Source organism: Cajanus cajan, chromosome 3 (genome assembly GCF_000230855.2).
Source record: "Cajanus cajan strain Asha chromosome 3, NIPB_CcT2T_4, whole genome shotgun sequence".
NCBI classification, from domain to species: Eukaryota; Viridiplantae; Streptophyta; class Magnoliopsida; order Fabales; family Fabaceae; genus Cajanus; species Cajanus cajan.
In genome coordinates, this window is record NC_138519.1 from 44,369,073 (window position 1) to 44,441,161 (window position 72,089).

Sequence of the window (72,089 nt, forward strand, 5' to 3'; positions counted from 1 at the left end):
GACAAGAAGGTTCATGCTATATACTATGCCAGCAAGACTCTTGATGAAGCCCAAGCCAATTATGCAACAACAGAAAAAGAATTGTTAGCAGTCGTCTATGCTTTTGAAAAGTTCAGATCTTATCTTGTGGGGTCTAAGGTTATTGTTTACACAGATCACTCTGCCCTAAAGTATCTTTTTAATAAAAAGGATGCTAAACCTAGGCTCCTCAGATGGATTCTCCTTTTACAAGAATTTGATTTAGAGATTGTGGACAGAAAGGGAGTAGACAATGTAGTAGCAGATCATCTCTCTCGACTTCCACAAGACCAAGCAACAAAGGAGGAACTCCCTATTAATGACAGCTTCCCAGACGAAAAGCTTTTAGCAGTTGTTGTGAAAAATAGTCCCTGGTATGCAGATTATGCGAATTACTTAGCATGTGGAGTCCTTCCTGAAGACTTTAATTATCAACAAAAGAAGAAATTCTTTAGTGACCTTAACAGCTTTATTTGGGATGAACCTTACCTATATAAGAGGTGTAGAGATGGTATCTACAGAAGGTGTATCTCAGAAGAAACAGCTCCTCACATCATTCACTCATGTCATTCTTCCGCATATGGAGGGCATGCTAGTACGTCAAAAACTGCAGCTAAAATTCTACAATCTGGTTTTTACTGGCCAAACTTATTTAAGGATACTTGGAAGATGGTAAATTCTTGTGACCAATGCCAAAGATCAGGGAATATATCCAGGAAACATGAAATGCCATTAAATGGGATTTTAGAAGTAGAAATTTTTGATGTATGGGGAGTAGATTACATGGGACCATTCCCAAGTTCTAAAGGTTACAAGTTCATATTAGTTGCAGTTGATTATGTGTCCAAGTGGGTAGAAGCGATTCCCGCTCAAACGAGTGATTCAAATACTGTCATTAAACTCTTCAAAAGAATTATATTTCCAAGATTTGGGGTCCCAAGAGCTGTGATCAGTGATGGAGGCTCACATTTTGTTGAAAGAAAGTTTGAATCTCTCTTAAAAAAATATGGAGTCACTCACAAGGTTGGTACACCTTATCACCCTCAAACAAGTGGACAGGTAGAAATATCCAACAGAGAAATCAAAAAGTCTCTTGAGAAGACTGTATCTACAACAAGAAAGGACTGGTCTTTAAGATTAGATGAAGCTCTTTGGGCCTACAGGACTGCTTACAAAACACCTATTGGCATGTCTCCATTTAGGCTGATTTATGGCAAATCTTGCCATCTTCCTGTAGAGCTAGAACACAAGGCTTTGTGGGCAATAAAATACTTCAACTATGACCTAAAGGATGCTGGAGAAAAAAGGAAATTGGAACTCAATGAGCTTGATGAAATCAGATTAGACTCATATGAAAATGCTAAGATTTACAAAGAAAGAACAAAGAGGTGGCATGACAAGCATATACATAGAAGAGAATTCAAGCAAGGGGACTCGGTGCTACTATTTAATTCCAGACTCAGATTGTTTCCTGGAAAATTGAAGTCAAGATGGTCAGGGCCTTTTACAGTTCAAAAAGTATATCCCTATGGAGCTGTAGAAATCAGAAACGATAAAGGCGACATATTCAAGGTCAATGCACAGAGATTGAAGTTATATTTCCATGGGGAACACTTAGAAAAATTATACTCTATGGTTCTTCAGGAACCTACTCAAGCATCATGAAAATAAAAAAATAAAAAAAATAAAAAAAATAAAAAAAAAAAATTTCAGAGTTTCAGAGAGAATCACGACCGTGATTCTAAATCACGGGAGTGATCTTCTCTGGAAAATTTTTGGAAAAATTTTTTGGGAAAACCCCAGAAAGAATCACGACCGTGATTCTAAATCACGGGCGTGATCTTCTCTGGAAAATTTTTGGAAAAATTTTTGGGAAAACCCAGAGAGAATCACGACCGTGATTCTAAATCACGGGCGTGATCTTCTCTGGAAAATTTTTGGAAAACCCCAGAGAGAATCACGACCGTGATTCTAAATCACGGGCGTGATCTTCTCTGGAAAATTTTTGGAAAACCCCAGAGAGAATCACGACCGTGATTCTAAATCACGGGCGTGATCTCCTACAGATACAGCCCGTGATTTTTGAAATTCCACTTTCCCTTATATATTCTTCCCCCTCCTTTTACATTCTCACTTCTCTCAAACCTACGACCCATTCTCTCTTTTCTTCTCTCCCAAACCCTAGCTTCTCACTTCTTCTTCCTCTTCTTCCTTCTTCCTCCCACATTCACTCCTTCCGTTCATCCATGGCTCCCAAGCGCACCCGTACCGTTGGTTCGTCCTCCACCGCTTCCGATACCCACAGTTACGAGGAAGAAGCAAGTGAAATTCCGCAACTTCCTCCGAGGTTCTATCAGAACGATGAACAGCGTGAGCGGAACGAGGTATTACGCTTCCGCACTATCCATCCTACCAGGTATCTCGACTTCCCATTTATTCGTAAGTTGGGTTTACGTGCTGATATCAATCATGTTAACTAACATTGGGTGGACAACCTTTGCTACCATGCATAATGATGTTGTTTATCCTCGACTAGTTCTTGAGTTCTTGAGCTCTCTCCACACGGAAATATTATCTGGGCCAAATTGTTCTGAAGGTTTGATTTCTTTCCGTATGTTTAACCAAGAACACGAATTAACCCTAGCTCAGTTCAATAATATTTTTGGATTTCCCACTGGAGGGAGCACGAGAACCCCAAGTTCTTTCAACCCTGGTGATAAATCATAATTTGATATGTATCTTTTCCTTCAATTTAGCTATTTTACATTCCATCTATGGTTAATTATAGGATTTAGATAGATATGTGTGTTGTTGGGCCAAATTGGATAGTTGGGAATTATTATTCTAAATTTTCGCTGTTTTTGGGCTGATGAACATGTCTCGGTCTTCAGGGCTTAACTTGGGCTGTAGTGATCCAAATGGTGAAAACTCGGTGGCCCTGGAAAGAGGAGACAAAGACCTAGAACTTTGCAGAAGGAACCGTGTTCAAATTCGTTCATCTAGAAGGACAATTTCGGTGGTCAAAAATCGGTGCGGAAATGGCATCCAACTCATCCCACCAACAACACCAACTCATCCCATTTCGTTTTGTCTTAGCTTTTTCCCATTATTTTATATTTCTTTTGTGTTAGATGAAGGCTATAAATAGGCCTTCACTTCTCCATTGTAAGACATCCCAAAAACACCTTCAAATAAGTTACTCTTGGGTGTTCTTCTACCTCCCTTCTCTTTGTTTTCTTTAAGTTTATTTTCTCTCTTGTAGTTGCAATTTATGTTTTATTGTCTTCTCCTTTTGTATGCATTTTAGTTCTGTTCTTTGCCTCCTCCATGGAAGGCTAGGTTGTAATACTCTTTAACTTGATTTAATGCATTTTCATTTTCCTTGCATTTTCATTTCATTTCTATTTTAATGGAAGGCTAAAACCTTTGGGTTGGTTTCTTGTTATGGATTGTAATCTCTGTTTGAGGTTGTGTATGTTTGTATGTCTCTGTTCTACTTTGTTCTTCTTCATTTAACCTCTATATCAGTATGTCCATGCTTAATGGGCTATGCTTAATGACACAGTTGCTTAATCTGTGAAGAGGTTGATGTTGTATACGTTTGCTTAATTCGTGTAGGGAAATCTTGAGTTAATCTTCGCTTAGTTGGTTAACTCGGATGGAACAAGGATTAAGTGGTTAATAGAGCAATCTTATTGTGAACCAAGGATAAGAGAGTTACAATCCAAACAAGAAGCCAATCTATTTTACTTATTGTGTTATCTGCATTTTATTGTGTTATAAAATTAAAAATCTGAACAACCAAACCCCCCCCCCCTTCGTGTGTTTAAGCCTTTGACAGAGAAAAATGGTCCTTGAGAGACGACCTAGGACAACTTCCTAGTACTACATTTAATTGTTTTTATTTGACCGGATACGACTTCGATCACCTGGTTCTTTTTGGTATAGTTTGACAGGTACAAGTAATTGGGTCGCTGGAAAATGTAATTCCTCTGCTTTCCGCCATCCCGCCATCCGTATTATGCACCGCTTTATTGCCTCTACTGTTTTGGCCCGAGGTGATTCTGAAGGAAAGGTTCGTTTGAGCGACCTTTTACTTTTATGGGCTATGATGGAAAACAGAGAGGAGCCTATTGATTCTGGCAGTCATTTGGCACGACAGTTCCAGAGTATTTCCAATACCAGCCACGGTGCGATTGTGAATGGCGGCCTCATTACCACTATAGCCAAACACCTTGGCTATCACGCTTGGCTGGACCAGTTAGAACCACTCCCTGGAAGCCGTACTATTAATTTTGCTACCTGCTCTTCTATGAACTGCATTGCGAAAGATGAAAATGATAAATACTACTTTGTAGTAACCCAGTCGGGAGTACACCACCAGTTACCAAATCCAACATACACCGTGAAGAACCGGGCTACCTGGCAGTTTCCACTGGAGCCATTAGAGGACCGACCTCCAGCAGCTGAGGAAGCGGCTCCTGCAGAGGAGGAAGCAGCTCCTGAACAACCCCCTCTACATCCTGGACCTGAGGTGGACAATGCTGCTATCCTAGCAGCTATCCAATCAATGGATAACCGGCTGCAACAAATGGATGAACGCCAGCAGCATTATAATTACATGGTTGATCAAATGTATAAATGGCACATTCAACGGTATCCAGATGATTTTCCACCACAGTGAGATCTTTCTTATTCCTTATTTTACTCTGATGCTTAGGGACAAGCATTCCTTTCTGTTGTGGGTTGGTTGCATATTCATGCATTTTATAATTTTGTCAAAATAATCTATCATGCATTCATTAGCTCTTTGCTTCGGGACAAGCAAATCTTTAAGTTTGGGGTTAGGAGGATGTACACATTTCATTCATTCATGCAAAAAATAAAAAAATAAAAAAATAAAAAAATAAAAAAAAATAATAATAAAAAATCATGCATATATACATATTCAGTTAATCCCAGCTTGAATTTGTGTTTGAAAAGTAAATATTTTTAACGAAATTGTTCGTCTTTGAAAACACTGAATGTGATGAATTGAATCTTGAAGTCTCAGAACAAAAGGTTGAAAAATTAGCTGGTTTTGTGGCTAGCACTTGGTTCTTAGTATTAAGGCTTGAAATGATCGAGAATCATAAAAATAGTCTCTTGAAGATAAATTCTTTTTAATTCGTGCTTAAAAGCTTTTGGGGGGTAAATATAAAAAAAAAATATAATAAAAAAATATATATATATATATATATCACCTAGCACCCCTTTGAGGTCATAGGTTAGAGGGAGAATATTCTTAACCTTAGAAAACTAAGGGAACTAATTAGCTACTGGGGAATTGTTTAGTAAAATAGCTAACCCCCTTTGAGGCTACATGTTCTTGAAATTATCATCCTCTCTACACTGATTGGCTACTGGGGAAATGTTTTAGGTGAGACAAAAACAAAAATAAAAATATTACCCCCATTTGTGTCACAAGCATCGAAAAATTATTTCTGTTAAATTATCTTCATTTGACTAATGAGCTTTACAAGATTTGACATCATGAAACCCTTAGAAACTAAGAGTTGGTGCTAGTAATGAAAGATTAAGATTCTAATTGGACCTTGTGAGACTAAGAGTGAAGATTTTAAATGCTCAGTTAATTCTTGATGAATTTTTTTTTCAAAGTGCTAATTATTGTTTGAGGACAAACAAAAGTTCAAGTTTGGGGTTATTTGATGTTGTGTATTTTACTCGTATTTTAGCACTTTAATTCACAAGAATTCATAGCATAATCATGCATATCTTTCATGTTTTTAATAAATTTTTATATCATTTTCCTATTTTATGCTTTTCTTGGTATGTGTTGTGTTTTCTCTAAGCAGGATCAAGATTTAAGAATTAAAGAGGAAATGCTGAGCTACAGGGAAAATCACGGCCGTGATTCTAAATCACGCCCGTGATTCACCAGAGAAAATCACGGTCGTGATTCCCAATCACACCCGTGAACGCCACTGACCCTTCATAGATGTGCTCCAGAGAAGATCACGGTCGTGATTCTCAGTCACGGCCGTGATTCACTTCGCGTCCCAGCTGTTTAAGTTTTATGTTTTTATTTTTATTTTATCTTTGTAATTTTTATCTTGGTAGTTTTACCTTTTTACCCTTTTAGGTTATAAATTAGATTAGGTTAGCCTAGAACGGGGTTGGTTCGAGAGACAGTTTTCTAGTTTTTGACACTTGGAGAAGGTTGGGCGCCTGTGCCATCGACTCTAAGGTTTACTTTTCTTTTATTCTTTTCTTCTTGGAGAACTACTATGAACTCCTGTGAGTAGTTTCCCTTTTTCTGGGATCAGGGCTTAGCCTCTGAGAACCTCTTTATTAATGCACTATTCAGTTTCTTAATTTTATTCCAATTCTTGATCTGTTCTTTTATATTTTATATATGAACTTTAATATTATTGTTTTCATAATAACATTAATTAAGGATGAACTGAGAGGAGAACTTGATTATAATTATGATAAACAATTAATCTTAATTTTCATAATCATAGATAATTAGGGATGAACTGAGAGGAGAACCTAATTATCGGAACCTAAAGGAATAGACTTGAGTGTTAAATCACGAGAGTAGATTTAAGCTTTCGAGGAGCAATAGATTAACAAAGATCTTAACGGGTTTAATTGAACGTAATTACCACGAGAGTAGGAATTAATTTTAATTAAACACGTCCTCGTAGCCTGAGAAGGTGCAAGGATTAAATTAGGTTAAGACTACCTTCAAGATGGAATAGAATTAATTAATGAAAATAATAATTCAATAATGTTGGAACTCTTTGTGCGAACCCTAGATTCCCGGAAATCTCATTATCTTATCTTAAAGTTTTATCTTATTCATTAATTGCATTACTATCTCTTTTACCATCAAATCTGATCTTATCATCTCAAAACAGAAATTCCATCTGTTTTAAAATTCAAATTAAAATACTAGTAATTCTAGGTCAAACACGTAGTCCCTGTGATTCGATATTTATTACTTGACGACAACCGTACACTTGCGGTTTTCCATACAACAGTTGGGCTATACTCTAAAGCCCATGTAATGTAGGTTTGGGCCCATTGGGCTTGTATTTTGTTTTGTTGGCCTTGTATTTTGGCCAAGTAGAATAGGAATTTCATTTCTATGTAATTTGGAAATTAGGTTAAAAGGGAGTTTCATGTGCATCTCAATTTAAATGTAATTAGCATTACATTTAGAGTGCATTTTGGTCACACCATGTGTGTGAAGCACTTGCACCGAAATTCACTCTCAAATACATGCCAAATTACATCCAAATTGAGTAGCACATGGGAGGTGACCGTTGGCTCCAAAATTTGAATTCAAACATTCAAATTTTGGCGCCTAAGGTTTAATTAACCATACCATGGTTTAATTAAACCTTAGGTTAAGCCTAGCTTCCCTAGCACACTTCCTAAGCCTATATAAACCCTTTGGCCGTGTAATTGTGACACTTTTGGTAATAGATGAGATTCATTTCCTTCAATTTGAATAACCACCGAAAGTCTCTCTAGGAGATCTCTTTCCTTCTCAATTCCTTGAGCCTTCCTCTTTGGAGCTTTGGGAGTTCTTTTCGGAAGTCCTAACACTCCTTGAATCAACATTGATTCTTCTAAGCTAGTTCTAGCCTTGAAGCTTCTCTGGGCTAGATCTTGAAGAATTTTGTGAATCCGGTCAAGAAGCTTGTCACATAGGAGCTTCATCAGTTGAGCTTGGAGTGTCTTGTGTAAAAGAATACTTATAGTGTTTGAGCCTAGAGAGACTTCGTTGAAAGAATACTTAGTGTTTGAGCTTGGAGAGGCTTGGTTGAAAGAATACTTGGTGTTTGAGCTTGGAGAAGCCTGGTGGAAAGAATACTTGGTGTTAAGCCTAGAGATACTTGTTGTTCAAAGAATACTTGGATAATTGCTTAAAGAGACAAGTCAAAGACTATTCAGGATTGAGCCAGAAGTGGCTTGGTAAAAGATTACTTATAACTTTGTGAAAGTTAACGGAATTAATCTGGTTGGATTGAGAATTAGACGTAGTCTCGATGGTTGAGACGAATAAGTATAAAAACCTCTAGTGTTTCATCTGACTCTTCTCTAGCGCAAGTTATTTTCTTTCCACTATATAAACATGAGTTTTTGATACACACTATTCAACCCCTTTCTAGTGTGTGACTTTTCTTCACATTATTAAAGGTCAAAAGAGTGAAATTCGTGATGGGGCAATCCTTGATGAAATTCGACCTTTATTACATTGAAATGGATTCTTAGGGGTAGTAGAAATCATGTATTTTCTAATTGTCCACTACCTAATTTCTACATTGGTTGAGTGTTGGAGATCAAAAATCCATACAATTCACATGACCTTTAGTGAGTGTACTATTACATTGGAGGATGTTGCCATTTTATTTGAGTTGAAGGTTGATGGGAAGTCCATCATTATATTTGCTACACGACATTGGATTCATTTGGTGGAATAACTATTAGGAGTTTCACCCCCATTTAATATGTTAAGTGGTAGCATGTTGAAGATGAATTGGATTGACCACCACTTTTCTAATATTTTTTAGCATTTTCATAGCCAAGAAGAATTAAACACTTTACTAGAGCATTTATTATACGGATCATTAACGGTTTCCTATTTGTTGATCATTCTAGTATATATGTACCTCTTTGAGATATTTGGCTATGTTTTCAAATTTGGATTATTGTGTTCGTATGAGTTGGGGATCAACTGTACTAACAAATATGTAGGAGAAGAGTCACACTCCCATGGAGATGATGTAGATGATGATGATCGGGGTGTCAAGAGGAATTTGGATCGTGGAGCTAGAGATAGACGAAGTGATATATTCTTACTCCCCAAGATGATCCATCATGGAGACAACATAGATGAAGTTTTTTGTTATTGTTTTTTTTATTGTATTTTGTTGAATGTTGTATAATAATATTTTAGTATTCACCCATTGTGTGGAAACAAATTTAATAACATTAACTATTTTTTTTTATTATTATTGGTTATCAATTAATTTAATGTTTATGAAACTTAGTAAATTATGTTATATGTTTTAGGAGAAATATTACTGAATATATAATAATATTTCTAATTTCAAGAATAATTTTTTAAAATATTTTTTTATGAGGACTTAGTAGAAAATTTAACAAATAGTTGCCATCACCTCTATATATAGGGGTTGTCGCCACCCGCCGAAACGGACCTTGGCAATCGCGACGATGGTTGGACTCTTTTTAAAGTTTTGAAAAGTGGTGGATTGATAGAACGACTTATTCTCAAACTGAGACCTTGTCGAGCTACCAATTTTATTAAATGATTCACCAATCCATATTAATCCCAAGCGGGACCCTCTATGGATTAGTGGTTTTCGCAAAAATTAGGGTTCTTGGAGTCGCCACCAATATTTTACTCAAAACATTGGAAAAAGATTTAAGGCAATTGATTTTATAAATCAACTTTGGCCATTACAACCAGAGTTGGGTAAGGGAGTCGGTTACGTGTGGGGAAGGTGTTAGCACCCCCACAGCGCCCCATTAGGGTTCCCTATGACGGATTATTTATTAAATAATAGTGAAAAATTACTAAATTACCCCTATTTATTATAAGCGATTGTAAATTAAATATCTACATGATGATAAATTTAAATATGCAACAATCAGAAAGCGGTAAAAGAAGGGATTTTTAGAAAAGAAACCTCTTGAAGCGTGCTTTTTATATATCAATGAAGTCTAGGAGGCTTTTTGGCACTCCCTCCCTCTACAAGCTCGCTCGCTCCTTCCTAAAAAATAATTTTTGACTATGGAAATCCAAAAGATTTCCCTTCGACTAAGTTCGAATCTCCAAGCTAAATGCTCGGAATTCCAGAACTTCGTCGGATCGACTCCCAGAGAGATTTCTAGGGCAGAACACTGCTCAAAAACCCCAGAATACTCAAGGAGGGAGTCAAAACTGTGTGGAAAAGTGTGGAATGACGTCCAAATGACGTCCTATTTATAGGGATGAGGCGCAGTACGGCCCCTGGGTTCAATACGGCCCGTATTGAGTTTTTGTACTTCAATACGGCCGTATTGAATTCAGTACGGCCGTATTGAAATACAGAAACTTCAATACGGCCGTATTGGCTTCAGTACGGCCGTATTGTAGTACAAAATGTGCAGTACGGCCGTACTGAACTCCAAGGAGGCCGTATTGAGCTCCAAACCTCCCACTTTCTTATTTTTGGCTACTCTAAGACCTCTAAACCTACAGATAGTCATCCTATGGTCTTCTGGGAGTCCTTCTGGCTGACTTTCCTTTGATCTTTGAGAGTCTTCGAGTCTTATTTCCGACCCGGACAATTTTAGGGGTCTACAGCTGCCCCCCCTTTACTTAGTCAAACGGCCTTTTGGTGTACCGTTTGATAAGTAAAGGAGTTGACCCAATTGTCCGGGGAATAAGCCATCCTTCCGACTTGTAGTGTCTTCAGGTGGGAAAATTGTTGAGTAGCCTCTCCAGGTTGAGTTTGCCCTCTCCAGGGTGAGTATTAGTCGTCGCCTCTCCAGGCTCGTGCATACCTCCGCGCTTCTAGTTACTTTGGTAGCGTGAGTCTTGCCCTCTCCGGGGTGAGTTTGCCCTCTCCAGGGTGAGTTTGCCCTCTCCAGGGTGAGTTTGCCCTCTCCAGGGTGAGTTTGCCCTCTCCAGGGTGAGTTTGCCCTCTCCAGGGTGAGTTTGCCCTCTCCAGGGTGTTGCCTCTCAACATGGGCAGCTGAGTTTGCCCTCTCCAGGGTGAGTTTGCCCTCTCCAGGGTGAGTTTGCCCTCTCCAGGGTGTTGCCTCTCAACATGGGCAGCTGAGTTTGCCCTCTCCAGGGTGAGTTTGCCCTCTCCAGGGTGAGTTTGCCCTCTCCAGGGTTTTGCCTCTCAACATGGGCAGCTGAGTTTGCCCTCTCCAGGGTTTTGAGATAAGTTTGTCTCCACAGTCCACAATGCTGCTTCGACGGTTTGTTTTTCTGATTTTGTGCCGCTGAGGGCTGGATAACGCAGGGATCCGTCTAGGGGATGTGCAGTCATTCATAGGTTTTTGTGCCCCAACTTGCATTGCTTAGTTGGTACCCATGGGGAATTTCTGACTCCTTGGGGTGTAGACACAGATGCTCTCTCTCTGAGTTGAGCGATGCCTTATGTTTGGCTGACGTCCTTTTGACGTAAGTGGAGTATCCTGGTTGTCCTTATTCGGGTGTCTCTTTTGATTTTCTGATTTTTGTAGCCTCTGTGTAGGCTGTTATCCGCTGGGGGATTCTGTCATTCAATTCTTGACTGGCCTCTTCTGTTAGGCAAATCATCTTGATGTTCGGTGTTTGGCTGGATGCTGAATTCCGCTTGGGGAATATTTATTGATATATTTTTTTTATTTTTCTCCTTTTGTAGGGGTGCCTCTTGAGTAGGCGACTGGGGATTTGGGGATCTTATGTATCCCAGAGTATTATTTAGGAAGCCTCTGCAGGCTTAGCCTCACTCAGCGCTTGAGTCAGAGAGCTATCTTCCACTGAGGAAGTTTCAAGTCTTTTGACTGAATATTTTGCTTGGATGATCGCGCTTCCATTGGGGATTTTGACGATCTTGCTTTGATAGCTCTCGCTGGGGATTTGTTCCATGAGCTTAAGCTGAGGTTTCTCTGGGGAGTATTATTTCTGCGAGCCTCTCCAGGCTCAGTTATTCTGAGAGAGTATTATTTCGGCGAGCCTCTCCAGGCTCAATTATTCTAAGAGGGAGTATTGTTTCGGCAAGCCTCTCCAGGCTCAATTATTCTGAGAGAGTATTATTTCGGCGAGCCTCTCCAGGCTCAGTTATTCTGAGAGAGTATTATTTCAGCAAGCCTCTCCAGGCTCAGTTATTCTGTGGGAGTATTATTTCGGCAAGCCTCTCCAGGCTCAGTTATTCTGAGAGAGTATTATTTCGGCAAGCCTCTCCAGGCTCAGTTATTCTGTGAGAGTATTATTTCGGCAAGCCTCTCCAGGCTCAGTTATTCTGTACAATTTGTTGGGTTTTCTGTATTTTGCCTTTTTTGTTGATTTTTGGCTTTTTCTGTATTTTTTCCTTTTTTGTCGATTTTTTGGCTTTTTCTGTATTTTTGCCTTTTTGTCATTTTTTTTTTGCCTTTTCTGTTGACTGTTGTCATACACAAGCAATTTTTCTATTTTTCTATTTTATGCAATTGCCTCATGATAAGGTCTTTGAATGTGCAACTAATGTGTGTGTGATGCACAAATGCAAGTTTGATTATTTTATTAATGCTTTTTAGAAAAATGAATGGCTCTCCCTATCTTCCTTTTCTTGGAGGAATTTCTGTCGTCGACGTGAGGGAATATTTTTGTGAGCCTTTTATGCAGGAGATTACGGATTTTATAGGAACCCCTCCAATTTTTCTTTATTGACCGATTATTAAAGGAATTTCGTACAATTTTTATGAAATACCAATTTTAGAGGCATAATCACATGGTCAAGAGAGAAGAGAAAGTGAATAGATATTTTATTGATATTCACAAGTGTTTTTACAGAAAGATATACAGAAGGAATTTCTGAAGAATGGCTGGCCAGGGTAGGCTATATACATTGGGCTTTAACAATTATATCTGTAATTGTTGCTCTTTACGCTCCCCTAATTGCTTCGGGTGAGATGTCTGAGCCAGGAGCGTAGATGCTGCAAGACGCTTGCTTCTAGAAGATAATCACTTGAAACGCCTTTCGGTTTTCGATTCAAGTGATCGTTGCTTGCTTTGTTTTTGCATCTTATTCTTTTGCCCCTAATTTTTGTCTAGGACGTATCCTAGCGGGGGATAAATTCGCCTTTGTTCTGCCTAGTACCCTTGTACTGGCGGGCTTTTTATTTTGCCCTAACTTTTGCCTAGGACGCCCTTTTTGGGTTTTCATCCTAGCGGGCCTATGCAAGCAACGTCTTCAAGCGTAGTACTTCTTTACCACGTCAGCGTTGACTGGGTATCGAAGTTCTTCTCCATCCATGTCTGTGAGGATCAATGCTCCTCCTGAGAAGGCTCGCTTCACCACGTATGGTCCTTCGTAATTCGGGGCCCACTTTCCGATTTTGTCCTTTTGAGTTGGTAGCAATTTCTTCATTACCAACTCTCCCTCATGGTAGACTCGAGGGTGGACTTTCTTGTCAAAAGCCTTTTTGATCTTCCTCTGATAGGCTTGACCATGGCATATGGCGTTCAGCCGTTTCTTTTTGATAAGGTTCAACTGGTCGTATCGGCTTTGAACCCATTCTACCTCGGAAAGTTTTGTTTCCATGATTACCCTTAGAGAAGGTATCTCGACTTCGACGGGTAGAACTGCCTCCATCCCATAAACGAGGGAGAATGGAGTAGCTCCTGTAGATGTACGTACTGAAGTCCTATAGCCATGAGGAGCGAAGGGTAACATCTCGTGCCAGTCTTTAAATGAGACAACCATCTTTTGCACTATTTTCTTGATGTTCTTATTGGTTGCCTCGACTGCCCCATTCATCTTTGGCCGATATGAGGAAGAGTTATGGTGTTGGATCTTGAATTCTTGGCACAGTTCTTCCACCATTTTGTTGTTCAGATTAGATCCATTATCAGTGATGATTTATTTCTCCATGCTTCCACTAGATTATTCTAAAATTATTTGGGACAAGAGAGAAAAGAAGGGAAAGATACTTTTATTCTGAAGTTTGTGTTTTAGAGGGGATTTATTCTTCAAAAATGGTTTTTGTAAGAATGGTTGGCCAAGGTAGGCTTATGTGTTTAGGCTTGTTTGATTAAACACTTATGAAGTTAAGAAAATCTTTGTTTATTGACGTTGTGATTTGACAACTTAGATAGCTTCCCTTGAACCTTTCTTGAATTCGGCTCGTGGTACCATCATGGATTTCTCTTTTTTTTTTTTTTTTTTTGATTGTCCTTATTTTTGCCTAAAACACCCTTTTGTGGCGTTTTAGCGGACTTTTGTTTTCGTTTATTTTGCAACCCTAATTTTTGCCTAGGTCACCCTTTTGTGGGATTCCTAGCGGGTCTTTTGCTCTTATTTTTGCGCAGCCCCCTTTTTGGGTTTCCTGCCGAGCTTTTTTTATTTTAAAGGATTTCTTTTTATCCATGATGGCACTTGTCGAGGCCAAGGGAAGGTGCTCCAAGTTGTCACACACACTTCCACATAAAGATGATGTGGGTTTATTATTATTAAGATGATTTTAACCTCATTCATGTTTATTCAAACAGGGTTAAAAATAATGTGGTTTAGAATTTTATTATAAGCAAGAAAAGAAGCAAAAAGAATGATTTCATTATAATCATAGCGGAAACATATGTCCTTATTTCATCACTGATATGGGTCCCAATGTTGACCTCTTTTATCTCTCGGCCCTGCCCCAAATTCACAGTCTCCAATTTCTCTTGATATGGTTGGAGTAGACGAGCTTCTTGATTTAGCAGTCTTTGCAGATCCGGAGAGATGACCTCCTCAACCCTGTCCAACTCAACCCATTCATCCTCAACTTTCGGATCCCGGTCAGAGCGAACAATTACAGACATAATTATTTTATTGGTTCTGTTTAGGTTTAGAATTATTAATGTTAATAAGAGAGAGAGAGAAAAGAACTAAATGAGAGAATAATGTGTGAAAAATGCCTCTTTATTGATATATGTAAAATGTACAAAACCCTTATTTATATGAAAGGTCCTCATGATCTCGGGTACTGATCATGAGTCCCAAAAAGAAAAAGAAAATTAAGGAGGGGCCCTATCGTGGCTTGCCCTTCTCTCTACTCCTGCTTTGGCAGAGGGTTCTTGCTCACGTCGGGCGCTGTCGAATCGAAAGTGACCCACCCAGCATCAATAAGGCTTTGGACCTTGTGTTTGAGAGCTAGGCAGTTCTCTGTTGAATGCCCTGGTGCCCCCGAATGGTATAAACATTTGTCTTGTGGCTTGTACCAATCGGGGTAAGGTGGGTCGATCTTCCTTGGTGGAACATAAGCTAGAAGTTTGGCTTCTACTAGCTTCGGTAGGAGATCGCTATAAGTGGTCGGAAGTTTATCAAACTTCTTCACAGGAGTGAATTGCGATCTACCCGACTTCGAAGTGGAAGTAGCCGAGGGTATGGTTATAGCATTGACTCCTCCCTCTTTCTTCTTCCCGAAGGCCTTCTTAGCTTCATATGATTGGGAAGGCTTAGCCAGCTTCCCACTTTTAAGTCCTTGTTCCACTCTCTCCCCAATGGTGATGATGTCCGAGAAGAGTGTCGTTGTGTTCCCTATCATTTTATCGTAATAGGGACCAGTCAACGAGTTGATGAATAAGGACACCGTCTCCTTATCCGACAGCGGGGGCTCTATCTGTGCCGCCAACTCCCTCCATCGTTGGGCGTACGCCTTGAAAGATTCATCATTTTTCTTACTCAAGGCTTGAAGATCTGACCTATCGGGTGTTAGGTCGATGCTGTATTTATAGCGCTTGAGAAAGGCGTCGGCCAACTGCCTCCATGTATGTACTAGATTTCCATCTAGCTGCATATACCAATTGAGCGCAGTATCGGCTAAGCTCTCTTGGAAGCAATGGATCAAGAGCTTTTCATTTGTGGCATATGCAGCCATTTTGCGACAGTACATGGTGAGATGACTCTTAGGGCAAGTCGATCCCACGTACTTTGGGAAATCCGGCACTTTAAATTTAGGAGGGAATTGGATGTCCCTCACTAAACACATGTCGGCGGCATCTTTAATATCGAAGTCATGCCCCTCCATAGCCCTTAGCCGATCCTCTAGGGCGTGGAATTGTTCCTTTGAAACCTCGGGCTCTTTAATCATGATCCCCGCCCCAAGGGGTACAGCTCGTGGAGGTTCTTCCTCGTGCTCCTCCTCCTCATGATGATGGGACTCATGGTCACTGTGGTGAGACCCATGTACATTATGATGACGCATGAGCTCCATCATTTGCGCCATTTGTTCTTTGAGCTGCGAGAGCTCGGCTGTAAGCTTCTTATTTTGGTCCTCCAGCGCTTCCATCTTCTTGATTTTCTGCGCGCGTGTGAGGACAGAGAGATGACCAGCCACTTTCTAAAATGAATGTTTAATTAGTTTATTTATGGGATGAATACGCTCTTGACATGAGCTTGATAACCCTCCATTTTTAAGGCGCTGCCTTTTTAAAACGGAGTGTTACCACCCTCCTTGACTTATGATCCCTCCCCAACGGAGAATCTCGATAATTATGGGTCTCTTTTACTCATGTCAAGAGGTATTGGTGAACCTAAAATGCATGGTTTATGAGGATGCATGATGTCTTATTGGTAATGATGTACATGCTCCTCACTTTTATTATATTTTCACACATGGTCTTTCCTCTCATGTCATGGTATTTTCATGCATGGGGATTATTCTTTAGACCTTATCACGAGGTTTATTATTAATGCACAAACAATATCACATAAACCTATACACAAACAATTCACTCATCCACGAACAGTCACGAGCGAATCACGAGGTAGGGGTATCCTGCAGAAAAGTGCATATTCAAGGTGGATCTAACTGTTCTCACCGGTCTGAGGCCCCCAAGGTGCCCCCATTATAGGGACCCAATTCCTCTCGTCGTAAGTCGATGGAAAGCTCCGACGCACTGTCGGACTTGAGTTCATGGTTATCACCTTGAGTGATGCTTTCCGACAACGGTCTACGGGCACCTATAGACCCATTCGACAACCGGCCGTACTAACATCCACTCCCTATGGCTTACCACTCACGCCCCCGGGTATAGAGGGAACTGTTGTGTGCAAAGGTTCGTGTGCAGTTTGTATTTCAAACAATTGCGAAAAATTAAACAAACAACAGTTATTAAAGCCAAATAGATAAACATGTTATCATACAAGTGAGGGGTAACGAAGTAATTTTAAACTATTATTTTAGAAATAATCCATCACTAAATGGGACTGACTCTCGAGGCTTCCCCAGCGGAGTCGCCATCTGTCGCCACCCGCCGAAACGGACCTTGGCAATCGCGACGATGGTTGGACTCTTTTTAAAGTTTTGAAAAGTGGTGGATTGATAGAACGACTTATTCTCAAACTGAGACCTTGTCGAGCTACCAATTTTATTAAATGATTCACCAATCCATATTAATCCCAAGCGGGACCCTCTATGGATTAGTGGTTTTCGCAAAAATTAGGGTTCTTGGAGTCGCCACCAATATTTTACTCAAAACATTGGAAAAAGATTTAAGGCAATTGATTTTATAAATCAACTTTGGCCATTACAACCAGAGTTGGGTAAGGGAGTCGGTTACGTGTGGGGAAGGTGTTAGCACCCCCACAGCGCCCCATTAGGGTTCCCTATGACGGATTATTTATTAAATAATAGTGCAAAATTACTAAATTACCCCTATTTATTATAAGCGATTGTAAATTAAATATCTACATGATGATAAATTTAAATATGCAACAATCAGAAAGCGGTAAAAGAAGGGATTTTTAGAAAAGAAACCTCTTGAAGCGTGCTTTTTATATATCAATGAAGTCTAGGAGGCTTTTTGGCACTCCCTCCCTCTACAAGCTCGCTCGCTCCTTCCTAAAAAATAATTTTTGACTATGGAAATCCAAAAGATTTCCCTTCGACTAAGTTCGAATCTCCAAGCTAAATGCTCGGAATTCCAGAACTTCGTCGGATCGACTCCCAGAGAGATTTCTAGGGCAGAACACTGCTCAAAAACCCCAGAATACTCAAGGAGGGAGTCAAAACTGTGTGGAAAAGTGTGGAATGACGTCCAAATGACGTCCAAATGACGTCCTATTTATAGGGATGAGGCGCAGTACGGCCCCTGGGTTCAATACGGCCCGTATTGAGTTTTTGTACTTCAATACGGCAGTATTGAATTCAGTACGGCCGTATTGAAATACAGAAACTTCAATACGGCCGTATTGGTTTCAGTACGGCCGTATTGTAGTACAAAATGTGCAGTACGGCCGTACTGAACTCCAAGGAGGCCGTATTGAGCTCCAAACCTCCCACTTTCTTATTTTTGGCTACTCTAAGACCTCTAAACCTACAGATAGTCATCCTATGGTCTTCTGGGAGTCCTTCTGGCTGACTTTCCTTTGATCTTTGAGAGTCTTCGAGTCTTATTTCCGACCCGGACAATTTTAGGGCTCTACAGGGGTCTTGTTGGTTCATTTCACACACCTATATTTATCTCTTTCAAATACAATTCGCAAACCTTCTTTAAAATATGAGTTCCACAATAATTTTTGGAGTATTTATAGCGATGTGGAGATCATTCAAACAAAGGTTGGTATTGACTATGTTATGAATGAAAATCGGAATGAAAGATTAATCAAGCTAAGAGCAAGCATGACACTTCTTGAGTTGTGGCATGCCATAAAACGAAGGATAATCAAAGTTGATTGCAAATGAGTGTCTCAAATTTATTATCGATGTCCTATATCAATTGAAAATGGTTGATACCAATATACATCATTCAAGCTAATCCAAGATAACGACGTCAAATTTATGTTCAATAGCTTTGCTCAAGATCCGAAGTTATTAATTATTGATATTTTCATTGTCATTGAGGATATTCAAACACCATCATACATGATATCAGATTCAATGACATCTTTTCATCATCAAATGAACATACTATAGTTTAGACTGTCAAACGAAAATGTTTCATTTCAAGTGACGGTGTTTGTCTTCATTATGGTTTATTGTTCAATGTGTGTTTTAAATTGTGTTCTTTTACTGTGTTTGTTGTTTTGAATGTATTGACACAAATATATGTTTGTGTTTCAAAAGTATGTTGTAATCGTTTTATGTTTGCTAATGTATGTGGTCTATATGTTCCAATAAACATGAGATGATTTCTATAAATATTTTATAATTTATGATATCTAATTTTTTAATTAAAATTGTGTAAATTGGTACCTATCGTTTAAAAGCAACAATGTAGATCTTATGGAAAAAATCAAGGGTCAAGATCTTATTAAATAGTTAATATAATTGTTCACACGTCCTGGTTTTGTCTGATGTTGTAGAAAAAACAACATTATAGATTTTACCGACAAAATCAATGGTTGAGATTTGACTGAATATTGAAGATCATTGTTCACACATCAAACATCTTGTAGGGTTTTGTTTAATGCCATAGAAAAAACAAGGACTCAAATCTCATCGACAAAATCAACGATCGAGATCTCGCAAGAAGTCAAGATCACTGTTCACGCGTCAGACATCTGGCAAGGTGATGGAGGACCATCCTTGGAGCTTCATGTGGGACCCATCAATAGGTCCATGGCTAGGGGATTGGAAGAGGATAGAGAGCTAACAACCTATAGACATACTTCTTGTGGTTAAAGGATATTGATCAATCTCCTAAGCCTTGTTAGCATAGAATTTATCTTTTATGCCTATTTTTCCTTGTCTTTATTTTTCTCATTTTTACCCTTGTATTTTGGGTATCTTAGACAGGATTTATTTTTGCATGTATTTCTCATTTTACCCTTTTATTATGGGGTGCTTTAGATCTTAGGATTTTATTTTTAAGCTAAGGTATTTGATTAGGGTGAGAAAAGGGCTAGACGCATTTTTGGTGATTATTGGATCTATTTTTGGACTTAGAAAGGCTTAGGCCCAAGTGGAAGGCAAAGGTTGCATGGTCTTATTATGCACCTAGATGTAGCCTAACTAAAACAAAAAATTCCATCCTTGGCCACTAAGTTGCATCTTGGGTTAATTTGGATTTCATTTGGTGTGCATTTGGCCTTGCATTTTCGGCCATGCGCTCTCCAAATGCAACCCTAGATGTCTTCCACTCCTATAAAAAATACCCATAGCCTAGCACCTTGTACACACTTTGGATTATATGATATTGAGTGAGCATTTTTGCCTCAACATCCCTTCCTTAGTCACTAGGTTAATTTCGGCTAGCCTTCTCCTATCTCCACCCTTGGAGAGTGGGAAACTTAGAGTGGCCTCCATCTTCATCTTGGAGTGAGCCAACCATACTTGAGCTTCCATCAAAACACCTAAACCTTCTCCTACTTTACACGCCCAAAACCCTTCACCCATAAACGTCCACTTTCCTCTTCAAAAGTTACTCTCCGTTGGTGCACCTAGATCATTGGAGCAAAGGTGGCCCTCTTCAAAGACGTTCTCATCATCCATGGAAGGGAGGTCTCCATCACAAGGTTTTGTCTGATGCTATAGAAAAAGAAACGACTCATATCTCATCGACCAAATCAACGGTCAAGATCTCACCAAATAGTCAAGGTCATTGTCCACATGTCAGGCATCTTGTAGGGTTTTGTCTGATGTCGTAGAAAAAGAAATAGCTTAGATCTCATCGACAAAATCAACAATCAAGATATCATCAAATAGTCAAGATCATTATTCGCGAGCCAAGCATCTTGTAGGATTTTGTCTGATGTCAGAGAAAAAACAATAGCTCAAATCTCATTGACAAAATCAACAGTTGAGGTCTCCTTCAGTACCTCTTAACAATCACACACCCTCTTCAAACTCACAAACCCTCTTCACACTCACTCTCTCTTTTAACATTTTGTCTAAATTAGTCTTCATAGTATTGTTGTGAATATGTTATGTTGATTAATTTTCTTGATAGTTAATTTCATTGTTTTAATTTTAATTAAAATTATCATTTTGTATTGCAAGTTGTTCTAAAGTAAAAGTTATCTACTGATTTTCAGTGAAAATGGCTTTCATTTGTGTGTTGTATTTTAACGTGCAAAAATATCATGATAATAAGGTTTTATCATTTGTTGGTCAAACAAAAACTATTCACCTTAGTCGTAGAATTAATTTTTCTTTCTTAGAAAGAAAAATTCATGATAAACTTAAATTACATGACCATTAAGCGATTAATTCTATCCATTGTAGATATCTTGATTCCATTAATCTACCAAATTATGAAGGCCATGATATTTTAGACAATAAAGATATTGGGATCATATTTGACACTTTTCAAAGCCAATTTAATTACACCATGATTGAGTTATATGTTGAACTTGAAATTGTTGGTCATTCAACTTCTTTGGCTAATGTAATTACAAATGAGACTAACTCACACATTAACCATAGTAGTCAATAGCGGTTGTCGCAGCCGCAATCGCGGCGCGTCGGAGCGGAGCGGCTCCGTGCCGCTTCAAAAAGTCTGTTGCGGAGCGTTTTGAAGGAGCGGTCGGAGCGGCCGCGAAAGCGGCGGAGCGTGGCGGCGCGATCGTGGGTGGGCGACGGAACTTCTCTTCTTTTTCCGGCTGATCTTCGTCGATCTGTCTTCTCCGACAGCGGCGCTGTCTTCTCCGATGGTGGCTCTGTCTTCTCCAGCATCTACAATCTTGTCTTCTTCTAAGAGGAGTGGTGACGGCTGCTTGAGTCTCACAATTAGAAGGTGGAAAAATAATTAGGGTTGGGCCAAATGGGCCAAATGAGCCAAGTTTTATTTTATCTTTTGATTTGATTAAGGGCCTTTTACTTCACTATTTTTTTTAGAAAGTAACTTCTCTTTATTATTAATTCAGATAATATTTTAAGTAATAAAAAATTTAATATAAGACCTTAAATATTTTGTTTTCTTAATTTTTTTATTTTGTTTACTTCACTATGAACTTTTAATTATTAAAAATGTTTAATGCATGAATTTAGAGTTATTTTTTGTTTTTTTAGCTTTTATATATATATTAATTATTAATTATTTAATATATATATATTAATATTAAAATAGCGGTTATCCCGCTCTGCGTCATCCCGCTATCCCAGTTTTAGGGTCGACCGCTCTGTTCCGCTATTCGGGATTGACTACTATGACATTAACACTAGGTCAACTCGTTACACACATGATGCCTATGTTATTATAAAACACTTACATGTCATTCAAAGTAAAGAATAGATAGATGAAAATATTTCTCCCCCTACAAATCATCTAGATTCAAATGTTAAACTTACAACAAACTTAAATGATAATGATAGAGAAAGACATGAAGAAGTGAACATTCTTGATGATAGCTCATTCGACACGATGTTGAAGGTGATTTTGATACAAATCTTGATCTTATGACAAATGTTCGATCGCCATTTGACACAGAGCCTACTACTACTAATGAATAAGATAATGATTATTTTGTCATTCTTATTTTGTAGTATACATGTTGTAAAAAAATAATTTAACATGTCTTATTTATCTTATAAGGCAAATTGAAATGCCATTTTGGAATTCAATACCAACACAAACATTGATTGATCACACCCTAATCAAGAGACATGGTTTACTAGTTTAGATATCCCTAATTCATAACACGAGACAAATTCTATGTTGGATTGAAATTTCATATTAAGACTAGTGTGCACAAATAATATGCATAGTTTATTTAATACTTCTTTTAAAATTACTTAATTATAAATTTTTAATTAGAGAAATGAAAATGAAAATCGATAAAAATATATTACTCCACTTAAATTCAATTTTCTAGACACAGCAAAAGTTGCACATTTGAGATTGTAGTTTTTACTTTTCCTTTTCCTTTTCCTGTAATGAAAAAGAATCAATAAATTATAATATTAATGATTTTTCAATCCCATATTAAAATGTAAACATCTCTTTGTATTTCATTTCATAGCAAAACAAAATTCATAATTTGTTAAGATCACCACCACTACTAATGTCTAAATAAAGAAACATGCCTAAGCCAAATTCAAGCCATCATGTTGAGATACAAACATGACCAAAGAAAACAATCAATTCCTACAATTTTAGTCTTCATCCATGCCTGCAGGTTGCTCTCTCCTTGGACCACCAGCTGGTTTTGACATAATAATCTGAAAAATTATATTAAGAATCAGTTTCCATAAATTTATGCTGAGAAAAATAGACAAAAATTTGCATCCAATTTCACATAAGCTGTAAATGCAATTGTCAAAACCATCAATGGCATACGTCTCATAGGTTCAGTCATTTATTCCCTAACCGTTGCACATGAGAAACCAAAAGGTTTCATATCCTTGGAATAAGGACAATATTTCACTTCCATAATTCCATTACATTCTTTCCACCACTTAAACATGAGATGAGACAAGGTAGTTTAATACTGCTAGTGTAAAATCCTCTACACTAATGTATCAAATTAACCGTGGAAAAGTATTGTGTGCTCATGATGTATAATGCAGTCTATGCACTGGAAAATTATCTTTCATTTAGCTATGGATAAATTTCTTCACAAACAATTGTACAAAATGTAAATAAGAGGAATTTAGGTAAAATGAATCAAACTTCTCCCTTAAGTTAAAATCAACTTAAGTACCTCAATCTACGGAAAACTACTTAAGATGTTGAGGTACATAAGTTAATTTTAACTTGTCAGAGATGTTTGATTCATTTTACTTTTGTTAGAATAGCTTGCTAAGGAAGCAGCTTCTTATTTTTTAATCTCTTCTATTTCTGATGCTGATGTGATGGCTTAGGCTCTTAGTCTTTTCAGTCTATATTTGTGTATTTGTAACTCTCAATATTCAAGTGCTTTATCAGTCCATTCTACTTTGTTTTTCCTACAGGTTTGTAGAGATCTATGAAGCACCGTTACTTCAATTTGCTTCACGTATCCGTATCCGATACATATCTGCGATACTTTTGAATATTTCACCAATACGTGTCAATGAAGTATCCTAGCCTTAAAAAATATTATGAAAATTTTATTCAATTCCGATACTCTCAGATACTTCACCGATACTTATTGGTGATACGTATCAATAAAGTATTCAAATTTTTAAAAAATTATGAAATATCCATTACAGCTAAATAAGATATATAAACATATTTAATATAGAAACATAGAAATATTGGTTCTTTATGAACTGTAAATGAAAATTGTCTTCTATATAGATAATTTTAAGAAAGGAATGAAATTGGTAATATTATTTCTATTTGTAAATAATAAAAAGTAATTTATGATGAAATGATTTATAATTTATTTATTTTTAGTAATGTACAATAAGTATGTTTTTAATTTAGATTTGCAAAATAGCAATTATATATTTAATGTTTATGAATTTTGATCAAAATTACAAGTATACAATTCTTACATTGTTTGAACATTGATATATATGATGACATGTATCTTACAAGTATCGTATCCTATATATTTTAAAATAATCATATCACCGTATCGGATACGTGTGTATCCGATACGCGTATCGTATCGGTGCATATTGATATAGGTAGAGATGTTTATCCAAACTACGCCTTAATATTTCAACCTTCAGGTCTACACAAACAGCTGTTACCAAAATGTTTTTCCTATCCATCAGTACATAAATTGAATTAAAATTATGAGCTGTTAGAAAGGGTTGAGCTTTTAGGAAGAGATGAGAAAAATGGCAAGAAAAATATGCTTTGGCGATGTTCATTGAAATACAAGGAACCTGAGGAAAAGATTCTCCTTCCTAAGTTTTCCCTTTCTACGACAGAGCAAATGCTCAGTTTCTCAAATCACAACAAAACAGAAAGCTCACTTTTCTACCCTCTCCAACTATTTAAGCCAATTCCCTAACTTTACAACTTTAACTGTCATACCATTCTAACTAACTCAACTTTTCTCTGGCCCCATTATGTGCACACAGGAATATCCCACTGCAAAGTCAACATCATTGTTTCTAGACATTTATGTCTATATTTTAAAGAAATTGTGAACCCTCGTGCACTTTGAAGTGCCAAAGCAACAATGGCTCCATTCTAGATTATTAGATCCCGTGTCAGAATATGGCATATACATCATGTACCCATACTCTTCAATATAGTTGCTAATTTACAAAAGCTGCATATTATTAACATTACTCTTAACTGCAGGTTGCAATTTTCCTAAGTTTCTCCCTGAAAATAAATGGAACAAAATACAGCAAGAAAGGGGGAAAAGTCCACATCATCAATACAGCTTGCCCACTGTTAGTTGGATATTCCTTCAAAAATATATTTATTAACTATTAAAAAAAATCGGGTTTCTAAGCTTGTTTCCTAAAGAAAAATGTGCTTTGGAGGTACCTATTAAGGTGGCAATATGGAATTGACTAGGAACAATTATTTAAATGATTACCTGGTCCACCCGTAGTACAGTGCATGCAGCATCCGCGGCATACTTAAGAGCAAAGAACCTGAAAAGAAAAAACAATAAGATGAAACTAGTCTATCAGGCAATATGAAGATAAATTCCAATTCAACATAGTATCTCCAATCTTAGCAGTTGAAAGAATGCATTAGCTCCATAACTTTTATATGACAAGGCTTTTTAGAGAAATCTACACTACAATAAAGAAAAGCCAGTTCATTATTTGCTCAAACTATGGGGTTGCCACTATATAAAACATGTTTGTGTTAGAACAAAGCTTACTTAGTCACATGGAGATCCCAAATGCTCAAGGTTGAGACATCCTTACAAACACCTTCTTCCAAATCAATGCCAACTTTGGCATTTCCAGATGCATGTTCTGCATATAAAGAAGATATGATCTCCATTGCATTTAGCCCAGCATTCTCAGCCAAAGTTCTAGGAATCATTTCAAAACTTTCAGCAAATTTTGCTATAGCATACTGATCCAACCTGCAGAGTCATTGCAAACATTTAGTCCATCAGATTCTTGTGTCAAATACCAAATAAGTATTAAACAAAGTAGACATAGCATTGACATAACCCAATAAACTACATCAGACAGGTGATCAAAAAAGAGCCACATCTTTGAAACAGAGAAAGAGATATCCAGGATGATAATGAGTATAATAAGTTTATACATTAGGCATACCAGTGAATAATACCAAAGGGCCAAAAGCCAATGAAGAAGTAAGAGAAAGAAAAAGTATATGCATTGCAACTTTATCAAGTGACCAGAGGAATATGACTTGAAAATAAAACTGGGAGATGTTTCAAAGTTTAAATATATAGGTTAAATACAACAAAAGAATGGGGAAATTAATGAGAACGTGACACACAAAATGCATGCGGGATAGCTAAAATTGAGAAAGGCATCAAGGACCTACCAAGTTCAAAGGAAAACTTTATCATACTTCTATATGCCTGATTAGACTATATGGTATCGTTGGGCTTAGCAGAAATTAGAATGTTGAGATGAATGAGTAGTATGTATGTGCAAAGTTCAGTTTTTCAAAAGTTTTTTCAGAAAACCAAACCGAGCCAGACTGGACCATTTTCAAAATGGCTCAATTCAATCTAGTTTGATTATCCACTTTCTAAAAGCAGTTTGGTTAACCAAACTATTTATACAATGTGGTTTGGTTCAATGTTGTCAAACAACGGTTATAACACCGATATAACAGTACAGCGGGGCGGTTTTGGTTCTCGTCACCATTCGACATCCACAATATGGCATTTTGTGATGCTGCCCACCATTTCTGCCGTGGCGGGCGCCATGGCCGTTTTGTCCCATTATGTTATGAAGGTGATGGTAGGCGTAATGGGTCTAGGGTTTTTGGGGCCAATTTTGGGCTTTGACCCAGGCCCAATTTGAGTATCCTAATGGTTTTGGTGTTCGAGAGTGAGAACAGAGTCTCGACAACCACCCACCCAAATGCACTTCTATGACCTTCAATCCATCTCCAATGATGTTCCTTTGTCATCGCCCACCACTCGCCGCTCACCTTTTTGACCGGCGACCTGAACCGCAGTGGTCCAACACTCCGACAAGCAACCATGATGCGCGAACAGGACTTACAGAAGTTGAAACCGCCCCTGATCACCTTCGTTCACCGTCGTTCACCACTCCTTGGTCACCTTTCTGACCGGCGACCTAAACCGTGATGGCCCAACACTCGAGCGAGCAACTCTGACGATCATAGCCAAACTTAAAAACTGAACCGTTATTTTTTTTTTCAGTTTTAATCCTCCTTCCTTTGGTTTTCCCTACTCCTTTGAGTCCTTTCTTAATGAGTTTGTTGTTGCATCTACAACAATTTTTTTTAATCCTAATCTACCAATTGGGTCAATTTAAATTCCTATTTTGTTCTAAATTCTAAACTAACATTGAGTTCCTATTTTATTATTGTTCTTATTCTTATTTTTAGGACAATGTCTAGAAATCCTACTCAAAGTCAAACATCCTCAAACTCTGTAAAGAGGACAGATATAGGATGAAAACATTGTCATCCTACCAAAGAGAATGATACCAATGAAATTGTTGTAATTATTGTCAAAAAATCATGAAATGGGGAATTACAAGAGGAAAACATCTAATGGGATAGAAGGGAAATGTTGCAGCTTGTCAAAGTTGTCCCAAGGAAGTTAGACATGAGTTGTGAGCACTTGAAAAAAATAAGAAGATGAAAGAGAGTGAGGCATGCCAAAGAGTAGTGGAAGACGTGACTCTTGATAGTGAAGATTATACATCGGAGGGAGATTTTAGAGAACTAGAAGTTGAAACACTTGGTGCCAATAAAAGGAAGAAGCTTGCTATGAAGAAGGGTCCCATTGATCTTTTTTGTAAATGGACGGAAACTACAATTGTAAGAAACAAGGATAAATTGAAGCAAATAAATATAAGGGAGACTTGTGACAAGGAAGCTATAGCAAGGATCCACCAATTTATAGCCCGATTTTGGTATCAAGCTGGATGATCTTTTAACATGGTCAAATTGGAGAGCTTCCATGACATGGTAGCAGCTATTGGATCTTTTGGACCACATTTGCGACCTCCAACTTATCATAAGATAAGAGTTCCACTTCTCCAAAAGGAGGTAGAGTATACTAATAATTTGATGAAGAGTCAAAAATAACAATGGGCTAGTTTTGGATGTTCTATTATGTCAGATGCTTTGACGAATAATAAGCAAAGATGCATAATTAATTTTTTGGTGAGCTCTTCTGTAGGGACAATGTTCATCAAATCTGTTGATGGGTCTAATTTTGTGAAAACCGAAGAAAATTTATTTGAGTTACTTGACTCTATTGTAGAGGAGATTGGAGAGGAAAAAGTTGTCCAAGTCATCATAGACAACGGAAGTAACTATGTTCTTGCTGGCAAGATGTTAGAGGAAAAAAGACCCAAAATTTATTGAACTCCATGTGCAGCACATTGCATAGATTTAATATTGGAGGACATTGGAAAGCTTTCCAATATTAAGAAGACAATTCAACGGGCAATCTCTCTTGTTGGCTTTATTTATAGCCATTCAAGCACTTTAAGTTTGTTAAGATTTTATACAAACAAAAGGTAGCTAGTGAGGCATGCAGTGACTTGATTTGCAACCTCTTTTCTTTCCTTGGAAAGGATCCACCAAGAAAAATCAAATTTAAGAAAGATGTTTGTTTCAGATGAGTGGAATTCAAACATGTCGTCAATATACGATTCATCGACCCCCAATTTACAACAACTAGCTATAAAGATATTGGGTTTGACTTGTTCATCTGGTTGTGAACGTAATTGGAGTGTCTTTGAGAAAGTAATTAATTTGCTTTTTAAGAGGTCAATAATTAATTCCAAATTTTCTTATAATGTTTTCTTAATTATTTAACTTAATGTTACAAATTCATACAAAGAGGAGGAATAGGCTTGTGCATAAAAAATTACATAACTTGGTCTATGTCAAGTATAATCAAGCACTCAAACAAAGATACAATCTTAAGGATGAAGTTGATCCCATTAGCCTTCATGATATTGATGAATGTAATGAATGGCTTGTTGAAGAGATGGATGGGGATGACGATGATGAAGAAGCTCAAGATGAGAGGGTTTTTGATGGAGATGATCCACTTACTTGGGGATATGTTTATAGGGCTTCAGGGGTTGGAGAGCCTATAATGTATACTAGGTGTAGAAGGAAGCAACCTCCATGTGGGGAAGGAGCATCATCTCAAAATGTTTCTAAAAGGGGCAAAGGAGGGCCTTCAACTAGGAAAGGAAAAATGGTTCAAGTTGTTGAAGAAGATTCAGAAGACATTAGTGAGGAGTTAGAGGAAGAATTGCCAAATATTAATTTTGACAATTCAGAAGAAGTTGAAGGCTATGCCACTTTGGCTTTCAATGAGGAAAATGATTACATTGAGGAAGAGGAGAATTGTGAGGATGAGGAGGATGATGAAAATTATATTAGCAAAATGTGTCTTGCACTCTTGTTGTCTTTCTACTCTTTTGTTGTGTTTTAATTTAATCAATTTCAATTAATGAATTATGAATTTCTGGTATTGTTGTTATGATATTTAAACTATTTTAGTTGATACTTAGTTGTTCTCAATTTATTTTTACTGCTTGTTATTTATTTTTTTTGCTTTTTTTTGTGTATATATATATATTGTTTTTTTGTCCATTATGACATCCGCCATAGACCGCCATAAGTTTATAAAGGATTTTTGGCTCACCGCCATATACAGTTATCCGTTATCGATAACCTTAGTTTCGTTCGGGTTTTTTCCCTCAAAAATCAGTTTTCTAATTCGGTACAATATAGTTCTAGATCAGTCTAGTTTCAGTTTTTGCATATCTTTGAAGTGTGGCCTCACCAAAATAGGAGAAGACACAAAAATAATTGTACCAAGAAGATATTGGTGAACACCAATTGAAGAAAAGATGACACTGGCAGTTAAGGTGGTTTGGATACAAAAAAGTCAACTAGAAGTATCATCAAGAATTAAAGATTGCATGGTTTTAGTCATGTTAAAAGCCGGTGAAGGAGACCAAAGACATTGGAGGAAGTTATTAAGAGGGATCTGATGGTGAATAAGCCTTATTGAAGATTTGGATTATAACTGAGCCAAATGACATCATGTGATTCATGTAGTCAACCTCCTCTAGTAAGATGTGGCTTTTTTTTTTGAGGTGTACTTCTATAAACATCTTGATACGTAATTATGCTCATGCTTCATACTCCACAAACGGAAATATGTAAACATATAATTGGAAACAATATGACAACCATATGCCAAAATCATACAAAAAAAAACCTTTCCTGTAATTAAAAAATATATAAATAATGTGAAAAAGGCATGTGTCTGAAAAAAACACAGTAATGCATCCCCAAGAATGTAAACCACTGTCTTTTACAGTGAAAAGGAAAATAAAAAGTACCCTGTCTCCTTGAAGGAAAAATCTTTCACCCTTTTAGCTAACTCAATTTCAGTCGCTGCAGCTCCAGGTACAATACGGCTATCCCTGCACATGGCCTAAAGAATAATTGCTTAGAAAAAGACTAACCAGTATTTCAAATAAAAAATAGCTAAAACATGAAATTGTTTTTAAAAATAAAATTCCTTCAAAACTGCAATCCAAAATCCTTATGTTTGCAGGCCAAATTTTCACAAGATTGATGGAAGGAAACATCAGAAAATTACCTTTTCAAGATCATTGGAAATTACAAAACATTGGAAAATACCTTGTAAGTGTTCACTCCATCATCAACTGCTCTTTCAAGATCATCTAGTATACTATCAGTACTTCCTCGTAAAACAACAGTGGCCACAGAATTTCCACCCTCTTCATTTTTCACAATGATCACCTGCATATCATTTCATCATCAAAAAAAAAAAAACAAAGGAAATTGCATACCATAATTGGAAATGAGAAGAACAAAAAGAAGGGGGAATAATCTAATATATAAATGACAGATGGAACCAATAAAATGACAGAACCCAAACAATCGGCTTTAACATACCCTAACACCACCAATTTCCTCAACTGAAACAGAATCTACATATCCAAGATCATCTGGATTTGGTTGGCCAAGTTTCAGCTATTTCAGGAAAACAAAATGGGTTAGACAGAAAGTAGAAAACCTCTTTATGAAGAGGAACAATCAAAAGCACAAACCATAGCAACAGAACCAGTTGTCCGGCAAAATCGACGTAGTTCAAACTTTGAGCTGATTTTGAGAACCATAAGTCTACAAGCAGGAATTTTGAAATTAGAAAACAATCTATACGTGTACACTTGTAACATTCATATTAATTCAACAGAAAGAGACAATTAAACCATCAAACATGGATAAAGACTTCACATACTTGTAACGCTCACAAAAATGCAAAGCCATCTCGCCTACTGATCCTCCACTGACAATCACTTTGGCACCAGAATCTGCTACTGCTTTGATGAGCTCCTCAACTTTAGCCTCTTCAGTTTTTGAATAATTTTCTAGCTATATAAATCAAATGAAGATAACAATTCCAATTAGCAAAAGCATCAAATAATTTAAGAAAACAAAACATGGGAATATTTTGGTCCATCAAATCTCAAGGCTCCACTAGTACTTCAGGTAATAAATAAAGTCATTGCCTAATATAGCAAGAAATAGTTGAAAATCAAAATAAGTAGTCCTAAAAGTTATTGCCAAATTGTTCTACAAGTTTAAATTTACATGTCTAAAATTGTTTCCACTTTCCAACCAAAAGCTCTAGTAATAAATCACTTCAATAAAGCTCAGCATGAAAGAAATAGATGAGGTCATAAATAAAGGCACAATTTGAGAAATCCCATGCTAGTATGCATTAAAGAACTAAGGCTTGCTAGACCTCAAGCTGAAGAATCTAACTGATGCTATATACACATTACATAAAAATATTGCACTAAAAACATGATTATAGCTTAGCATTATAAATACATAGCAGATTTGGTCATACAGCTGAAAAAGCATCCTGAGTTCTTACTCAACTTGAATTAACAATTGATCAACAGTGTTACAAATGACAGATGGTGGAGGCCAAAATTTTTCCATATAAACACAGCATTGCAGCCAATGGTAGCACCATAGCGGGCCTCCCTTCACAAATTGCCTATGGCAGTTGGCAAAACTTGCCAGGCCATTCTTCTATAGCAGTAATGGTGCCACCATGTAATAACAATGTTGACCAAGCATTATAGACCTGTTAGGTTAGGCTATAACATATTTTGAGTTTTAACAATTAGCAAAACATGTAGAAACATAAAGCATATACATGCGCAAATGAACTTAGAAACTCCATCAACAATGTCACCTTACAAAATCTACAACACAACTATGACATGGCCCAAAATAATATCTTATTAGAGCCATCCCAATTTTCAGTGGGAGTAAACATAAAACTATGTGAGGAGAAACAATGCCACAAGTTTACAATTGGCATTACTGCATTAGGATTTAGCACAGTACCCAACCACAATCCACTTTCAACCTTCTTATTTGGGAGACGAAATAGATCTCCAGTTTATACCAGCAAACACAAATAGGCTCCACCACTCAAACAATAAAAAACTACATAAAACAAAAGGTAGAAGGTAGTAATCAAATTCAGAACTCTAGACATTTTGATATTACCTGTTCAGCTGTATGTATGAGGACAGTCCCTTTAGTTTCAGTTGCAGACGTATCAACACCACCAGCAAACACAGCAACCTTGAATAAAACAGACAAAAGACTTCAGTACTTTGAAACAGTTCACAGTGGTAAAGAATCTCATTCTTAACAAAAATATTATATAGTAGACTCTCCAATAAATGAATAAAACCAAAAATATTCCAACACATAGAAAGCTCACCTTCGCCTTTTCTGCTTGCTTTATAGTTCCAATAGCATCACTTTTCAAAACCATTCCTCGAACTACTGTACTGTTATGCAGGCCCCCTCCCAAGAGCTTTGCAACACGGACATTGTCTACGTTAAAGTTTGCAGGGTTTTTGGGACACACTTGGATGCATGCCTATATTTTCCAAACATAGGTCAGAATGTAAACAGTGTGCTACCAAAGCATTTTATCAAGTAAAATGGGTAAATTAGGATATACTCACATCGGTAACAAGTGAGCATATGCTATCTTCTTGACCAAATTGCTTGCTAGCAACAGCTGCTTTCATTCGAGAAACAACTTGCTCCTTATCGCGAACATCCATATTCTCTGAACCATCCTCAACCAGTTCATCCAATATTTGAACAGTCTGAAACAAGGCAAAAAATTAGAGGGGAGAGAGAGGGGCAGTACGACATTTAAAGAATAAAGACAAATCACTAAGACTAAGGCTCTCGTCAACAATGGAAAAACCTTGTTGATTGCTTTAGTGTATCCACTGATGATCTCACTAGGATGCAAACCCATCCTAATAAGTTCCTCTGCACCCTGCAGGAGCTCCCCAGCAAATGAAATAGTTAAATTAGCTCCATCCCCAATTTCCTCTTGTTGCGCCTTCCCAGCCAAAACCAAAACCTTGGCAGCAGGATGCTGAACTTCAAGTTCATTCACAATAGTAGCAGCATCATTCGTGACAAAAAGCTTGTCCAAGTGATTTATAACCATCTTATTCATGCCTGAAGCAGATCAAACAAAACTTTTAGAAACAAGACCACCACCGCATTCTAAATCTATCCAAACAAACAAAAACTTCCACATAACCCAAATTGGCAGATTCTCTCTGTAGACGAAAAACAAAGACAAAAGCTACTTATTCACAATCTCCCTTAAATTTTCAAGCACATCACATTTACTCTAGCACTTGATTACGTGAAAAACCTATATCAACATATGATGCAAACGAACACATACCCGCATTATAAAAATCCAAACTTTTGGAATCTGAAGATGCAACATTACTTGCGATGAACAAAACAGAGTGGAAATGAGAAAGGGTAGGTGTGATTGTTACCATTGGGTCCAAGGGAAGTTCGAGTGATAGTGGAAAGTTGTTTGCAGGCGTCGATGTTCTTGAGAACCGCTTCATCGAGACCTGTAAGGTGTTTGTGCCCTTCCTTGAGCATGGATTGAATCCCATAGGGTTGAATGTTGAAACCCATCTTCTTGCTATCTTAAAAAACCCTAGACCATAAAACTCTCGAAATGGCAAGTTCTCGTTATGATTTCGTGATGAATAGCACGATTCTGGGCAAAGAGGGTCTCACTGTGTCGTTGCTTCTCCAAGGGCCGTCGAATGAGTTTCGCGGTCAAAATCGTGAAAAATGAGCAATTCAGACCGCACTATGGTTGTGTTTTTTTTTGTGGGTTTTATTTGGTGTGCACAACCCTAATTCCAAACAACTAGTGAAAGTGAGTTGGCCATAATAAAAGAATAAAATTAAGAAAATTTGTGGTTATCTTTAAAATAGTGAGATAGTTATACTAATTAATTAAAAAGTAAAAATGTATTTCAACACATTAATTAAAGGATAAATGAATTAAAAAAATATAATGTTATAGATATAAAATAATTATAAAACATAGTAAATAAAACTATGCTTAAATATTTTTTTTTATTGTTATATCTCTTTTACGCTTTTAGTCCTCAAAAAAATTTTGCTTAACTTTTAATTCTCATTATATTTTTTATTTTCCTTTTGCTCTTCACCATTAAATATTCACTATTAACTGATGATATGTCAACTAATTTGACACATCAATATGTAAAATGTGTCCACACTTTTTAATTATTATACTGGATGTTAACCGACTAAACCGAACACGCACCTAAATCGACTCGACCAACCACGCAGAACACGGCCGAGCCGGTCGACTAGGTTAACCCGTAGTCGGCCTGGTCGGCCAGCAAGTTCCGAGCACACGAGATTATGGAATTAAGTCAAGTCAATTAAGGAGAAATTAATTTACTTAATGTATCGGTTTAACCCCCTAATTTTTCGAGGCCTAGTCCCTAATCACGACCCAACAACAACCACTATAAATAGGCCCTCAACGAGGTACGTAACTAACTTTCAACTACCGCATTTAATACGCCGAGCACTTACTTGAGCGTTGGAGTGTCTTTGCAGGCACCCCCCCACTTTGGACTACATAGAGCGGAACGAGAAGACCTAGACCAAGGATCAGACTCGCAACAATTCGGATAAGCAAAGTGTGTATCCTAATTCATGAACAATTATGTTAACATATTCTATTTTATTAATTTGATTATTACATTTTTATTAATTAAATTTTAAATAATTTGAACAGTCAATGAATTAAAAAAAATGTTTCAATTAGAAAGGAGGAGGGTGATAGTCAAATTGGGCTTCAACTAGGGTTAAAATGGCATAAACATATGTTCTATCTGTAATACGCGATTGAGGTTGATAAGCGAGTGAGGAGAACCATTGTTGCTCTTCACGGAGGCAAAGACACGCGTTTGGGTTGTAGTGGGTCGTGATTGAGACACATTCTTGGTTGTGACAATATCCTTAAGAAACGCAAGTGAGAAAAAGATAGATACTCCTTTAACCCTTTGTATATGTGTTTCATTTTTGCCATTCTTTATGTTGGCCACAAGTTGTGTTGGCTTTTTTTGTGTTTCTGGTTGGTTTTTGATGGAATCATGCTAAGGAAGGCAAGAGGTGACAACCTAAAAGATCCGAGAGGAGTTGGCTAGACATGAAGGTTTGGGCCAGTCAAGGCCCAATGGGCCTAGAAGGCCCAATTTGAGCTTCACATGGGCCATCTCTTGATAAATCCATTTTTCTTATATTTTGTACATATTATATTAGTATAGGTTTCACATATTTTGGTCTTGTATTTTGGACCACATAGAGTAGCATTTTTGGGCCATAAGCTTATTGGGCCTAGTTTTGGGCTTCATGAGCCTTTGGGCTTTTGGTATCCAATATTGGGCTCATTTTGTTTCTTTTAATATTTCCTAATGTTTGTATATGTTTGGCCATTGTATTTAGGCCATTAGCATAGGAATATTGAAGGAATACTAAAATAGACTAAGAAGCTAAAATCTAGGTTTCATTTAGTAGTCATTTGAGAAGCATTTGGATCACATGTTTCTTGCCAAGCATGGCTGAACATGTGCAGCTCTAAATACACTTCAAATGTCCCCTAAATGACATTTAGATGCATGGCAGCCCCATATTCACGGACTAAGCACATGGAGCCTTGAATTTGAATTCAAATTTCCATTTGAAATTTGAATTTTTGGCTCCAATATTGGCTAGTGAATTTGGCGCCACCTAGCTTGCTTCTAGGACCTATAAGTGCTTGTTCCTTCACTCTTTGTAAACACTTTTGATATATTGAATTTTCTGAACCATTATTCAGCTAAATTCTTTAAGAGTCACCTTGAGAGAGAGTGCCTTCAAAACCCTAGAAACTCACCTAGTTTCCTATCTTTTGAAGTGAGCAATCTCTTGTTGCTTAAGCTTGGATGCTTCCATCCATAGTTTAGGCTATTTCCATCCATGAACATCATCCATTCAAGTGTCATTTCATTCGGTTCCAAGCTCCATTGAAGAGGTCCAAGCTTTGGTGAATCTGAGGAGAAGAACACCTACCACTTCTCCTAGTTTTTGCCATTAGTTTTTTTGGTCTTTGTACCTTTGGTGTTGTGGTCTCTCTAACGTTGTGGTCCTTAATAGTGTATAAGCGTGTTTGACTTTTTGTGCCTTTTTTTTGTTTGTTTTGGAGTTTGGAACACATGGTTGTTTGATTCCTTTGTGCATTTTTGCATTTTGTTTGTTTTTGTCATTTCATTACCTTTTTCTCTTTATTTTTGTTGTCCATATTTTAGAGATTGGAACATGTGGTTGTCCACTATATTTTATGTTTCTTTCATGTTGCCTTTTTTTTATAACTTTTTTGGCTAGGTTTTTTTGTTCGTGTGCCTTTAGTTGTATACACACTATATGTTTCTACCCTTTTTATGTCCCTTTGGCTATATGAACGTTATATGTTCCTTTTTGCCTTTTTGCCTTTATGTCCCTTTTCATGTTGAATTTGTCAGTTTTCTTTTGGGATGTATTTCATTGTGGAAGTTAACCATAAGGGCTTGTTAATTCATGACTCAACAACAAACTATGTTGGCAGGAAAATGATGTTGCTTTGTGATTTAGACTTCAACAAATGGCCCCTTTTTTGAGTTACTCAATATTTTGAAGGAAGGCATTGACTGTAGTGGTTACTTTAAGATATGGTGGAAGGGGAGTGATGAAAACTTAATTGATGGTATGAAAGAATTAAGTTTAGATAGCCATGCTATTGAGATGGCTAATTATTCTATAAGTAAAAAATATCACATTCAAGTGTTTGTGAAACATGAGATTGTTGTAGGTGAGAAGAAAAAAGTGGAGTTAGTGAAACAAATGGTGGTGAGGATGGTGAAACAGATGGTAGTGAGGATAATGGAACAAATGTTAGTGAATTTGAAGATAATGAGGAAAACAGAGCAAACAATAATGATGATGGGTTTCATAAAGATGAAATTTTAGTGGTTGACAAGGTTATCAAACAAAAAGTTAAAAAAAAAATATGGTTGAAGATATACAAAGTAGGGAGGACATTGTCGAGGATAGGCAACTTGCACACGATGTTGTTAGTGAGTTTTTCCCAATAATGCTGACTTAGAACACCAACTTGTAGATGGATATGACACTAAATATTTGGATAGTGGAGACCTAGATTTAGGTGGTGAAATTGTTAGGTACCAAAGGTATAACAGTGAAGACAAGAGCAAGAATTTTCGATTTAAGCTTGGCATGGAATTTAGCAACTTGGATGAGTTTAAAGGTACAATACTTGAGCATTCAATTTTGAATGGTAGACAAGTTAGATTTCTAAAGAATGATTCATTGAGGGTTAGAGTTTGCAGACAACCGATTTCGTCCAGGTTACCTTTACCAAAGACAAAGGGCCACTAGGACGACAAGAGTGGCCCTCGAGGGCCTGATAAAGCACCGAGATGGACTAGGACAGCACCAAGAGGCCTAGAAGACTTGAAGCTAGGGTTTAGGGCATGGAATAATTGTTCCCACACTTGGAACGGCCATTCCCAATTCAAAATTAATATGGGAAACCCTAGTTAGGAACAACCCTACCAAAACCTTGAACGGCCATTCCTAACTAAAAATTTAGCCTATAACCCTAATTTGGAATGACCTGCTCCTAAATATTTTAATGTAATTTTAAGGGTAGAACGGCTGTTCCAAGCCTGGGAATGACCGTTCCACGCCTTTGGGTGCCTATATAAGCTTGCCTAGGGCATAGTCTCCCGCACACACTATTTAGTTGAAAAATTCCTAACAAAAACACTCCCTTCTCTTCCCTTATATTTTCTTGAGTGTTTGTGAGGTCTTTGTAGAGCGAAAGGTTGCCAAAACGCGCCTTTGTACCAAGATTTGAGATTTCTTCTATAAAGCTTGCTTGGAAGGTATTTTTATCAATTCTCTTTCTCTCTCTCTCTCTCTCCTTATTTGTTTAATCATTTTATTCATATCATTATTGCCACAAAACAATCAATAATCATGTAGATAATTAACATTTAAATGGCTAACAAAAAAGGGTAAATATTTAACCATTGTTACTTGTTATGCTAAAATCGTCATAAGATACCAATTCAGGGCACTATGGGGAACCTAATACCTTCCCCACATGTAATCGATCCCCAAACCTAATTCTGGTTGTGAAGGCCATTATTAATTTTTGAAAACCTTTTCCTATTTCTAATGTTTTGAGTAAAATGTCAATGGCGATTCCTTCGAACTCTTTTCAAAAATCATTGGTGAAGGATTAGTCTGATCTTCAAGCATTCCTAAACAGATGAGATTTTCAAAATGAAGTTAAAACCATCTATGGGCAAGATCAGAATTTTTTGGATTCCGACAGATGGTGACTCCACTAAGGAAGCTTAAAAAGAATCAGGCCCATTAAATGACAAATTTAGCATAATAAAAATAATAATTAATTTTTTACCCTATTTTACCTTATTTGTAAAATATATCTTTTCTTTAGTATGTCTTTAATATTTGTTTGCTTGTTTAAAATCATGCATTTGCTTGAAATAAAACGATACACAAGCCTTTGCACACTACAAGTTCCCTCTATACCCGAGGGCAACTGAGATAACCATAGGGAGCGATTGATGTACAGTCGACCAAAGTGATGGCCTTGAGCTTGTAGGTTATCATTGGAAGTCACACTCAAGGTGGTAATTAGTTACTCTAGCTCAAATACTTTGGACGGACCCTAGAGTCTGCCAGTTGACAACGACAAAGATATTAGGTCCCTATAATGGGGGTACCTTGGGAGCCTTTTAAAGACCGATGAGGATAGTTAGAACCACCATATATACCACGCACCTTTCTTTACAGGACTTCAACCCATGGATTTGAACGTGACTATTCATGGGTATATATATGTTGTTTGAGCATGTTAGTGTTGCATTTGTTTGTTTTGTTTGTTTCAATTAGAGTGGATTAAGAGTTTAAACAAACATATAGGTAATCATTTTAATAACATCATCTAAGTAGTTTCTTTTTCCTAAAAAAAATGATGAATGAAGAAAAATCTCCTTATCATACATCATCTCCCCATAGACAATCAAAACATGATAAGGCTTAGGCAGAAAAATATGCATCCTTCTTAGGATAGTACATCAATTCTCTTTCAATTTTATATATTAGATATGGAAGGCATAAATAACAGCATGCATGGGCCATTGAGAAAAGTGAACATTATGAACTATGCAATGCCAAGAGTCAATAGCTTGTGTCTTAATGCCGAAGGAGGTCCGATAGGATTTCAAGAAATGTTACAGAAGGATTCTCAATCTGCTAAGAATAATAGTTGATCTTGGCTTCATGAAAGCCTTGGTACACTTTTGGAAACCAGAACTCTGTTGTTTTGAGCTCCCACATCTCGATATAGTACCCATTATAGAGGAATACGACTTGATAATCAAATGGCCCAAGTCGAAAAGGGTTTACACTATTAGAGAACATCACATTTCCACAAAGAAAGTAGCCAAGCTAATTAGATTGCCCCCTTATCTATCTGACTTGGAAGGCAATGAGGTAAATAAGGGATGGAAGCTTTCCATACTAAAGGGCCACCTTTCCTTTTTAGCTAATCAAGAAGATTGGTTGAGCTTCAACAAGACCCTAGCTCTGATCGTATTCGGGATTATCCTTTTCCCTTTTCACAAAAATATGGTGGACCATGCCATAATTAACACTTTCTTCACCTGGGGCGCATATTTAAAGAGCCTCGTGCCTACCATGCTTGCCAACACCTTAATTTTTGTCGACATCTGTAGCCAGAAGTTAGGAAAGCAATTGAAGTGTTGCAGTCCATTGCTATATGTATAGGCATATACCCATTTCTTCACCAAAAGACATATGGGAAAACTGCTCGATCTATTAAGAAGTTTCCCCAAAATACCCATGCTGAAGAAATACGCTATGGGCTGGAAAGCCAAACTGGAAGGTCATACCAAGGATTCTTTCACATGGACATGCCCTTGGTTTCATCTCGGACAAGTGTTGATTTGATGTGACAACTTCCTTAGCATTCCTTTGATGTGACTGAAAGGGTGCATAGCTTATTCCCCGATGCTAGTATTGAGGCAACTTTGGAGGACTCAGACTTTGCCTAGGACGAAAGACCTTAGATGGGTTTGTTACCTTTACTACCTCGAGCAACAACAAATGATGAATGCTATCAAGGAAGCTTGGGAAAAACCAGTCTACTTTGGAGACACCGAGCTAGGAAAACCCAAGGTAGCTTCTTCTAGTGACTACGACCTATGGAGAAGCAAAAGACGAACCACAGATATGACTAGACCTATAGATTGGTGCAAGGAACAACAAATTGATGCCTTGACTAAGACGATGGAAATTTTAGAAGGCCAATTAAGAGCCTTGGAAGAAAAGGATGAAGCATCCAATCTTATCATCGATGGTCTACAAAGACAATGCAAGAAGAAGGACATGGAGATTAAGCGCCTAAAAGATAAGTTTGTTGATAAACATGAAAAGGCTACGATGAAGTTGTAGAGAATCGACCTGGATGCTCAACTTTAGGAAGCTTTATCAAAGATGGCACAACTTGAAGCTAAAGTCCATAAGCAAGCACAAGTGATAAGTTAAGCATAAAAGGACCTGTCTATGGCCCGATTTGAGATCCAAGTTTGGTGGAAAGTATCCTAAGAATGCGTTATCGCTCTCTCCAACTTATGAAAAAAGGAAGAAGAAGGACACAAGCAGTTTAAGGAACTCATCCACCAAAGAGACCGGGCTCTAGAAAAAGTTCAGGAGTTGAGGGTGATGACTAGGTATCATTAGCAAAAGACCAAAGAAGTGCAATTGGTTTGTGATGAGATGAGCAAGGCGGACCACATGTAGGTGGAGATAATGAGAAGACATGTCGTAGAAGCTGAAGATGATTTACAAAGATATCAACCAAGCATGAACTTTAGACTTTTACAATGTTGTCAAAGTTTATTGAAAAACATTGTATAAGAATGTTCTCTAAACAAATAAATCAATAAGAATGATATTTGTTGAATTTTTCAATTGTCTTCGTATTCTACATTGCATTCATTTAGAACATTATGCCTACCTTGTAAATAAATAAATAAGAATAAAAAGGGAAATATAATCCTTGCACATTAATCAGATAATGAAGTTGCTAGTAATCAAATGCAAACCCAATACGCAAAGTCGAGAAATGCTTAATTTAAGACCAGTAATCTCACAAAAGGACAAGGGAAAAAACATGCCCAAATTGACAATTCAAACACCGAGTCCTTTTCCATAGGTGAGCAATAAAGTCATGCCATGGGTATATTATGTACAAAGCTCATCGACGATGGACTCATCCAACATTACTAGGATAGGAGGAATGATTAGGAGCGGACGAATCTATACTTCTAAAGAACTATAAGATAAAAACTCCATAGAAAAAGAAAAGAAGAAGGAGGAGAAGAGAAAAGAACTCGAGGAAGAAGATGAACTCCTCAAGTACATCAGGTAGAGTGAGTACTCCATTATAGATCAGCTAAACCACACTCTAGCAAAGATCACATTGTTGTCACTGATCATGAGCTTAGAGCCTCACCGAAAGGCTCTATTGGAGGTCTTGAACGAGGCTTACGTTGCACACAACATCTCATAAGACAAGTTTGAAGGGATCGTAGATCACATCATGGCAAACAATCATCTAACTTTCATAGATGATTAGATTCCAAACAATGGGGTTGACCATAACAAGCCTTTACATATCTCTATAAAGTGCCAAGAGTTCCTCATCGCTAAATTCTTAGTGGACAACGGGTCTTCTTTAAGCGTGCTACCCAAGAGCACATTTGACAAATTGACAATCACGGAAGCCCAAATGTGACCAAGCCATATGATCATCTAAGCCTTCAACAGATCTAGAAGAGAAGTAATGGGAGAGATCACCTTACCAATCCAAGTTGGGCCCACTACCTTTGACATCAAGTTTCTAGTGATGGACATCACTCCTGCCTACAACTGTCTCTTTGGGCGCCCATGGATACACCAAGCAAAAGTTGTACCCTCCATGCTCCACCAAAAGGTCAAGTTTGTGGTTAATGATAAGCTGATAGTAGTGCAAGTAGAAGAAGATATGATCATCAACAAGCCATCAACTATTCCATACGTAGACGCTATAGAGGAAGCTTTGGAACTACTTTCCAAGCATTGGAGATCGCCCATTGGAGATCATCCATGTTGAGAAGGTCTTAAAACAAAGGAAACCTAGTAGCACAAATCCTGCTCAGGAATGGTTACCAACCAGGATAAGGGCTTGGTAAGAACGCTCAAGGGATCATAGAGTTGCCAGACTTCAAGGGAAACCCAGGGCGACAAGGTTTGGGATACGAACCAACAACATTTTTCAGTAGAAAGGAGCCAAGCAGCCTCCCTGTACACAAAATCTTTTGGATCGCTGGCATCCAAGCAAATGGAGGAGTAACTTTGGTAGTCAGACAAACTAGGCCTTTCTAAGGGGCACCCTCTTTCTATTTCCCTATGTATGAATCATGAACTCGGGACATGCCCAGGCCCTCGAGCTATGTTAAACGACCTTTCTATTAGGACGCAAAAACAGCAGCCCGGGCTGAAAACCAAAAGGTGGCTTAGAAAAAAATCATTCACTCAAACCATAAACCCCAAGTCATCATTCAAAGAAAAGGCTAACACAAATATAATTTCCCTCTTACAAATTTGCCTATTTATTAACCTAAACACTAGCCTACCTCAAACAACCATTCTTCTAAAAGCAACTTTTTGAAAAATCCTTCTAAACAAACCATTTGAAAAATCAAAAATACCCTTTCCTTTCTTTTCTTTTGACCTACATGGCATTAGGATAGTACCAAAGGATACACGGAGAATGCATAGTGAATACTCACAAGGGAAAGAGTGAGATGTCCCTGAATAGGGTCTGGAAATGTTTTGACTACTAAGACTTATTCAATGCAAATAATGAATAACCATATCTCAGGTTTAGAAGAACACATCCCAATAATAAACAAACACAACACGAACAAGAAAACAAGTTGTCTAAATCAGCAATAAATGTGCATAGTGATGGAAGAGCATGGACCAAGGGTCCAACCACTAGAGCCATGGCCAGGAGATTACAGGAAGATTTGATTACTTCAATGGGATTGATGGACCCAAGGTACTCTTCACATGGGCTTCACAGTGACTGATCGAAGCCGTATCTGGTCAAATAAAAACAATTAAATGTAGTACTAGGAAGTGACTCCTAGGTCGTCTCTCAAGGACCATTTTTTTCTCTGTCAAAGTCTTAAACACGAAGGGGGGGTTTGGTTCAGATTTCTTTTTTTTGTTTATAACACAATAAAAAACAGATAACACAGCAAGTAAAATAGATTGGCTCCTTGTTCGAATTGTAACTCTCTTATCCTTGGTTCACAATGAGATTACTCTATTAACCACTTAATCCTTGTTCCATCTGAGTTAACTAACTAAGCGAAGATTAACTCAAGATTTCCCTACACGAATTAAGCAAACGCATACAACATCAACCTCTTCATAGATTAAGCAACTGTGGCATTGAGCACAGCCCATTAAGCATGGACACGTTGATATAGAGGTTAAATGAAGAAGAACAAAGCAGAACAGAGATATACAAACATACCCAACCTCAAACAGAGATTACAATCCATAACAAGAAGCCAACCCAGGGGTTTTAGCCCTCCGTAAAATCAAAACGCAGCAGCAGAGACGTAATGCTAAACATCAAAACGAATGGAATAGTGCAGAATGAAAATGGCAGCAAAATGGGAAAACTTTAAGAAAACGAAAAATGGATGATAGAAATTGAATGGAACAGTAATCAACTCAGAACATAAAAACGAATATGCATAAGAACAATAAGAACGTAAATTAAAACAAGGCAATGAAGATGAAATGAAACTGTATAGATGAATAGGTCTAATTCTGTCTCACAAGGAAGAAGAAGAAAAACCAGAGAAAAACTAAGCTGAAAACTCAAAACGAAAATAATGGAGGCTGCCCCCTTGCATGGCAGCAATCCCTAGGTTAAGTCTGACCTAGAATGATTAATGGGCCCCCAACAATTCAAGTCTGACCTAACTACAATAAAATAGAATAAAAATTGAAAATAAATGCTGAGGTGGAAAATGGTGCAGCAGCGGTGACATGGCAGATGACGTGGCAGCTCCTCTTGAAGTCCAAAAATTAATTCCAAGCCCAAATAATTATTAAAATGCCCTGAAAATAAAATTTGGAATAATTAGATTCAAAAAATTCAAATTAGTTAAAATATGAATTACCGGTCCAATTAAAGCCCAAATAGAAAACAATGCAGGATATAAACAATTAAGCACAAATTAGAGATTAAAATAAGTACAGAAAGGTAAGAAAATAAGGAAAAATAATGACTCATCAAATTCCCCCACACTTAGCCTTTTGCACTCCTGGGCAAAATCAAAAAGCAGAGCAAGGAACAATTCCAAAGACAGCAAAGAGAGTGACACAACAGGAAGAAATAGAAACAAGAATACACACAAGAAAACAAACAGATTTACACAATCCTCAATGAATCCTGGGAAAAGAAAAAGAGTAGACAACATCCAACACACAAAGAGTCAGAGAAACTAGATACTTATGGAAATCATCCAAGCATTTCGAAACATGGCAAGACAATCAATCAGCTCAAGAGGTGAATCCAAAGCAACAGAACCTCACAAGATGCACTGTATCACTGTATCTCTCAAGTGTCTAGGCAACTGTATACTCTCAAAGCACTCATGAAAAATAAGCAACAGATAGACTTGGCAAGCCTCTAAAATCAACACCCAATAAACATGCACATAAGGATCAAAAGGTCTTTTTAGGGTTGTAATGAGGCCAAGGACATGATAGAGGATAATATATGGGATAAGTAACTACAAACCAGAGGAGCAATGGGGAATAAGTCAAGAATACGCACAAGAAACAAACCTAGAAACCTCTAATGACCTCTATGATGATCAATCCTCTTTCTCTTGCCTCAAACAACTTCTCTTTTTCATTTTTTTTTTATTTTTTTTTAGAATTTTTTTTAATGAACAGTATGTAGTGAACAGTACACATGAAAATTTAAAATGAGATAAGATAACATGCAGAGAAGTAAAATGTACATCATAAGGAATCAACTAGCCAATATACATCATCCAATGAAACATACACACACCCCCACACTTATTCAAGAACTTATTCCCAAAACAATTCCAAAGCTCTAGAACTCCCTAAGGTTAAGGTAATCATGGTTTTTCGCTTAAGGCTTGTAATGAGCTTCAAACAAAGAAAGGGAAATAGGCTCAGTAGGGGTTATCAGAGGAGTTAATTCAAGGTAGGCTTATTTGGCTAGAGGCTTATGAGAATCAAAATGCCTTAATCCTTTCCAAACATGCATGCAGAACAAGAAATATCAAACAGAGTCAAGCCAAGAATATTGTGCAAGCAATCAAGAGGCAAAACACACAAGAAAGAACAGAGAAAGGGTCAAAACCTCACACAGGGTAAATCTGTCACTTTTAATTCAACCTCTCAAACCTCGTAATCAACTTGCCAAGCAGAGAAAGACATGGATTTCAATCCATATAACATCAAGTAACTCGTATCCAAGAGTGAAGCAAGTGCCTACAAACTATCAAAACCCAGAAATCAAAGAGAAACATGCAAAACTGTACATAACAACTAAACATAAAACCTAAACCAAAAATAACAAATAAACCCTACAAGCATATAACCAAAATAGTTCCCCCCACACTTAAACTACACATTGTCCCAATGTGGCACACACATAAGATCAGAGCAATCAAAACAATCAACTGAATTGGACATGTGTAATAAAAGTAAAGGAGAAGAGGAAAGAAAACTCCCTAAATCATGGTGGGAGAGAAGCAGGGTCAAGCAGAGACATCTCCTCTACAACAACATCCAACAAAGATGGATTGCTGAGGAATGGCTTTAGCTGGTGCCCATTGACTTTAAAGCTCTTATCTGTGGATTCACTTTTGATCTCAACTGTACCATAAGGATAAACATTAGTAACAACAAAAGGTCCAATCCACTTTGATCGTAACTTACCACCCATGAGTCCGAGCCGAGAATTGTACAAGAGAACTTTCTGGCCAACCACAAAGTCCTTCCTAGCTATCAAGCTGTCATGGAACTTCTTGGTTTTCTCCTTGTAGAATTTTGAATTCTTGTACGCTTCCAAGCGGATCTCATCAAGCTCATTTAGTTGCAACCTCCTTTCCTCACCAGCTTGATCAATGGAGAAGTTACAAGTCTTCACAGCCTAGTAGGCCCGATGCTCAATCTCAACAGGTAAATGACATGCCTTGCCAAAGACAACCCGATAAGGAGACATCCTTATGGGTGCTTTGTAGGCAGTCTTGTGCGCCCAAAGAGCATCATCCAACCTGTTACTCCAATCTTTTCTGTTGGGCTGGACAATCTTCTATAAGATTCTCTTGATCTCCCTGTTTGAAATTTCAGCTTGCCCATTGGTTTGGGGGTGGTAGGGTGTAGAAATTATATGCACTACCCCATACTTCTTGAGCAAAGCCTGCATAGATCTATTACAAAAATGGGTGCCTTGATCACTAACAATAGCTCTGGGTACTCCAAACCTGTAGAATAGGTGAGATCTAACAAAATCCACAAAAGAATGTAGGAAAAACTAAAAGAAACAGGAAAGGGACCCATGAAATCAATACCCCAGACATCAAACACCTCATAGAATAGCATGGGCTGCTGAGGCATTTGCTGTCTCCATGTAAGGGATCCTTCTGCTCGCTAACACTGCTCACAAGTGCTACAAATCTTCCACGCATCTCTAAAGATGGTGGGCCAGTAGAAACCACAATCGAGCACCTTGTGAGCTGTCCTCTGAATGCCTAGATGGCCACCTGGTGCGAAAGAGTGACAAAACTGTAGGACCGAATCGATCTCATGATCTGGTATGCATCTCCTAATCACTTGGTCACTACACAACTTCCACAAATAGGGGTCATCCCAAATATAATGCTTAGCATCACTCTTAATCTTATCAATTTGAGCTCGTGATGCTAAGGGAGGAAAAACAGAAGCAACTAAAAAATTAACAATGTTTACAAACCAAGGGGTGGTAGAAGAAACAGAAACAATTAACAAGTGTTCATCAGGAAAATTATCCTGGATGGGCAAAGTGTCCTCATCCTCAGCTCTCTCAATCCTACTAAGATGGTCTACCACCAAGTTTTGTGCTCCGCTCTTGTCACGGATGTCCAAGTCAAACTCTTGAAGCCAGAGTATCCATCTGATCAGCCTAGGCTTAGAGTTAGCCTTCTTCAACAAGTACTTTAGAGCTGCATGATCTGTAAAAACAACGACATGAGAACCAAGCAAATATGATTGAAATTTATCAAGTGCAAAAATAATAGCTAAAAGTTCCTTTTCCGTGGTCGTGTAATTTGCTTGAGCAGCATCTAATGTCCTGGAAGCGTAGTATATCACCCTAGGTAATTTGTCAACCCTCTGTGCTAAGACAGCCCCTAGTGCATAATTTGAAGCATCACAGATCAGCTCAAAGGGAACTGTCCAGTTTGGTGCCTGAATGATAGGAGTGGTGGTCAAGGCTCTCTTGAGGCAATCAAACGCCTCCTTGCACCTGTCATCAAAATTAAATTCCATATCCTTCTAAAGCAAGCTAGATAGTGGGCCCTGTCGCCATCCGCCGAAACGGACCTTGGCAATCGCGACGATGGTCAGACTCTTTTTAATGTTTTGAAAGTGGTGGATTGATAGAACGACTTATTCTCAAACTGAGACCTTGTCGAGCTACCAATTTTATTAAATGATTCACCAATCCATGTTAATCCCAAGCGGGACCCTCTATGGATTAGTGGTTTTCGTAAAAAGAAGGGTTCTTGGAGTCGCCACCAATGTTTTACTCAAAACATTGGAAAAAGGGATAAGGCAATTGATTTTCGCAAATCAACCTTGGCCATTACAACCAGAGTTGGGTAAGGGAGTCGGTTACGTGTGGGGAAGGTGTTAGCACCCCACAACGCCCCTTTCGGGTTCCCTATGACGGATTATTTATTAAATAATAGCGTAAAATTACTAAATTACCCCTATTTATTATAAGCGATTATATATTAAATATCTACATGATGAAGAATTTAAATATGCAACAATCAGAAAGCGGTAAAAGAAGGGATTTTTAGAGAAGAAACCTCTTGAAGCGTGCTTTTTATATATCAATGAAGTCTAGGAGGCTTTTTGGCACTCCCTCCCTCTACAAGCTCGCTCGCTCCTTCCTAAAAATAATTTTTGACTATGGAAATCCAAAAGATTTCCCTTCGACTAAGTTCGAATCTCCAAGCTAAATGCTCGGAATTCCAGAACTTCGTCGGATCGACTCCCAGAGAGATTTCTAGGGCAGAACACTGCTCAAAAACCCTAGAATACTCAAGGAGGGAGTCAAAACTGTGTGGAAAAGTGTAGAATGACGTCTTATTTATAGGGAACAGGCGCAATACGGGCCCTGGAGTCAATACGGCCCGTATTGAGTTTTTGAACTACAATACGGCCGTATTGAATTCAGTACGGCCGTATTGAAGTTCAAAAAACCTCAATACGGCCGTATTGAGTTCAGTGCGGCCGTAGTGAACTTCAATCCGGCTGTATTGAGTTCAGTGCGGCCGTAGTGAAGTTCAGAAACTTCAATCCGGCCGTATTGAGTTCAGTGCGGCCGTATTGTAGTTCAAAATGTTCAATACGGCCGTACTGAACTTTTGGGAGGCCGTATTGGGCTTCATTCCCTCCACTTCCTTATTTTTAGGTACTCTAAGACCTCTAAACCTACAGATAGTCATCTTATGGTCTTCTAGGAGTCCTTCTGGCTGACTTTCCTTTGATCTTTGAGAGTCTTCGAGTCTTATTTCCGACCCGGACAATTTTAGGGGTCTACAGCTGCCCCCCCTTTACTTAGTCAAACGGCCTTTTGGTGTACCGTTTGATAAGTAAAGGAGTTGACCCAATTGTCCGGGGAATAAGCCATCCTTCCGACTTGTAGTGTCTTCAGGTGGGAAAATTGTTGAGTAGCCTCTCCAGGTTGAGTTTGCCCTCTCCAGGGTGAGTATTAGTCATCGCCTCTCCAGGCTCATTGCATACCTCGGTGCTCTGGACATCTGGGTAGCTGAGTAACGCCTCTCCAGGCTTGTGCATACCTCGGTGCTCTGGACATCTGGGTAGCTGAGTATTGCCTCTCCAGGCTTGTTCATACCTCGGTGCTCTGGACATCTGGGTAGCTGAGTATTGCCTCTCCAGGCTTGTGCATACCTCGGTGCTCTGGACATCTGGGTAGCTGAGTATTGCCTCTCCAGGCTTTGTGCATACCTCGGTGCTCTGGACATCTGGGTAGCGTGAGTTTACCCTCTCCAGGGATTTGTGATAGTTTTGTCTCCACAGTCCACGATGCTGCTTCGACGATTGTTTTTGATTTTTGTGCCACTGAGGGCTGGATAACGCAGGGATCCGTCTAGGGGATGTGCAGTTACTCATAGGTTCTTGTGTCCCAACTTTCCATTGCGTAGTTGGTACCCATTGAGGAATTTCTGTTTCCTTGGGGTGTAGACACGAAGATGCTCTTTCTGATGTGAGCGATGCCTTATGATTGGCTGACGTCCTTTTGACGGTGGTGGAGTATCCCGGTTATCCTTATTCGGGCGACTCTTTTTTGTTTTTCTGGTTTTGTTGCCTCTATGTAGGCTATCATCCGCTGGGGGATTTTGTCGTTTTGTTGTGATTAGCCTCTTCTGTTAGGCGGATCATCTTGACGTTCAATGATTGGCTGAATGCCGAATTCCGCTTGGGGAATGATTATTGATCTTTTTTGGATCTTCTCTTTTTGAAGGAGTGCCTCTGAGTAGGCGAATTATCTTGATGTTTGGTGTTCGGCTGAGTGCCGGATTCCGCTTGGGGAATGGTTATTTGTCTTTTGTGATTTTTCTTGAAGGGGTGCCTCTGAGTAGGCGAGTGGGGATTTAAAGTTTATATATCCCAGAGTATTATTTAGAAAGCCTCTTCAGGCTTAGCTTCACTCATCGCTTGAGTTGGAAAGCTATCCTCCACTGAGGAGGTCATAGTCCTTTCGACTCGGATATTCTGTTTAGACGATCAAACCCTCCTTGGGGAATCTTGCTGATCTTGGTTTGATAGCTTTCACTGGGGAATTTGGCCCGTGAGTGGAAGCTGAGATATCTCTGGGGAGTATTATTTCGGCAAGCCTCTCCAGGCTCAGTTATTCTGATGAGGGAGTATTATTTCGGCAAGCCTCTCCAGGCTCAGTTATTCTGAGAGAGTATTATTTCGGCAAGCCTCTCCAGGCTCAATTATTCTGTGGGAGTATTATTTCGGCAAGCCTCTCCAGGCTCAGTTATTCTGAGAGAGTATTATTTCGGCAAGCCTCTCCAGGCTCAATTATTCTGTGGGAGTATTATTTCGGCAAGCCTCTCCAGGCTCAGTTATTCTGAGAGAGTATTATTTCGGCAAGCCTCTCCAGGCTCAATTATTCTGTATAATTTGTTGGGTTTTCTGTATTTTGCCTTTTTTGTTGATTTTTGGCTTTTTCTGTATTTTTGCCTTTTTTGTCGATTTTTTGGCTTTTTCTGTATTTTTGCCTTTTTGTCGTTTTTTGGCCTTTTCTGTTGACTGTTGTCATACACAAGCAATTTTTCTATTTTTTATTTTATGCAATTGCCTCATGATAAGGTCTTTGAATGTGCAACTAATGTGTGTGTGATGCACAAAAATGCAAGTTAATTTTGTTGATTTTTTTTTAGAAAATGAATGGCTCTCCCTATCCTCTTCTTCTTTGGAGGAGTTTCTGTAATAGACACGAGGGAGGATTTTTGTGAGCCTTTTATGCAGGAGATTACGGATTTTATAGGAACCCCTCCAATTTTCTTTATTGACTGATTATTAAAGGAATTTCGTACAATTTTTATGAAATACCAATTTTAGAGGCATAATCACATGGTCAAGAGAGAAGAGAAAATGAATAGATATTTTATTGATATTCACAAGTGTTTTTACAGAAAGATATACAGAAGGAATTTCTGAAGAATGGCTGGCCAAGGAAGGCTATACATTTTTGGCTTAAACAATTATATCTGTAATTGTCGCTCTTCCCGTTCCCCTAATCGCTTCGGGTGAGATGCCTGAGCCAGGAGTGTAGATGCTGCAAGACGCTTGCTTCTAGAAGATAATCACTTGAACCGCCTTTCGGTTTTCGATTCAAGTGACTGTTGCTTGCTTTGCTTTTACATCTTATTCTTTTGCCCCTAACTTTTGCCTAGGACGTATCCTAGCGGGGATAATTTTGCCTTTGTTTTGCCTAGTACCCTTGTACTGGCGGGCTTTTTGTTTTGCCCTAACTTTTGCCTAGGATGCCCTTTTTCAGGTTTTCATCCTAGCGGGCTTATGCAAGCAACGTCTTCAAGCATAATACTTCTTTACCACGTCGACGTTGACTGGGTATCGAAGTTCTCCTCCATCTATGTCTGTGAGGATCAATGCTCCTCCGGAGAAGGCTCGCTTCACCACGTATGGTCCTTCGTAATTCGGGGCCCACTTTCCGATTTTGTCCTTTTGGGCTGGTAGTAATTTCTTCATTACCAGCTCTCCCTCATGGTAGACTCGAGGGTGGACTTTCTTGTCAAAAGCCTTTTTGATCTTCTTTTGATAGGCTTGACCATGGCATATGGCGTTCAGCCGTTTCTCTTCAATGAGGTTCAATTGGTCGTATCGGCTTTGAACCCATTCTGCCTCGGAAAGTTTCGCTTCCATGATTACCCTTAGAGAAGGTATCTCAACTTCAACAGGCAAGACCGCCTCCATCCCATAAACGAGGGAGAATGGAGTAGCTGCTGTAGATGTACGTACTGAAGTCCTATAGCCATGAGGAGCGAAGGGTAACATCTCGTGCCAGTCTTTAAATGAGACAACCATCTTTTGCACTATTTTCTTGATATTCTTATTGGTTGCCTCGACTGCCCCATTCATCTTTTGGCCGATATGGGGAAGAGTTATGGTGTTGGATCTTGAATTATTGGCACAGTTCTTCCACCATTTTGTTGTTCAGATTAGATCCATTATCAGTGATGATTTATTTCTCCATGCTTCCACTAGATTATTCTAAAATCATTTGGGACAAGAGAGAAAAGAAGGGAAAGATACTTTTATTCTGAAGTTTGTGTTTTAGAGGGGATTTATTTTTCAAAAATAGTTTTTGTAAGAATGGATGGCCAAGGTAGGCTTATGTGTTTAGGCTTGTTTGATTAAACACTTATGAAGTTAAAAAGTCGTGTTGTGATTCGACAACTTGGATAGCTTCCCTTGAACCTTTCTTGAATTCGGCTCGTGGTACCATCATGGATTTCTTTTGTTTTTTTTTTTGTTTTTTGTTTTTTTTTTTATTGTCCTTATTTTTGCCTGAAACACCCTTTTGTGGTGTTTTAGCGGACTTTTGTTTTTTGTTTATTTTGCAACCCTAATTTTTGCCTAGGTCACCCTTTCGTGGGATTCCTAGCGGGTTCTTTGCTCTTATTTTTGCGCATCCCCCTTTTTGGGTTTTCTGCCGAGCTTCTTTTATTTTAAAGGATTTATTTTTATCCATGATGGCACTTGTCAAGGCCAAGGGAAGGTGCTCCAAGTTGTCACACACACTTCCACATAAAAATGATGTGGGTTTATTATTATTAAGATGATTTTAACCTCATTCATGTTTATTCAAACAGGGTTAAAAATAATGTGGTTTAGAATTTTATTATAAGCAAGAAAAGAAGCAAAAAGAATGATTTCATTATAATCATAGCGGAAACATGTGTCCTTACTTCATCACTGATATGGGTCCCAATGTTGACCTCTTTTATCTCTCGGCCCTGCCCCAAATTCACGGTCTCCAATTTTTCTTGATGCGGTTGGAGTAGACGAGCTTTTTTTTTTTTTTTTTTTTTTTTTTTTTTTTTTTTTGATCTAGCAGTCTTTGCAGATCCAGAGAGATGGCCTCCTCATCACTGTCCAGCTTAACCCATTCATCCTCAACTTTCGGATCCCGGTCAGAGCGAACAATTACAGACATAATTATTTTATTGGTTCTGTTTAGGTTTAGAATTATTAATGTTAATGAGGAAAGAGAGAAAAGAACTAAATGAGAGAATAATGTGTGAAAAATGCCTCTTTATTGATATATGTAAAATGTACAAAACCCTTATTTATATGAAAGGTCCTCATGATCTCGGGTACTGATCATGAGTCCCAAAAAGAAAAAGAAAATTAAGGAGGGGCCCTATCGTGGCTTGCCCTTCTCTCTACTCCTGCTTTGGCAGAGGGTTCTTGCTCACGTCGGGCGCTGTCGAATCGAAAGTGACCCACCCAGCATCAATAAGGCTTTGGACCTTATATTTGAGAACTCTGCAGTTCTCCGTTGAGTGCCCCGGTGCCCCCGAATGGTATAGACATTTATCTTGTGGATTGTACCAATCGGGGTAGGGTGGATCCATTTTCTTTGGTGGAACATAAGCTAGAAGACGTGCTTCCACTAGCTTCGGTAGGAGGTCGCTATATGTGGTCGGAAGTTTATCAAACTTCTTCACAGGGTTGTATTGCGACTTTCCTGACTTCGAAGTGGAAGAAGATGAAGAAATATTTACGGCATTGACTCCTCTCTCCTTCTTCTTCCCGTAGGTCTTCTTGGCTTCAAATGATTAGGAAAGCCCAGCTAGCTTCCCACTTTTCAGCCCTTGTTCCACTCTTTCGCCAATGGTGATGATGTCCGAGAAGAGTGTTGTCGTGTTCCCTATCATCTTGTCATAATAGGGACCGGTCAACGAGTTTATGAATAAGGACACCGTCTCCTTATCCGACAGCGGGGGCTCTATCTGTGCCGCCAACTCCCTCCATCGTTGGGCGTACGCCTTGAAAGATTCATCATTTTTCTTACTCAAGGCTTGAAGATCTGACCTATCGGGTGTTAGGTCGATGTTGTATTTATAGCGCTTGAGAAAGGCGTCGGCCAACTGCCTCCATGTATGTACTAGATTTCCATCTAGCTGCATATACCAATTGAGCGCAGTATCGGCTAAGCTCTCTTGGAAGCAATGAATTAAGAGCTTTTCATTGGTAGCATATGCAGCCATTTTTCGGCAATACATGGTGAGATGACTTTTGGGACAAGTCGATCCCACATACTTTGGAAAATCCGGCACTTTAAATTTAGGAGGGAATTGGATGTCCCTCACTAAACACATGTCTGCGGCATCTTTAATATCGAAGTCATGCCCCTCCATAGCCCTTAGCCGATCCTCTAGGGCGTGGAATTGTTCCTTTGAAACCTCGGGCTCTTTAATCATGATCCCCGCCCCAAGGGGTACAGCTCGTGGAGGTTCTTCTTCGTCCTCATGATCCTCCTCATGATGGGACTCATGGTCACTGTGGTGAGCCCCGTTCATGTTTTGATGACGCATGAGTTCCATCATTTGCGCCATCTGCTCCTTGAGCTGTGAGAGTTCAGCTGTAAGCTTCTTGTTTTGTTCCTCCAACGCGTCCGTCTTCTTGATTTTCTGTGCGCGCGTGAGGACAGAGAGATGACCAGCCACTTTCTAAAAATGAATGTTTAATCTAATTAGTTTAATTTATGGAATGAATACGCTCTTGACATGAGCTTGATAACCCTCCATTTTTAAGGCGCTGCCTTTTTAAAACGGAGTGTTACCACCCTCCTTGACTTATGATCCCTCCCCAACGGAGAATCTCGATAATTATGGGTCTCTTTTACTCATGTCAAGAGGTATTGGTGATCCTAGAATGCATGGTTTATGAGGATGCATGATATCTTATTGGTAATGATGCACATGCTCCTCACTTTTATTATATTTTCACACATGGTCTTTCTTCTCATGTCATGGTATTTTCATGCATGGGGATTATTCTTTAGACCTTATCACGAGGTTTATTATTAATGTACAAACAATATCACATAAACCTATACACAAACAATTCACTCATCCACGAACAGTCATGAGCGAATCACGAGGTAGGGGTATCCTGCAGAAAAGTGCATATTCAAGGAGGTTCTAACTGTTCTCACTGGTCTGAGGCCCCCAAGGTACCCCCATTATAGGGACCCAATTCCTCTCGTCGTAAGTCGATGGAAAGTTCCAACGCACTGTCGGACTTGAGTTCATGGTTATCACCTTGAGTGATGTTTTCCGACAACGGTCTACGGGCACCTATAGACCCATTCGACAACCGGCCGTACTAACATCCACTCCCTATGGCTTTCCACTCATGCCCCCGGGTATAGAGGGAACTGTTGTGTGCAAAGGTTTGTGTACAGTTTTTATTTCAAACAATTGCGGAAATTTAAACATACAACAGTTATTTAAAGCCAAATAGATAAAACATATTATCATTCAAACGAGGGGTAATAAAGTAATTTTAAACTATTATTTTAGAAATAATCCATCACTAAATGGGACTGACTCTCGAGGCTTCCCCAGTGGAGTCGCCATCTGTCGCCACCCGCCGAAACGGACCTTGGCAATCGCGACGATGGTCGGACTCTTTTTAATGTTTTGAAAGTGGTGGATTGATAGAACGACTTATTCTCAAACTGAGACCTTGTCGAGCTACCAATTTTATTAAATGATTCACCAATCCATGTTAATCCCAAGCGGGACCCTCTATGGATTAGTGGTTTTCGTAAAAAGAAGGGTTCTTGGAGTCGCCACCAATGTTTTACTCAAAACATTGGAAAAAGGGATAAGGCAATTGATTTTCGCAAATCAACCTTGGCCATTACAACCAGAGTTGGGTAAGGGAGTCGGTTACGTGTGGGGAAGGTGTTAGCACCCCACAACGCCCCTTTCGGGTTCCCTATGACGGATTATTTATTAAATAATAGCGTAAAATTACTAAATTACCCCTATTTATTATAAGCGATTATATATTAAATATCTACATGATGAAGAATTTAAATATGCAACAATCAGAAAGCGGTAAAAGAAGGGATTTTTAGAGAAGAAACCTCTTGAAGCGTGCTTTTTATATATCAATGAAGTCTAGGAGGCTTTTTGGCACTCCCTCCCTCTACAAGCTCGCTCGCTCCTTCCTAAAAATAATTTTTGACTATGGAAATCCAAAAGATTTCCCTTCGACTAAGTTCGAATCTCCAAGCTAAATGCTCGGAATTCCAGAACTTCGTCGGATCGACTCCCAGAGAGATTTCTAGGGCAGAACACTGCTCAAAAACCCTAGAATACTCAAGGAGGGAGTCAAAACTGTGTGGAAAAGTGTAGAATGACGTCCAAATGACGTCTTATTTATAGGGAACAGGCGCAATACGGGCCCTGGAGTCAATACGGCCCGTATTGAGTTTTTGAACTACAATACGGCCGTATTGAATTCAGTACGGCCGTATTGAAGTTCAAAATACCTCAATACGGCCGTATTGAGTTCAGTGCGGCCGTAGTGAACTTCAATCCGGCTGTATTGAGTTCAGTGCGGCCGTAGTGAAGTTCAGAAACTTCAATCCGGCCGTATTGAGTTCAGTGCGGCCGTATTGTAGTTCAAAATGTTCAATACGGCCGTACTGAACTTTTGGGAGGCCGTATTGGGCTTCATTCCCTCCACTTCCTTATTTTTAGGTACTCTAAGACCTCTAAACCTACAGATAGTCATCTTATGGTCTTCTGGGAGTCCTTCTGGCTGACTTTCCTTTGATCTTTGAGAGTCTTCGAGTCTTATTTCCGACCCGGACAATTTTAGGGGTCTACAGGCCCACTCTTCATGCATCATCCTTGCCATAGCCCTAGTAGTTAGGCCCTTAGCCCATGAGCCTCCTCCATCAGTTAAGGTCTTGATGAATGAAGAAAGTCTTTCTTAAATCATTTTCAATAGTAAAATGACTTTCTTTAAGCATAAGCCCTTTGGAAGAAATATTATCCTCCTTACTCTTCTCTAAGAGTATTGTTTGTTTTCCATTTTCTAACCACTCTTTAACCTTCTCTATACTTTTCTTTATTTTTTATTTCTTTTCTATTTTCTTTTCTTTTTCTTTCCTTCTAAGTTCCTCCTCTCTTGTTTTATTTTCTTCCTCATGCATACTCCTAGGAACTCTAACTTCTTTGCCTTTTTGAGATCTAGTTGGAACAATCCTAGGTTGGGATCCACTAGTTTCTCTCCCCTTAACTAATTTTGCAAGTAATTGTTTTATTTCCTCATTATTCCTTGCATTTTCTTTTTCCATTTTTCTAATTTCTTCCTCTCTTTTTATGTTTTCCTCTTCTTTTTTTCTTAGGTACTCTTTCAATTCCCTAAGTTCATCCCTAACACTAGACCTAATACTACAAGAATTATGACCATGTACACTAGAATGATCACTCATCTTTGATCAACCAAAGTGATGGAATCATGCTTTGGAGTGCAAGAGGTGACATACTCAAAGATCCAAGAGGAGTGGGCTAGACATGGAAGATTGGGCCAGTCAAGGCCCAATGGGCCCTATGGGCTTGGAAGGCCCAAGACAAGTTTCACATGGGTCTATCTTGTTATGAACATTCTTCTCATGATTTGTTAAGTATAGTTTACATATATTTTGGTCTTGTATTTTGGACCACATAGAGTAGCATTTTAGGTTTTAGGCTTGTTGGGCCTAGTTTTGGGCTTCATGGGCCTTTGGGCTTTTGGTACCCAATATTGGGCTCATTTTCATTCTTGTAATTTTTTCCTTTCCATTGTATTTGTTTGACCAATGTATTTAGGTCATTAGAATAGGAAAATACAAGGAATACTAAAGTAGGCTAATTACGTTAAATTAGGTTTAATTTGGAAGTCATTTAAGTTACATTTGAGTCACATGTTTAGCACCATGGGTGGCTGAACATGTGCCACTCAAATTAACCCTAAATAACTCTCAAATCAAACCTAAATGCACCTTGGTACCTAAAATTTCGGAGTAGCACATGGGAGCCAAAATTTGAATTCAAATTTCAAATTTGAATTCAAATTTTGGGTGCCACATGTAGCCTTTGAGTTAGGCGCCCAAAAGTGTGCATAACCGGATGCTACTTAAGCTATTCCTTACCACTTTGTATTCACTTTTGAGATTAATAAAATTGGAGAGCTTATTCAGCCCAATTTTCCCTTGAAAGTCACCTTGAGAGAGAGCTTCACTTTTAGGAATCCATTAGGTTTTCCTCCTCTTTGAAGTGAGCTTTCTCTTGCACCTTAAGCTTGGATGCTTCCATCCAAGGCTTAAGCCTATTCTATTCCGAGAATCCTCCTTCTCAAGTGCTTGAAGTTTTGGACTCCATCTTCTTGAAGAAGATCCGTGCATAAGGAGAGCTAAGGAGAAGTCATCTATCACTCCTCCTTACCTTCTTCCATCAATTTTGGTATCAAGAGCAAGGTCTTCAAGGAGATAAGTTTGCTTCAACTTTTTGTGTCCGTTTTTGTGTTCTATGTGTTCTTCTTGTCTTGATTGAGTTTTTCTTTTCGGATCTATATGTTTTGAATCATCTTGTGTTCCATAGATCCATTGCTTGATTGTTCTTGAATTTCTTCCAAAATCAACATGTTTAGGACCTATTAGCTTGTGCTTATTTTTTGTTTTTCTTTGAGTCTCTCCATTCTTGTATGTGCCCGTGATTGGACTTCATGCATTGCATTAGATTTTGGTTTTGAATCTATGTTTTGTCTTAGAGTTTGTGTTTAGTCCTTATATGTTTAAGAATTCCTTGAATAACATGTTGACCTAATTTGTCTTTGAGTGCATTGTTCATCTTTTTGCTCTCGGTTTGCTTTCTTTTGTGCCTACCTATATGTGCTTTTTCTTTTGCCTTATTGAGTTCATAATTTGCTATTAGTTCTAGCAAATTTCTTTAGAGTTAGGTTTCCTTTGTGTACTTAAGTTTTCAAATCACTTTCTACTAAAAAAAATTCTCAAAAAAAAATTGTGTTACTCAAAATTTCAAGTGCTTAATCCTACTTCTAGTGCACTATCTTTTGGATTCAAAATTTTAAAAGAGTAAAGAGGCTGAAAATAGAGGAAAATACAGAGCCTAAAACAAAAGAAAAGTTCAAAAGTTCAAAAGAAAAGTGTACAAAAAGAATCCAAAACAAAACCTAAAAACTAGTGCACTAGTTTCATTATTTTTCACTTGATTTTTGATTAACTTGTAGTCTCGGTTTCTATAGCTTGGAATCTTGAAAAATTTGAAAACAAAAGGCAAATACCTTCTCTGGAATCTTAACTTGCATTCAGAAAAATAAAATTTAAAAAAAAATATAGATAAAGCAATTTAAAGAGAAAAAGCCGAGAGGTGTTCAATTACAAAAATCTACTTGATTCCTTAGCTTGTTTTGACTACTATTTGGTTTATACTTATCCAATTGCTTTCAAATTTTTTGTGTGTTGTTAATCTACTCTAGTACCTATCTAGGAACCTTCCTAATTGAGTGCTAGCCTTCTTTGGAGTCTTAATTTTTAGTTTTACTTGTTGAACATCTTTGAGTCTTGTCATATACACATATTACTCTTTACTTTTGGTATAAGCTTTTCAAATTATGCTTTTATTGCTTATCTTGTTTTCTTTCCTTAAAATTCCTGTGCTGGAAGTGGCCTCAAATCCTTGCTTAAGGATCAAGCATTAACTCAACAAAGAGTAGGAAAAGTGTTGGACATTTAGGCTACAAATTTGACCTAATTTAGTGACCTAACTTTTCCTAAACTTCCTTCACTTGAGTGACCATTCCTTTCACCTTGTGAGCAGCCTCCATTAATCACTTTTGTTGTGTTCATTGTGCAGGTCCAGGAGCATCTTATTTTAAGGGTTAGTGGCGGATTAAAACACTTGAACAAGTGTTAGAAAAGTTGAACAACAAATTCGTCACTAATTGGGTCACAAAAGCCGCCATTATTTGCTTTCTAGTTTAGTTTAATTTTTGTCAATTCTCTTGTATTTTTAAACCAATTTGTAAAGCTTGGAGGGAGTATTAAGAAGCTGGTCAAGTATATCTAACTCCTTGATAGCCTACTCACGTGTAGTACTAGTGGAAGTGGCTTGGAAATTTCATATGTTTCAAGCTTCCACTTAGGGTTATCCGACTAGCTACTTATCCTTGCTTCCTTTAAGTTTCTTGTTCTTAATTGTGTTTACTTTGCTGCCCTAATTCGTCTAGAATTGTGTAGTTTAATTGCTCATGCTTAGTTTAGTTTCAAAAACAAACAAATTGTGAAAAGCATACAAAAAAATTTTGTGAAAAGTTTTGGGGAATCAAAGATACCACAAAGGAGTTTAGTGATTTCCACTTGAAAAGGTTTGGTTATTAAGTGGCTCTTAGTAGCTCACCTCCCTTGATAGTGCAACTTGTACACTTAGACTTCCAAGTGCTATTTTTGTTCCTAGAAAATCCCAAAAACATTTTATATCTTTTGCATAGCATATAAAATTCTTATTGCTTAATCATGAGTCATACTTCTCAAAGTAATAGTGAATTTGAATCTCCTAAAAGTTTTAAAAGAATAGTTAAGGAGGTTGAAGCACTAAAACTTTGGAAGCAAAAAGAGGTACTTCAAAAAGAAAAAGAAAAGATTGAAAGAGAAGTACAACTTATTGCTTTAGAGGAAGAGATAAACAAGATTAAGCAACAAGAAGAAAAACTTTTGAAAAAAATAAATAAAAGTAAAAGTCAAAAAAGTTCCTCAAGGAGCTCAACCAAGAGTTCCAATGACTCTCAAAGCCAAGAGAATGATGGTAGTTTGAATATGGATGCATACTACCAACCTAAACCTAGGAGAGTCATTAAGGAAACCAAAGTGAGGGAATCAAGGGTTGATCTCCCTTACTTTCATGGAAAAGAAAATGTGGATACCTACTTAGATTGGGAAATGAAAGTGGAGCAAATCTTCACTTGTCATAAAGTAGGTGAGGAAAGAAAGGTTCCCTTGGCCACCTTAGCTTTCCAAGGACAAGCCATGTATTGGTGGACATCCTTGGAGAGAGAGAGAAGACTTCACAATGACCCTCCAATCACTTATTGGAATGAGTTGAGGAGTGCTATGAGAAGAAGGCACATACCTTCTTATTATAGTAGGGAGCTTATGGATAAGCTCCAAAGACTCCAACAAAAGAACATGAGTGTAGAGGAGTATAGACAGAAAATGGAGTTATATCTCATGAGGGCTGGGATAAGGAAGGAAGAAAGATTGACCATTGCTAGATTTTTGAGTGGTCTAAATTTTGATATAAGAGATAGAGTTGAGTTACTCCCTTATAGGGACCTTGATGATTTGGTCCAACTTTGTATAAGGGTGGAACAACAAAATTTGAGGAAAGATTCTTTTAAAGGAAAAACTCAAGCTAACTCTTATATCAAGAAAGACTACAAGAGGGAGGGTCAATATGACTCTTCTAAGAACTCTAGTAAGGGTCAAGAAAAAGAAATAGAAAAAGAAAAAGATAAAAATAAAAATGTTGTCACTTCAAGTAGTAAAACTAGTGACATCAAATGCTTTAAATGTCTTGGGAGAGGCCATATAGCTTCTCAATGTCCAACTAAAACGGTCATGATTTTGAGAGGACAAGACATTTATAGTAGTCTTGATGAATCTAGCTCTACCACTTCAAGTGATAGTGAGACTAGTAAGGAAGATCATCAAATTGAAAAGTTATATCCTGTTGATGGTGATCTTCTCATGATCAAAAGGCTTCTTGGAAGCCAACCTTGTCCCACATCACTATCACAAAGAGATAACATCTTTCACACAAGATGTCTAGTTTCTAAAAGATCTTGTTCTCTCATTATTGATAGTGGTTCTTGTTCTAATTGTTGTAGCACAAGGTTGGTTAACAAGTTAGCCCTTACCACCATTCCTCATCCTCAACCATATAAACTTCATTGGCTCAATGAAGGTGAGGAATTGGAGGTAAATCAACAAGTGAAGGTCAAGTTTTCTATAGGGGACTATAAAGACAAAGTTTTATGCGATGTGATCCCTATGGAAGCTTGTCATATTTTGCTTGGTAGGCCATGGCAATTTGATAAACAAACTATACATGATGGCCTCACTAACAAAATATCTTTCACTCATAAAAATAAGGAAATTGTTTTTAATCCTTTAACACCATCCCAAGTGTTTGAGGATCAAAAACAAATGAAAAGAAAAAGAAATAAAGAAAGAAAAGAACATAAATTAGGAAAGAGTGTGGATGATGGGAATTACACTAAGGCCTTGGTGACCAAAGAGAGTTATTTTATGACTAAACAATCTTTGAAAAGAACTCTCTTTGTTTATAAAAGTCTTGACTCTCATTCTAATGCTGCCACTGATCTCAAAGTTGTGAATGGGGAACAAAATCAATTTCAAGCAAAGAATTCTCAACTTCGAGATATAGTGAAGAAGGAGGGGACTATTTCTAGTTTTACTCCTTATACTACTTCCTTGGTGGTGCACAAGGAAGAAAGTATTTCTGTGAATTTAAAGCACTCAATTGTTGGGTTATATTGTTTGTTGGATACCAATTATAGTGTTCTATATTCTATGTTTGATCTTAGGGGAAGTCAATATTCCATTAAACTTAATTTGATTCCTTCCCTACAAGACAAAAATAGTTTATATGATCATGAATATCTAACAAACAATCAAATCCAAAATTGTTTAGGACGTTTTTTCGTAGTTTTTTCTTTATATTTTAGGAAAAGTCTAGGTTACCATTTAGGGTATGTCGCCACCGGCCCGAAACGGGCTTTCGGCATTCGCGATTGATGGTTGGACTCGTTTATTTGTTTAAAATTATGGATTGCTAGAATGACTTATTCTCAAACTGAGACCTCGTCAAACGAGCAATTTTATTAAAAAGCTCACCAATCCATATTAATCCCAAGCGGGACCCTCCATGGATTAGTGGTTTTCGCAAAAGGAGGGTTCGTGGAGTCGCCACCAATGTTTTACTCAAAACATTGGAAAAAGGGATAAGGCAATTGATTTAAAAATCAACTTTGGCCACTACAACCAGAGTTGGGTAAGGGAGTCGGTTACGCGTGGGGAAGGTGTTAGCACCCCACGGCGCCCCTTTCGGGTTCCCTATGACAGATTATTTTTAAAAGAACAGTATAAAATTACTAAATTACCCCTATTTATTCTAAGCAATTATAAATTGACTATCTACATGATGACAGTTTAAATATGCACACAGAAAGCAGTAAAAGGAAGGATTGAAGGGAAACCTCTTGAAGCGTGCTTTTATATATTGCAAAGAACTGGGAAGCGTTTTCGCGTTCCCTCGCTCTACAAGCCCGCTCCTCGCTCTCCTAGAACAAAATTTTAACTAAGGGAATCAAAAAGATTTCCCCTCGACTAGGTTCGATCCTCAAGCAAAATGGCTCGGGGCTCAAGAACTTCGTCGGATCGACTCCCAGAGAGATTTCTAGGGCAGAACACTGCTCAAAAACCCCAGAATACTCAAGGAGGGAGTCAAAACTGAGTGAAAAAGTGTGGAATGACGTCCAATTGACGTCATATTTATAGGGAATAGGCGCAATACGGCCTACAGGGGCAATACGGCCGTATTGAAATTTTTGAACTTCAATACGGTCGTATTGAAGTTCAATACGGTCGTATTGAAATTCAGAAATTTCAATACGCTCGTATTGAGTTCGCTGCGGTTGTATTGAAGTGTCAATACGGTCGTATTGACTTCAGTACGACCGTATTGAAGTGTCAATACGGTCGTATTGACTTTAGTACGGCCGTATTGGGCTTTTTCCCTCCACTTCCTTATTTTGAGCTATTCTAAGACCTCTAGACCTACAGAGAACCCTCCTAGGGCCTTCGAGGAGTCCTTCTGGCTGATTATCCTTCAGTCTTCGAGAGTCTTCAAGCTTTATTTCCGACCCGGACAATTTTAGGGGTCTACAGCTGCCCCCCCTTTACTTAGTCGGACGGCCTTTTGGTGTATCGGCTGACAAGTAAAGGAGTTGACCCAATTGTCCGGGTATTGTGCCGACCTTCTGACTTGTAGCGTCTTCCGGTGGAAAAATGTTGAGTAGCCTCCCCAGGTGGGTGCATACCTCGGCGCTTCTGACATCCTCGGTAGCTGAGTTTACCTTCTCCAAGGTCAACTTCACTCGACGCCCGAGCCGGAAGTTGGACATCAACGCGCCTCTGATGACGATGATGGTTGAGTACCGCCTCTCCAGGCTTAGCTTCACTCTTTGTTCGAGCCGGAAGCTAAGTATCCTTGTGACGACGGTGAGCAGTATGAGTTTTGCCTCTCCAGGCCTAGTCTCGCTCTTTGTTCGAGCCGGAAACCAAGCACCTTTGTGACGACGGTGAGCAGTATGAGTTTTGCCTCTCCAGGCCTTGCTTTGCTTGTTGCCCAAGCTGGAAGCTGTAAGTACCGTCTCTCCAGGCTTAGCTTCACTCTTCGTTTGAGCCGGAAGCTAAGTACCTTTGTGACAACGGTAAGTGGTGAGTACCCCTTTTCCAGAGATAGCTTCGCTCATTGCCCGAGCCGGAAGCTGCATACCTCCGTGTTTGTGACGACGGGGGTAGCGTGAATATCTCCTTTCCAGGGATTCGTGATGATTTTGTCTCCACAGTCCACGATGCTGCTTCGACGGTTGTTTTTTGATTTTGTGCCACTAAGGGCTGGATAACGCAGGGATCCGTCTAGGGGATGTGCAGTTACTCATAGGTTCTTGTGTCCCAACTTTCCATTGCGTAGTTGGTTCCCACTGGGGAATTTCTGATTCCTTTGGGTGCAGACACAAAGATGCTCTTTCTGATGTGAGCGGTGCCTTATGATTGGCTGACGTCCTTTCGACGTTGGTGGAGTATCCCGGTTATCCTTGTTCGGGTGTCTCTTTTGGTTTTCTGATTTTGCTGCCTCTGTGTAGGCTGTTATCCACTGGGGGATTTTGTCGTTGATTTTGATTAGCCTCTTCTGTTAGGCGTATCAGCTTGACGTTCAATGATTGGCTGAGAGCCAGATTCCACTTGGGGAATGATTATTGATTTTTTTTTATTTTTTTTATTTTTTTCTCCTTCTACAGGGATGCCTCTTGAGTAGGCGACTGGGGATTTGGGGATCTTATGTATCCCAGAGTATTATTTAGGAAGCCTCTACAGGCTTAGCCTCACTCGACACTTGAGTTGGAGAGCTATCTTCACTGAGGAAGTTTAAGTCCTTTGACTTGGATATTCTGCTTGGGTGATCGTACTTCCATTGGGAATGTCGTCGATCTTGCTTTGATAGCTCTTGCTGGGGATTTTGAGTCCAAGAGCGTGAGTTGAGGTTTCTCTGGGGAGTATTATTTCTGCGAGCCTCTCCAGGCTCAGTTATTTTGAGAGTATTCTTTCGGCAAGCCTCTCCAGGCTCAATTATTCTGTATGATGCTGCTGATTTTCTGAATCTTTGTATTTTGCTTGCTGCTGTCATACACAAGCAATTTTCTATTTTTCTATTTTATGCAGTTGCCTCATGATAAGGTCTTTGAATGTGCAACTAATGTGTGTGTGATGCACAAATGCAATACAATTTTTTATTTTTGTTCATTTACTTAGAAAAGTGAGTGGCTCTCCCTATCCTCTTCTTCTTGGAGGACTTTCTGTCATTGACGCGAGGGAGTATTTTTGTGAGCCTTTATGCAGGAGATTATGGATTTTACAGGAACCCCTCCAATTTTCTTTTATTGACCGATTATTAAGAGTTTCGTACAATTTTTAGAAACATCAATTTAAAGGCATAATCACAAGGTCAAGAAAGAAAAGAAACAAATGGATATTTTATTGATATTCACAAATGTTTATACAGAAAGATTTACAAAGGGAATTTCTGAAGAATGGCTGGCCAAGGTAGGCTATACATTTTTGGCTTAAACAATTATATCTGTAATTGTCGCTCTTCCCGTTTCCCTAATCGTTTCGGGTGAGATGCCTGAGCCAGGAGTGTAGATACTGCAAGACGCTTGCTTCTAGAAGATTATCACTCGGACCGCCTTTCGGTTTTCGGTTGAAGTGATCGTTGCTTGCTTTACTTTTTGCATCTTATTCTTTTGCCCCTAATTTTTGCCTAGGACGTGTCCTAGCGGGGATAATTTTGCCTTTGTTTTGCCTAGTACCCTTGTACTGGCGGGCTTTTTGTTTTGCCCTAACTTTTGCCTAGGATGCCCTTTTTGGGTTTTCATCCTAGCGGGCTGATGCAAGCAACGTCTTCAAGCATAATACTTCTTTACCACGTCAGCGTTGACTGGGTATCGAAGTTCTTCTCCGTCCATGTCTGTGAGAATCAATGATCCTCCGGAGAAGGCTCGCTTTACCACGTATGGTCCTTCGTAATTTGGGGCCCACTTTCCGATTTTGTCCTTTTGAGCCGGTAGCAATTTCTTCATCACCAGCTCTCCCTCATGGTAGACTCGAGGATGGACTTTCTTGTCAAAAGCCTTTTTGATCTTCCTTTGGTAGGCTTGACCATGGCATATGGCGTTCAGTCGTTTTTCTTCGATAAGGTTCAATTGGTCGTGTCGACTTTGAACCCATTCTGCCTCGGAAAGTTTTGCTTCCATGATTACTCTCAGAGACGGTATCTCGACTTCAACCGGCAGAACTGCCTCCATTCCATAAACAAGGGAGAATGGAGTAGCTCCTGTGGATGTACGTACTGAAGTCCTATAACCATGGAGAGCGAAGGGTAGCATCTCATGCCAGTCTTTGAATGAGACAACCATCTTTTGTACTATCTTCTTGATATTCTTATTGGCTGCCTCGACTGCCCCATTCATCTTTGGTCGATATGGGGAAGAGTTATGGTGCTGAATTTTGAACTCTTTGCACAGCTCTTCCACCATCTTATTGTTCAAATTGGATCCGTTATCAGTGATGATTTTGTCGGGAATACCGTATCTGCATATGATATTCTTTCTGATGAAGGACGTTACCACCTTTCGGGTCACATGAGCATACGATGCCGCTTCTACCCATTTGGTGAAATAGTCAATGGCCACAAGGATGAACCTATGTCCGTTGGATGCTTTTGGCTCGATGGGTCCAATAACATCCATGCCCCACATTGCAAATGGCCAAGGTGAAGCCAACACATTGAGTGGCGTTGGTGGGACATGAATATTGTCGGCATATGTTTGACATTTGTGGCATTTCCGAACGTATTGGTAACAATCCCTTTCCATGGTCGACCAATAGTACCCTGCTCTGAGGATTTTCTTAGCCATTGCAGGCCCGGGAATATGGGTACCGAAAACCCCCTCATGTATTTCTTTGATTACATTTTGAGCTTCGACTTGGTCTATACATCTCAACAAGACCGAGTCATAATTCTTTTTGTAGAGGGTTTCTCCAATCAACAGAAATCCCATGGCCCTTCTTCGGATATGCTTTTTATCATTATCACTAGCCATATCAGGATATTCCCCTTTTGACAAATATTGTTTGATGTCATGGAACCATGGATGATCGTCAACAGCTTCATCTATCAGTAGGCAGAACGCTTGCTTATCGTGCCGCCGGATATTGATGATGGGCATTTCATGCTCCTTATCCAAGGCGAACATCGATGATAGTGTAGCAAGGGCGTCAGCAAACTGATTCTCCTCCCTTGGAATGTATTCAAAGATGACACTTTGGAAGAATTGTGTCAAATCTTTGATATGCTCAACATATGGTATCAGTTTAGGGTTTCGGACTTCCCAGTCACCTCGTAGCTGATGGATGACTAAAGCCGAATCTCCAAATACTTTGAGTTTGAGGATACCATTGTTGATAGCCGCTTGGATTCCTAACGCGCAAGCCTCGTATTCGGCCATATTATTTGTACAGTCGAAATTGAGTCTTGCTGTTAGAGGGATATGCTTTCCTTGTGGGGAGATTAACACTGTCCCAATCCCTTGTCCAAGCATGTTGGAGGCTCCATCAAAATACATGGTCCACGCATCGTCTTTTGGTTCTTCATGTTGTATACTCATTATATGCTCATCGGGGAAATCATCCTGAAGGGATTGATAGTCATTGGTCGGCCCGTGTGCTAGGTAATCAGCTAAGGTACTACCCTTGATGGCCTTTTGTGTGACATGTATGATGTCAAATTCTGATAATTGCACTTGCCATCGGGCAATCTTCCCAGTGATTATTGGTTTGTCGAACACGTACTTAATTGGGTCCATTTTGGAAACCAACCAAGTAGTATGCCTTATCATGTACTGCCTGAGCCTTTGTGTTGCCCACGCTAACGCACAGCAAGTCTTTTCTAATGGCGTGTAGCGGGTTTCATAATCAAGGAACTTTTTGCTCAGGTAGTAGATGGCTTGTTCTTTCTTTCCAGTTTCGTCCTGTTGCCCTAGCACGGCTCCCATGGACTCATCAAGCACTGTCAGATAGAGGATTAATGGCCTTCCCTCGACAGGTGGCACCAATACTGGTGGATTGGCCAAGCACTGTTTGACCTTGTCAAAAGCTCGTTGACAATTCTCATCCCAAGTTTCGGAATGATTCTTGCGCAACAGCTTGAATATCGGTTTGCACGTGTCAGTCAACTGTGCGATGAACCTTGCGACGTAGTTCACCCTGCCGAGGAATCCTCTAATTTCTTTCTCAGTTTTAGGAGGAGGCATTTCCATTATTGCCTTTACTTTATCGGGGTCCACCTCTATGCCTTTTTCACTGACGATGAACCCAAGAAGCTTACCCGACCGAACTCCGAAAGTACACTTAGCCGGGTTTAGCTTAAGCTGATACTTACGAAGCCGTTTGAATAATTTTCTCAAATATTGGACGTGGTCCATCTCGTCTTTTGACTTTGCGATCATGTCATCCACGTATACTTCAATTTCTTTGTGGATCATATCGTGGAATAGCATCACCATCGCTCGTTGGTAGGTGGCACCCGCATTTTTAAGTCCAAAAGGCATCACCCTGTAGCAGAAAGTTCCCCAGGGTGTAATGAAAGAAGTTTTCTCGCGGTCTTCTATATTCATCTTGATTTGATTATATCCCGAGTATCCATCCATAAAGGAATAGAGCGTGTTTGTGGCTGTGTGATCCACGAGTGTATCAATATGTGGCAAGGGAAAATCGTCCTTTGGACTGGCACGATTCAAATCCCTATAATCAACACACACTCTAACCTTCCCATTCTTTTTGACGACTGGCACAATGTTAGCCAGCCATTCGGGATACTGGGATACAACCAAGAATCCCGCGTCTAATTGTTTTTCCACCTCCTCCTTAATCTTTAAGGACCATTCGGGCTTGATTCGTCGAAGCTTTTGCTTAATAGGTCGAAACCCCTCTTTTAAGGGCAACTTGTGTTCAACGATGTTGGAGTCCAAACCGGGCATATCGTGGTACGACCATGCAAATACATCCTTGTATTCCCTCAACAATTGAATCAATTGCGTTTTTATTCCATCACTGATACGGGTCCCAATATTGACCTTTTTCAATTCTTGACCCTGCCCCAAATTCACGGTCTCCAATTCTTCTTGATTCGGTTGGAGTAGACGAGCTTCTTGATCTAGCAGTCTTTGCAGATCCGGAGAGATGGTCTCCTCATCACTGTCCAACTCAACCCATTCACCCTCGGCTTTCGGATCCCGGTCAGAGCGAGCAATCACAGACATAATTATTTATTGGTTCTGTTTAGGTTTAGAGTTTATTAATATTAATGAGAGAGAGAGAATAGAACAAAATGAGAGAATAATGTGTGAAAGATGCCTTTTTATTGATATATGAGTGTAAAACTGTACAAAACCCTTTATTTACATGAAAAGGTCCTCATGATCTCGGGTACTGATCATGAGTCCCTAAAAGAAAAAAATGTGGAGGGGCCCTATCATGGCTTGCCCTTCTCTCTACTCCTGCTGCGGTAGAGGATTCTTGCTCACGTCGGGCGCCGTCGAATCGAAAGTGACCCACCCAGCGTCGATAAGGTCTTGGACCTTATACTTGAGAGCTCGGCAGTTCTCCGTTGAATGCCCTTGTGCCCCCGAGTGGTATAGACATTTGTCTTGTGGATTGTACCAATCGGGGTAGGGTGGATTCACCTTCTTTGGTGGAATGTAAGCTATAAGACGCGCCTCTACTAGCTTCGGCAGGAGATCGCTGTAAGTGGTCGGAAGTCTATCAAACTTCTTCACAGAGTTGTTTTGCGATTTGCCTGACTTCGAAGCGGAAGAAGACGGAGCAATGGTTACAGCGTTGACTCCTCCTTCTTTCTTCTTCCCAAAGGCCTTCTTAGCTTCATATGATTGGGAAGGCTTAGCCAGCTTCCCACTTTTAAGTCCTTGTTCCACCCTTTCTCCTATGGTGATGATGTCCGAGAAGAGTGTCGTTGTGTTCCCTATCATTTTATCGTAATAGGGACCAGTCAACGAGTTGATGAATAAGGACACCGTCTCCTTATCCGACAGCGGGGGCTCTATCTGTGCCGCCAACTCCCTCCAACGTTGGGCGTACGCCTTGAAGGATTCATCGTTCTTTTTACTCAAGGCTTGAAGATCAGACCTATCGGGTGTTAGGTCGATGTTGTATTTGTAGCGCTTGAGGAAGGTGTCGGCCAACTGCCTCCATGTGTGTACTAGATTTCCATCTAGCTGCATATACCAGTTGAGTGCAGTTTCAGCTAAGCTCTCTTGAAAGCAGTGGATCAAGAGCTTTTCATTTGTGGCATATGCAGCCATCTTGCGACAGTACATGGTGAGATGACTTTTAGGGCAAGTCGATCCCACGTACTTTGGGAAATCCGGCACTTTAAATTTAGGAGGGAATTGAATGTCCCTCACTAAACACATGTCGGCGGCATCCTTAATGTCAAAGTCATGCCCCTCCATAGCCCTTAGCCGATCCTCGAGGGCATGTAATTGTTCCTTTGAGACCTCGGGCTCTTTTATTATAATTCCTGCCCCAAGGGGTACGGCGTTTGGAGGATCTTTTTCATGCTCTTCCTCCTCTCCCTCATGATGGGACCCATGATCACTATGATGAGAATCATGGATGTTGTGATGACGCATGAGTTCCATCATTTGCACCATCTGCTCTTTAAGCTGTGAAAGCTCGGTTGTGAGCTTCTTGTTTTGCTCCTCCAATGCTTCCATTTTCTTGATTTTCCGTGCGCGCGTAAGGACAGAGAGATGACCAGCCACTTTCTAAAATGAATGTTTAGTTAGTTTATTTTATGGAATGAATACACTCTTTAACATGAGCTTGATAAACCTCCATCTTTAAGGCGCTGCCTTTTTAAGACGGAAGTTTACCACCCTTCTTTATCTATGATTTCTCCCCAACGGAGAATCTCTATAGTCATGGGTCTCTTTCACTCATGTCAAGAGGTATTGGTGATCCTAAAATGTATGTTTTCATGAGGATGCATGATGTCTTATTGGTAATGATGTACATGCTCCTCACTTTTATTATATTTTCACACATGGTCTTTCCTCTCATGTCATGGTTTTTTATGCATGGGGATTATTTTTAGACCTTATCACGAGGTTATTTATTAATGCACAAACAATTGCACATAAGCATTTACACAAACAATTCACTCATCCACGAACAGTCACGAGCGAATCACGAGGTAGGGGTCTCCTGCAGAAAAGTGCATATTCAAGGAGGATCTAACTGTTCTCACCAGTCCAAGGCCCCCAAGGTGCCCCCATTATAGGGACCCAATTCCTCTCGTCGTAGGTCGATGGAAAGCTCCAACGCACCGTCGGACTCAAGTTCATGGTTATCACCTTGAGTGATGTTTTCCGACAA

General features: G+C 38.9%; 1 protein-coding gene across 1 annotated transcript; it reads right to left on the bottom strand.

Moving 5' to 3' along the window:
• Positions 1-22,639: 22,639 nt before the first annotated feature.
• On the bottom strand, positions 22,640-34,012 carry LOC109793025 (T-complex protein 1 subunit theta). Its single transcript, XM_083070923.1, has 13 exons — positions 33,655-34,012; positions 33,057-33,319; positions 32,806-32,952; positions 32,556-32,717; positions 32,336-32,413; positions 31,047-31,180; positions 30,856-30,928; positions 30,701-30,778; positions 30,422-30,544; positions 30,118-30,212; positions 25,437-25,646; positions 25,143-25,200; positions 22,640-22,875 (listed from the first exon to the last, which is right to left on the bottom strand). Exons 1-13 carry the CDS (start codon positions 33,800-33,802, stop codon positions 22,810-22,812), a joined length of 1,635 nt encoding a protein of 544 aa, XP_082927049.1. The 5' UTR covers positions 33,803-34,012; the 3' UTR covers positions 22,640-22,809.
• Positions 34,013-72,089: the final 38,077 nt, after the last annotated feature.

Excerpts from the sequence above, each read along its gene's own strand:
- LOC109793025 (XM_083070923.1), bottom strand. The coding sequence starts at position 33,802 with ATGGGTTTCAACATTCAACCCTATGGGATTCAATCCATGCTCAAGGAA. Across the intron at positions 33,320-33,654 it reads AACTTCCCTTGGACCCAATG|GCATGAATAAGATGGTTATA; the intron begins GTAACAATCACA and ends GATCTGCTTCAG. Across the intron at positions 25,201-25,436 it reads TGGGATCTCCATGTGACTAA|GTTCTTTGCTCTTAAGTATG; the intron begins GTAAGCTTTGTT and ends TTTTCTTTTCAG.